Source organism: Oncorhynchus nerka, linkage group LG21, assembly GCF_034236695.1.
Source record: "Oncorhynchus nerka isolate Pitt River linkage group LG21, Oner_Uvic_2.0, whole genome shotgun sequence".
NCBI classification, from domain to species: Eukaryota; Metazoa; Chordata; class Actinopteri; order Salmoniformes; family Salmonidae; genus Oncorhynchus; species Oncorhynchus nerka.
Window position 1 is genome coordinate 2,377,845 of NC_088416.1, and position 71,558 is coordinate 2,449,402.

General features: G+C 44.7%; 1 protein-coding gene across 1 annotated transcript; it reads left to right on the forward strand.

Moving 5' to 3' along the window:
* Positions 1-32,741: 32,741 nt before the first annotated feature.
* LOC115103531 (solute carrier family 2, facilitated glucose transporter member 9-like) lies at positions 32,742-60,410 on the forward strand. The gene is made up of 12 exons (XM_029624362.2): positions 32,742-32,885; positions 38,472-38,570; positions 42,989-43,149; positions 45,509-45,633; positions 46,416-46,561; positions 47,948-48,080; positions 48,327-48,514; positions 52,887-52,997; positions 54,026-54,127; positions 54,444-54,504; positions 56,137-56,264; positions 56,630-60,410. Exons 1-12 carry the CDS (start codon positions 32,841-32,843, stop codon positions 56,879-56,881), a joined length of 1,551 nt encoding a protein of 516 aa, XP_029480222.1. The 5' UTR covers positions 32,742-32,840; the 3' UTR covers positions 56,882-60,410.
* The last annotated feature ends 11,148 nt before the right edge of the window (positions 60,411-71,558 follow it).

Here is a 71,558-nt window from a genome sequence, read left to right on the forward strand (position 1 = left end):
TACAGACAATATGCAGACGTCCCCCTACAGATGTCATCTAATACAAGTCACCGTCTCATTGTTGAAGAGAGTTAGAGTACGATAACAAAGCCTTCAGAAAGTATACACAACCCTTGACTTTTTCCACATTTCGTTGTGTTACAAAGCAAAGTGAGATTTAAAATGGATTTAATTGTAATTTTTGGTCAATGATGTACACAAAATATTCCAATGTCAAAGTGGAAGAAGAATTCTAACATTTGCCCCCGCAAAAATATAAAAAATAAAACACTAATATATCTTGATTAGATTATAGATATATATATATATATATAGATATTCAACCCCCTGAGTCTCTGCATGTTAGAATCACCTTTGGCAGTAATTACAGCTGTGAGTCTTTCTGGGTAAGTCTCTAAGAGCTTTGCACACCTGGATTGTACAATATTTGCATATTGTTATTTTTTAAATCCTTCAAGCTCTGTCAAAACAGTTGTTGATCATTGCTAGACAACCATTTTCAAGCAGTGTCATAGATTTTCAAGCCAATTTAAGTCAAAACTGTAACTCGGCCACTCAGGAACATTTATCATCATCTTGGTAAGCAACTCCAGTGTATATGTGGCCTTGTGTTTTAGGTTATTTTCCTGCTGAAAGGTGAATTTGACTCCCAGTGTCTGTTCATAGCTTTATTCCATTTATTTTTATGCTAAAGCATTCCATAGTCCTTGCCGATGACAAGCATACCCATAACGGGATGCAGCCACCACCATGCTTGAAAATATTAAGAGTGGTCCTCGGTAATATGTTGTGTTGGATTTGCCCCAAATGTAATACTTTGTATTCAGGACATGAAGTTAATTTCTTTGCCACATTTCTTTTGCAGTTTTACTTTAGTTCCTTATTGCAAACCAGATGCATGTTTTTAAATATTTTTATTCTACCAGGCTTACTTCTTTTCACGCTGGCTTTTAGGTTAATATTGTGGAGTAACTACAATGTTGTTGATCCATCCTTAGTTTTCCTATCACAGCTATCAAACTCTGCAATTGTCTTAAAGTCACTATGGGGAAATCCCTGAGTGGTTTCCTTCCTCTCCGGCAACTGAATTAATAAAGGATGCTTGTATCTTTGACTGGGTGTATTGATACACCATCCAAAGTGTAATGAACAACTTCAACGTGCTCTCAAGGGATATTTAAAGTCTGCTTTTTCTTTACCCATCTACCAATAGATGCCCTTCTTTGCGAGGAATTGGAAAACCTCCATGGTATTTGTGGTTGAATCTGTGTTTGCCCTCAACTGAGGGACCTACAGAGATGAGGTAGTCATTTAAAAGCCATGTTTTAGTTTTTGTTGTTGTTTTTTTACACGTTATTTTACTAGGCAAGTCAGTTAAGAACAAATTCTTATTTTCAATGACGGCCTAGGAACAGTGGGTTAACTGCCTGTTCAGGGGCAGAACGACCTTCCGGTTACTAGTCCAACGCTCTAACCACTAGGCTACCCTGCCACCCCATGTTAAACACGATGATGGCACGCGGAGTGATTCCATGCAACTTATGTGACTTTTTTTTTTTTACTCCTGAACTTATTTAGGCTTCCCATAACAAAGGGGTTGAATACTTATTGACTCAAGACCTTTCAGCTTTTAATTTTTAGTTAATATATAAACAATTGTAAAAACGTAATTCCACATTGACATTATGGGGTGTTGTGTGTAGGCTGGTGACACATCTCAATTTAATCCATTTTAAACTCAGGCTGTAACACAACAAAATGTGGAGAAAGTCAAGAGGTGTGAATACTTTCTGAATGCACTATATAGTCCCTCCTGTATAACCCAATCCTTATTAGTTGTCACGTTCTTCTAAAGGAGCAGACCAAGGCGCAGCGTGAGTATAGTTCCACATCTTTAATTACAAAGTGACACTGGAAACAAAATTACAAAACTTACAAAGACCCGTGACTACGTCGTGCCCAAACACACTAACACAAACACTATCCCATAACCCACAGGTGGAAAAAATGCTACTTAAGTATGATCCCCAATTAGAGACAACGATAACCAGCTGCCTCTAATTGGGAATCATACAAATCACCAACATAGAAAATCAAACCTAGAACCCCACATAGAAAATACAAACTGCAACAAAAAACCCTAGTCACGCCCTGACCTACTCTACCATAGAAAATACAGGTTTTCTATAGTCAGGACGTGACATTAGTCTATTACAAACTGTGCATTGGGATCTGCTTGATCTCATTAAATGTCTTTGTAATGTTCTAAATTGACTGAAAATCGCAAAGTAAACTTTGGTTATTGATAAAACACACTTGTGTTCATTTTCACACCACAAAAAGAAGCTTAAGAAATAGGGATAGCGCCATAGTCTATTTTTGACTCCAGAGGTGTTTGTATATTGTGTCAGAAAACCATAAAACCAACAGTTGTGATTAAGGAGGACACGGAGAGAAAGACAACCAGTAATCTTGTGGTCTTCCGGTACATACAGATGAAGGATCTTAAATCGATCACCCAGTGGTGGCAAGGCATTTCACACGCAGCAGGAAATGCAACCGTTGTAGTGTATTCAAGGTTTAAAAAGGCTTCTGACCTTTGTAATTTCCACTTAAATATGTCGGACCTGATTTGCAAAAATGTATCGACCCCTACGAAAAAAATGTCCATTCATTATAATTCACACAATCATTCAGATGTCCTGTTGCTGCAGGATTATTTTCCTGCTGCGAGATACTGGTCAAATGAAGATCCTGTGGCTGTAGCCAGTTTGGCCAGGAGAGCCTATACAACCTCTATAACCAGTAGTCATTATCATTCTGTCACAACAGTACGTTTGGCAGCAGGACAGTGACAGAACGGGCCAGAGGTGATCTTAAACTTAACTGCTGCGCTGTGAGATTTTGGTATCCTAGATGTTGTCTGTGTTTTGATCGTTTAGTTTTTCTTCTCTGTGACTTGACTATTATTTACACTTTCTTACGTTGTATTGTGACTTTGATATCAGTCTCTCAAACTGTTGACGAATCTCATTTTGCTTGAGTTTTCCCATCTCTGGTTAGTTAGCTCCCTCTACTGTTAAATGTGTATCATACAGGACAATTATGCCAATGCAGCAAGAGGCTTAATAACAACTACACTGCACGATCATTAGTACAATAGTACCCTTTAGTCAATGGTACTCTTTATACATTTGATATTAGTCAAATCATTTGTTTACTATTGATAAGATGCGCACCAGGACATTTTACCTTTTGAAAACAACACTTTTGTATTTGTCATGCCCATTTTACACGATTGTAGCGTTGCAATTCAATCTTGAAATCTTGTATGTTCTTATATCAACCGCAAAACACAGACACACCAATGACTGTAAAGCGACCCCCCCAGCTCATCTCTTCCTCCTCCTCCCCCCTCCTTCCTTACCTCCTATCCTTCACCTCCTCCCACACCCCTCCTCCTTACCTCCTCTCCTCCTCCTCCTCCCCGTCCCTCCTTACCTCCTATCCTTCACCTCCTCCCACACCCCTCCACCTTACCTCCTCTCTTCCTCCTCCTCCTCCCCCTCCCTCCTTACCTCCTATCCTTCACCTCCTCCCACACCCCTCCTCCCTACCACCTCTCCTCTCCTCCTCCTCCCCCCCCTCCCTCCTTACCTCCTATCCTTCACCCCCTGCCACACCACCCTCCCTACCTCCTCTCTTTCTCCTCCTCCTCTACCCCCCTCTATCCCTCCCCCTCTACCCCTACCTCGTCCTGTCCATGACGTGATCTATAAATAGTCTCTCATCAGTAGATGGCGAGTGGTGCTGACCCTGGCCTTCTCTCCCTCCAACCCTCCATCCAGCAGAGAGAGAGAGGTGATTGATGGGGGCTCAGGCCCCGGGCCAACCTTCCACTTGGGCCCTGCTGGCTGGCTGTATAAATAATGGCAGGTCAGAGCCACTGAGGATGGAGGGATGGAGGGAGGAAAGAGAAGAGAAGAGGAAAGCACTCTAATGGTCTTGCTCACAGGTACTGCATTGTTAGTGTGCAGAATGTCTTTCATTTTCTCTATTCTTTTTCTCCCTCGCTATCCCTTATTTCTCTCTCCCACCTCTCCCACCTCTCTCTCTCTCTCCCCTCTCCTCCCTCTCTCTCTCTCTCTCTCTCTCCTCCCTCTCTCTCTCTCTCTCTCTCTCTCTCTCTCTCTCTCTCTCTCTCTCTCTCTCTCTCTCTCTCTCTCTCTCTCTCTCTCTCCCTCTCTCTCTCTCTCTCTCTCTCTCTCTCTCTCCCACCTCTCTCTCTCTCTCTCTCTCTCTCTCTCCCACCTCTCTCTCTCTCTCTCTCTCCCACCCCTCTCTCTCTCTTAAGTCAATTCAAAGGGCGTTATTGTCATGGGAAACGTGTTAAAATTGCCAAAGCAAGTGAAATAGCTAATAAACAAAAGTGAAATAAACAATCAAAATGAACAGTAAACCTTACACTCACAAAAGGCTCATATGTCTATATACTGTACAGTGTTGTAACGATGTGCAAATAGTACAAAAGGGAAAATAAATAAACATAAATATGGGTTGTATTTACAATGGTGTTTTTTATTTACTTGTTGCCCTTTTTTTGTGGCAAAAGGTCACAAATGTTACTGCTGTGATGGCACTGCTGTGCAGCTCAGTTTCCACCTCAATCTGTGAGCAATGTGCGAATAGCCTGTCTTCTCTTGAGAGCCAGGTCTGCCTTCGGCAGCCTCTCTCAATAACAAGACTATGCCCACTGAGTCTATACATAGTCAAAGCTTTCCTACATTTTGGGTCAGTCACAGTGGTCATGTATTCTGTTTAGGGCCAAATAGCATTCTAGTTTGCTCAGTTTTTTTGTTAATTCTTTCCAATGTGTCAAGTAATTATTTTCTTGTTTTCTCATGATTTGGTTGGGCATAACTGTGTTGCTGTCCTGGGGCTCTGTGGGGTGTGTTTGTGTTTGTGAACAGAGCCACAGGACAAGCTTCATAAAGGGGACTCTTCTCCAGGTTCATCTCTCTGTAGGTGATGGCTTTGTTAAAGAAGACTTGGTAATCGCTTCTCTTTAGGTGGTTGTAGAATTGAACAGTTATTTTCTGGATTTTAATAATTAGTGGGTATTGACCTGATTCTGCTCTGCATGCATTATTTGGTGTTTTACATTGTACACGGAGGATAGTTTTCGTGTTTGTCCCATTTTGTGAATTATTGGTTGGTGAGCGGACCCCAGACCTCACAACCATAAAGGGCATTGGGTTCTATAACTGATTCAAGTATATTAAGCCAGATCCTAATTGGTGTGTCGAATTTTATGTTCCTTTTAGAAGGCCCTTTTTGCCTTGTCCCTCAGCTCGTTCACAGCTTTGTGGAAGTTATCTGTAGCTCGAGGTATGTATCGTTTTTTGTGTGCTCTAGGGCAACGGTGTCTAGATGGAATTTGAATTTGTGGTCCTGGCAGCTGGATCTTTTTTGGAACACCATTATTTTTGTCTGACTGAGAATTTACTGTCAGGGCCCAGGTCTGACAGAATCTGTGCTCTAGGTTCTGCTGTAGGCCCTCCTTGGTTGGGGACTGAAGCACCAGATCATCAGCAAAAAGTAGACATTTGACTTCAGATTCTAGTAGGGTGAGGCCGGGTGCCTTCGCCAATTCGATATATATGTTGAAGAGGGTGGGGCTCAAGCTGCATCCCTGTCTCACCCCACAGCCCTATGGAAAGAAATGTGGGTTTTGCCAATTATAACCACACACTTGCTGTTTGTGTACATGGATTTTATAATGTATGTTTTTTCCCAACACCGCTTTCCATCAATTTGTATAGCAGACCATCATGCCAAATTTAGTCAAAAGCTTTTTTGAAATAAGCAAAGCATGAGAAGACTTTGCCTTTGTTTAGGTTTGTTTGTCAATTAGGGTTTGCAGTTAGGGTTTGCAGGATGAATACGTGGTCTGTCATACGGTAATTTGGTAAAAAGCCAAATTTACATTTGCTCAGCACGTGGTTTTCACGGAGGAAATGTCGGAGTCTGCTGTTAATGATAATACAGATTTTCCCAAGGTTGCTGTTGACGCATATCCCACAGTAGTTGTCGAGGTCAAATTTGTTTCCACTTTTGTGGATTGGGGTGATCAGTCCTTGGTTCCAAATACTAGGGAAAATGCCAGAGCTGAGGATGATGTTAAAGAGTTTAAGTATAGCCAATTGGAATTTGTGGTCTATATATTTTATCATTTAATTTAGGATACCATCAACACCACAGGCTTGGAGGGTTTGTATTTTGTCCTGTAGTTCATTCAATGTAATTGGAGAATCCAGTGGGTCCTGGTAGTCTTTAATAGTTGATTCTAAGATTTGTATTTGATAATCTATATGTTTTTGCCATTGTTTTTTTTTATAGAGACAAAAAGATTGGTGAAGTGGTTTATCCATACAGCTCCGTTTTGGATAGGTAGCTCTTCATGTTGTTGTGTGTTTAGTATGTTCCAATTACCAATTTTCCCAGAAATGGTTAGATTCTATGGATTCTTCAATTTCCCTTGAGCTGATTTCTGACGTGCTGGTTCTTCTTTTCCCGTAGTGTATTTCTGTATTGTTTTAGTGATTCACCATAGTGAAGACGTAGGCTCAGTCTTTCTGGGTCTCTATGTCTTCGGTTGGATAGGTTTCTTATGTTCGTTCTTAGGTTTTTGCATTCTTCATCAAACCATTTGTCATGAAATTTTCTTTGGTTTTCTGTTAGATTTTTTCCCAACGTATTTGATGAAGTCTGGGTTCCTGCTCTTAAGGCCAAAGGCAGATGACCTCAGACCTCTCTCTCTCTTTCTTTCTCTCTGTCATGCCCTGACCTTAGATATCTCTGTTTTCTATATTTTTGGTTAGGTCAGGGTGGTTAGAGTGGGTACTCTAGTGTTGTCGGTCTAGTTTTTTTTCTTTCTATGTTGGCCTGATATGGTTCACAATCAGAGACAGCTGTTTATCATTGTCTCTGATTGGGGATCATATTTGGGCAGCCCTGTTTCCCACTTTCTGTTGTGGGATCTTGTCTATGTGTAGTTGCCTGTCAACACTCGTTTGTATAGCTTCACGTTTCATTTGTTATTTTGTTAGTTTGGTCAGTGTTCATTCAGTTAAATAAAATAATGTACGCATAACACGCCTTGGTCCGATCGTTATAACGAATGTGACACTCTCTCTCCCATCTCTCATCCTCTCTCTCTATCATGGCTTTGGCCTTTTGACGACCAGCTTTCATTTCCTGGCTAATTCCTCCTGGTCTAGAGAATCCATCCTAACTCTGCTTGTCTGTGATCTCTCTGATCCATGTGATCTCTCTACTGCTGGGTAAGAGTAAGAGTCCACTCTCACTGTCTGTGACTGATGTACACGCACACTAGCTCTAACAGGGTCATCATTCACGTGTGAATGTAGACACATGCACTCACGCACGCACGCACACACACACACACACACACGTAACAGGGTTGTCGCTCACACACACCTTCCTGTATTGGCCCAGTAGTCATATTACCTCCATAATTCCAAAGTGTGCCATTTTACTGTGTGGCTCCTCAGATCTGCATCAATACCATCAGCTTCTCAAGTCAATAAAGGTGGATTAGGTAGCAGTGGAAATAAGAGGAACCAGCAAAATATAACCAGGCAGCTTGTTGTGCGTGGATACACACAGCTTATATCATTGCCAGGATGATAAATACAAGGGGTTAGCTTCCATCTCCGAGGCCTGAGGGAGGCATTGAACTCTGCCTCTGCAATAATGACTTTGTCCACAGAATCGATCCACCGTTGATCCATGTACAGTAATTCTTAGATCATCATCACCGTGATGTGTGTGGGGATGGATAGGTGCGTGTGTGTGTGTGTATGGAGGGGGATGGATAGGTGTGTGTGTGTGTGTGTGTGTGTGTGTGTGTGTGTGTGTGTGTGTGTGTGTGTGTGTGTGTGATGGAGGGGGTTATACATGGATATGTGTGTGTGTGTGTGTGTGTGTGTGTGTGTGTGTGTGTGTGTGTGTGTGTGTGTGTGTGTGTGTGTGTGTGTGTGTGTGTGTGGAGGGGGATGGATAGGTGTGTGTGTGTGTGTGTGTGTGTGTGTGTGTGTGTGTGTGTGTGTGTGTGTGTGTGTGTGTGAGGGGGTTATACACTGTATATGTGTGGAGGGGGTGTGTGTGTGTGTGTGTGTGTGTGTGTGTGTGTGTGTGTGTGTGTGTGTGTGTGTGTGTGTGTGTGTGTGTGTGTGCATGTGTGGGCACGAGCTCCCTACTGCAATAACTTCAAGTCATATTCCGGTGCTCCATCCAGGTGACAAGTTAACGACGTGGAGGCCTTGGCCTCGATTTGGGACCAGCTCAGAAGTGTTCTAATAATTTCTCCTCGTTGGAGACGCACCTTCAGAGCAATATCTGTCCATCTCTCTCAGGAGTTCACTTATTACTTATTTGAGCTACATTTCTTTTTAGTTTTACCTGCATTGCAGTAGGCTCTTTCTCAATTTGTCTTTCCTTGATTCCTTGCATCCTCTCGTCTCATCTGCTTCAAGCGCATTGGAGAAGAAAGTCTGAGGGGAGGGACCTTGAACTGTCTTCTCCAATACAGTTGAGCAGGAGGCAAGGAGATAGGATGTGAGGAAAGACTGAAAAAGAGTGTCCAAGACTAGTACGCATCTATCTGTCTCTGATTTGGAACGTGGCCTCTTTAGGGTCCGAGGAGACTTAGCCCGTCCTCTTTAGGCTGTACACTTTTTCCTGGTTGAGAGGGAGCTATATTTCATTGTCATTTCACCCTCTCCTTAGGTCGATATAATGGTGAGAGACATATAGCCCAGCCTCTGCAGTGTTCTGGCTGCAGAAGGGGTTTAAGAGTTCACACTGACAGAGTGACAAAAAAGCGGCCCTTGGGTATGAACGACGGATGGGATATGCCCTCTTTTTCCCACAATGCAATCTGTCTAGGACTGATCCTCTTAGTGCGAGACAGCAGCTGGGGTCATTGGGGTGTGCGTGTCAACACACACACACACACACACACACACACACACACACACACACACACACACACACACACACACACACACACACACACAGGTGTGTGCAGCTGGGGCCCTTGGACAGAAGGACAGTTTACCTTCTGTCTGGACAGAGACATAGCTCATCTGGAAGGTCTGGGGCCACAGGCTGTTTCCCTGACACTACTGTTCTTAAGTGGTGATTTAGGAGGGGACGGCTTTTCAGTCCTGTGTGTACAGGCTTTTGTTCCAGCGAGTTCCAGTTCCACCTGTTTCCATTAATCAAGGGCTTGATTATTGGTTGATTAGATGAATCAGGTGTATTTCTGCTGGGTTGGAAGAAGAACTTGAACAACACTGATTTAGGAAGCTGATGTTTACCAGACGGTGAATCTGCAGGTATTACTGGACATGTTTGTGAGGTGCTGTAGCTTGTCTACTAGTAATTACATTTGGTTTTCTTGTCCGATATACACACATCTCCTCTTGCCAACAGGTAGGTGCCCATACCGTCATTTTTGCACCCATAAAATAGATTGTGAATGCATTTTCTACATAATACAGTCATCTTCCACTCTGTCTGTGTCTATCAGCCGGTGTGCCAGAACTTTACAGCCTGTGATCTGTCACTGTTCTCTCCCATCTGTGTGTGTGTTCATCAGCCAGTTGGTGAGAGAGTGGGCTGTGTTCATCAGTCAGTTGGTGAGAGAGTGGGCTGTGTTCATCAGTCAGTTGGTGAGAGAGTGGGCTGTGTTCATCAGCCAGTTGGTGAGAGAGTGGGCTGTGTTCATCAGCCAGTTGGTGAGAGAGTGGGCTGTGTTCATCAGCCAGTTGGTGAGAGAGTGGGCTGTGTTCATCAGCCAGTTGGTGAGAGAGTGGGCTGTGTTCATCAGCCAGTTGGTGAGAGAGTGGGCTGTGTTCATCAGCCAGTTGGTGAGAGAGTGGGCTGTGTTCATCAGTCAGTTGGTGAGAGAGTGGGCTGTGTTCATCAGCCAGTTGGTGAGAGAGTGGGCTGTGTTCATCAGCCAGTTGGTGAGAGAGTGGGCTGTGTTCATCAGCCAGTTGGTGAGAGAGTGGGCTGTGTTCATCAGCCAGTTGGTGAGAGAGTGGGCTGTGTTCATCAGTCAGTTGGTGAGAGAGTGGGCTGTGTTCATCAGTCAGTTGGTGAGAGAGTGGGCTGTGTTCATCAGCCAGTTGGTGAGAGAGTGGGCTGTGTTCATCAGCCAGTTGGTGAGAGAGTGGGCTGTGTTCATCAGCCAGTTGGTGAGAGTGGGCTGTGTTCATCAGCCAGTTGGTGAGAGAGTGGGCTGTGTTCATCAGCCAGTTGGTGAGAGAGTGGGCTGTGTTCATCAGCCAGTTGGTGAGAGAGTGGGCTGTGTTCATCAGCCAGTTGGTGAGAGAGTGGGCTGTGTTCATCAGCCAGTTGGTGAGAGAGTGGGCTGTGTTCATCAGCCAGTTGGTGAGAGAGTGGGCTGTGTTCATCAGCCAGTTGGTGAGAGAGTGGGCTGTGTTCATCAGCCAGTTGGTGAGAGAGTGGGCTGTGTTCATCAGCCAGTTGGTGAGAGTGGGCTGTGTTCATCAGTCAGTTGGTGAGAGAGTGGGCTGTGTTCATCAGTCAGTTGGTGAGAGAGTGGGCTGTGTTCATCAGCCAGTTGGTGAGAGAGTGGGCTGTGTTCATCAGTCAGTTGGTGAGAGAGTGGGCTGTGTTCATCAGTCAGTTGGTGAGAGAGTGGGCTGTGTTCATCAGTCAGCTGGTGAGAGAGTGGGCTGTGTTCATCACTATCAACTAATTTAACTAGGCTTCATCTGGCGCACCATATAATTTAGCCCTTGGGCAGAAAGAGGGGAGAGAGAGAGGGAGAACAAAAGAGAGGAGAGATGGAGAGAGAGAGAGAGAGAGAGAGAGAGAGAGAGAGAGTTGCCTTTGGCACTACAGATAACAATTAGTGAAGCTTGTGTAATTTTGTATCTCTCTTTCTCCGCATTTCCCTCGTTCTCACCCTCATCTACAGTCTCTCTCTTTATCCATCACTCCCTCCTCCCCTCTGTCTTTCTTTTGCTCTACCCTCTTTATCTCCCTCCCTCCCTCCCCTCCCTCCCCTCCCCTCCCTCCCTCCCTCCCCCTCCCTCCCTCCCTCCCTCCCTCCCCCCCTCTCCATTCCCTCCCTCCTCCCTCCCTCCCCCCCTCCCTTCTCCATTCCCTCCCTCCCCTCCCTCCCCCTCCCCTCCCCTTCTCCATTCCCTCCCTCCTTCCCTCCCCCATCTCTTAATTGGGAGCCACCGAGAGTGGTGGAAATCGCATTAACGTGGGCCCTAGCCTGAGCCGGGCCATCCATCTTATTTTTTATTATGGCGTGCCAGGGCTGCCGTTCGATTTGTCACCGGCCTCGTTCGCTGATGACGGGCATTAGTCATCGCCGAACGTTCCCGTACTACACACACACACAAAGACAAGCCCGAACACGTACACACGTACACACACACAAACACACATTCACACACACACCATGTTAATGTTATCATCTCCTAGTGACAGCTGGGTCTGTCCGGGGAGGGTAGAATCCGCCTGAAGACAGCAGAACATCCGTCAACAGAATATTTCCACGGCCAATGGGACCCAGGTCCTGCCGCTACCACGGCAATAAGCCACATTAAAGCTCTTATGGGTGGCGGAGGGTGTGTGTGTGGGGTGTGTGTGCTGAAAGGGGAGGTTGTGTGTATGTGCGTCAGAATGCATGCGTGTGAGTGTGTGTGAGAGAGAGAGAGCAAAGGGGTGGTGAGACAGGGAAGGGGATAGGAGGTAATTTGTTGCAATTAATTATGCTGTGAGTGTGGCTTTGCTGTGTGTGTGGGAGAGTGGTATATCTGTTGGAATGTTGCCCTTTTAAGGCTGTGATGCCATTTGTTTGATTTATGCCCCATGCCAGCCTGTGTGTGTGTGTGTGTGTGTGTGTGTGTGTGTGTGTGTGTGTGTGTGTGTGTGTGTGTGTGTGTGTGTGTGTGTGTGTGTGTGTGTGTGTGATATTTAATGCATACTTGGCTCTGCATGACAAAACTCGCTTGACAATGACGTCAGACAAACACAGTTATGTACTTTGCCTTAAGCACCAATCATCCTTTCTGACCTCACACTTGACCTTGCTCTCATCCCTGTCTTCCATGCCACACCCCCAGACTGTCTGCACAAATGGCCATAGGGAAGTGGGCTGGTCCATCTTCAGGCCAATGGGTTGGTCTCATGGGAGAGTAATATTTTTGTTGTTGTTGGGGGGGTGGGTTTAAGGAAAGTGTGTGTGTATGTGCATGAATGTATGTGAGAGAGAGGTCTGTGTTTACAATAAAATGTCTGTCTCAACACCACTATTCTTATTCTGTTACTCTTTCATTCTAAAGTTCCCTGCATTTGCCACAAGGGGTCAGTAAAATCATACATTTCCATGCATCAATTCGAGGGTATGCTTCTCACACCAATGTGCCAAATGGGAAAGTTGTACACACAAATATCATGTAGCCCTGACTCCCAATAACCATGTATGTGTAACTACAATAGGATACTCTTACACCTTTATGTCTTTAACTCCTGACCTCTGAGTGGAAAGACATGTAATTGCCTCAATGAGTGTTGCCTGGAGTGGTGTGAAACCAACCGGACTGGTGTGAAACCAACCGGAGTGGTGTGAAACCAACCGGACTGGTGTGAAACCAACCGGACTGGTGTGAAACCAACCAGAGTGATGTGAAACCAACCGGAGTGGTGAAACCAACCGGGCTGGTGTGAAACCAACCAGAGTGATGTGAAACCAACCGGAGTGGTGTGAAACCAACCGGGCTGGTGTGAAACCAACCGGACTGGTGTGAAACCAACCGGAGTGGTGTGAAACCAACCGGACTGGTGTGAAACCAACCGGACTGGTGTGAAACCAACCGGACTGGTGTGAAACCAACCAGAGTGATGTGAAACCAACCGGAGTGGTGTGAAACCAACCGGACTGGTGTGAAACCAACCAGAGTGATGTGAAACCAACCGGAGTGGTGTGAAACCAACCGGGCTGGTGTGAAACCAACCGGACTGGTGTGAAACCAACCGGAGTGGTGTGAAACCAACCGGAGTGGTGTGAAACCAACCGGACTGGTGTGAAACCAACCGGACTGGTGTGAAACCAACCGGACTGGTGTGAAACCAACCGGAGTGGTGTGAAACCAACCGGACTGGTGTGAAACCAACCGGAGTGGTGTGAAACCAACCGGAGTGGTTCCTGACTCTCACTCCATCAGGCTTAATATAAGTATAAATTGTTATTCTGCAGTGACCTCAAACATGTGTGAATACAAATACACACACACACACACACACACACACACACACACACACACACACACACACACACACACACACACACACACACGCACACACACACACACACGCGCAGGCACACACACACACACACACACACACACACACACACACACACACACACACACACACACACACACACACACACACACACACACACACACACACACACACACACACACACACACACACACACACACAACCAGCTCACCCTTTAATCATTTTCAATAGACACTCCATCTACATGTCCAACCATCAGTCAACAGTTAATAGCAGTACTCCCAGTAGGACTCACTGAGTCACTGCCAAGTTCCTTAATTACCACCGGGAAGGAAGACAGAGTTTGAAAAAAGTCAACAAGATTTCCTATCATGTCTAACGCTAGAGTCAGTCTTTTTTTAACACTGCTAAACTCCTCAATTACACAGAGTTAGAAACAATAGACAGTCTTCTCTCTATCAGTCATTCTCACTCTCTCTCTCTCTAATCATATCTCTGCTAAACGATGGCATGGGGCGAGGATATTAGGTTCCCTCTCTCCTCATCCATCATGGCTGCACTTAACATGATCAGCTCCCCCGTTTGTTCAGTGCAAAACAATGGGGGACAGTCTCTTCCCCGCTCTAACAGAGTCAACGAGGAATTTAAATACTGCACAAGAGACTGGTGCGAGACCGGGGCTCAGAGGGGAGACTGATTAAGAGACAGGAGATGGGAGAAGATGAGGGAGAAGATCTGTCACCGACGATATGTTGGAATTATTAGAATTAAATGGGACGTTAGTGTGGAGTTGTGTTACACCACACATAAACACACATAAACACACACACACACACACACACACACACACACACACACACACACACACACACACACACACACACACACACACACACACACACACCACCCACTGTCTGGTATTGATGGGTAATTTATCAGAGGGGAGCTCGTTCCAACTTGATGAGAATATTACAGTGAATCATGAGGTGAAATGGCCTGATTAAGACAACAAGATTTAAAGTGAAAGCATCCTAGGTCATTTTTAATCTTGTAACTGAAGTGCCAGTGGTGAAGGTGTGGCTGCTTATGTTTAGAACCACATTCCTCTAAAGATTAGAGAGGATCTCATGTTAAATACTGCTCACCTAATGCCCATTCTGGTGGGAAGCTGCTATAGACCTACAAGTGTTAACAGTCAGTATCTGGATAACGTGTGAAATGCTTGATAATGTATGTGATATCAATAGAGAGGTATATTTTCTGGGTGATTAAAATATTGACTGGCTTTCATCAAGCTGCCCACTCAAGAGAGAGCTTCAAACTGTAACTAGTAACTGCAACCCGGTTCAGGTTATCAATCAAGCTACCAGGGTAGTTACAAACAGCACAGGAATGAAATCATCAGCATGCATTGATCAGATCTTTACTAATGCTGCAGATATTTGTTTGAAAGCTGTATCCAAATCCATCGGATGTAGTGATCACAATATTGTAGTCATATCTAGGAAAACCAGAGTTCCAAAGGCTTGTGTATACGAGGGCACAGAGAAAGTTTTGTAGTGATTCCTATGTTGTTGACGTGAAGAATGTTTGTTGGTCCTTGGTGTGTAATGACGAACAACCAGACGCTGCACTTGACACATTACTAATCCCAGTTACTAATAAGGATGCACCTATTAAGAAAATGACTGTAAAAACTGTTAAATCCCTATGGATTGATGAGGAATTTAAAAATGGTATGGTTGAGAGGGATGAGACAAAGGATATGGTATATTTACATTTACATTTAAGTCATTTAGCAGACGCTCTTATCCAGAGCGACTTACAAATTGGTGCGTTCACCTTAAGACATCCAGTGGAACAGCCACTTTACAATAGTGCATCTAAATCTTTTGGGGGGGGTGAGAAGGATTACTTTATCCTATCCTAGGTATTCCTGAAAGAGGTGGGGTTTCAGGTGTCTCCGGAAGGTGGTGATTGACTCCGCTGTCCTGGCGTCGTGAGGGAGTTTGTTCCACCATTGGGGGGCCAGAGCAGCGAACAGTTTTGACTGGGCTGCGCGGGAACTGTACTTCCTCAGTGGTAGGGAGGTGAGCAGGCCAGAGGTGGATGAACGCAGTGCCCTTGTTTGGGTGTAGGGCCTGATCAGAGCCTGGAGGTACTGAGGTGCCGTTCCCCTCACAGCTCCGTAGGCAAGCACCATGGTCTTGTAGCGGATGCGAGCTTCAACTGGAAGCCAGTGGAGAGAGCGGAGGAGCGGGGTGACGTGAGAGAACTTGGGAAGGTTGAACACCAGACGGGCTGCAGCGTTCTGGATGAGTTGTAGGGGTTTAATGGCACAGGCAGGGAGCCCAGCCAACAGCGAGTTGCAGTAATCCAGACGGGAGATGACAAGTGCCTGGATTAGGACCTGCACCGCTTCCTGTGTGAGGCAGGGTCGTACTCTGCGGATGTTGTAGAGCATGAACCTACAGGAACGGGCCACCGCCTTGATGTTAGTTGAGAACGACAGGGTGTTGTCCAGGATCACGCCAAGGTTCTTAGCGCTCTGGGAGGAGGACACAATGGAGTTGTCAACCGTGATGGCGAGATCATGGAACGGGCAGTCCTTCCCCGGGAGGAAGAGCAGCTCCGTCTTGCCGAGGTTCAGCTTGAGGTGGTGATCCGTCATCCACACTGATATGTCTGCCAGACATGCAGAGATGCGATTCGCCACCTGGTCATCAGGAGGGGGAAAGGAGAAGTTTAATTGTGTGTCGTCTGCATAGCAATGATAGGAGAGACCATGTGAGGTTATGACAGAGCCAAGTGACTTGGTGTATAGCGAGAATAGGAGAGGGCCTAGAACAGAGCCCTGGGGGACGCCAGTGGTGAGAGCGCGTGGTGAGGAGACAGATTCTCGCCACGCCACCTGGTAGGAGCGACCTGTCAGGTAGGACGCAATCCAAGCGTGGGCCGCGCCGGAGATGCCCAACTCAGAGAGGGTGGAGAGGAGGATCTGATGGTTCACAGTATCGAAGGCAGCCGATAGGTCTAGAAGGATGAGAGCAGAGGAGAGAGAGTTAGCTTTAGCAGTGCGGAGCGCCTCCGTGATACAGAGAAGAGCAGTCTCAGTTGAATGACTAGTCTTGAAACCTGACTGATTTGGATCAAGAAGGTCATTCTGAGAGAGATAGCAGGAGAGCTGGCCAAGGACGGCACGTTCAAGAGTTTTGGAGAGAAAAGAAAGAAGGGATACTGGTCTGTAGTTGTTGACATCGGAGGGATCGAGTGTAGGTTTTTTCAGAAGGGGTGCAACTCTCGCTCTCTTTTTAGATGGAAGGGACGTAGCCAGCGGTCAGGGATGAGTTGATGAGCGAGGTGAGGTAAGGGAGAAGGTCTCCGGAAATGGTCTGGAGAAGAGAGGAGGGGATAGGGTCAAGCGGGCAGGTTGTTGGGCGGCCGGCCGTCACAAGACGCGAAATTTCATCTGGAGAGAGAGGGGAGAAAGAGGTCAGAGCACAGGGTAGGGCAGTGTGAGCAGAACCAGCGGTGTCGTTTGACTTAGCAAACGAGGATCGGATGTCGTCGACCTTCTTTTCAAAATGGTTGACGAAGTCATCTGCAGAGAGGGGGGAGGGGGAGGAGGATTCAGGAGGGAGGAGAAGGTGGCAAAGAGCTTCCTAGGGTTAGAGGCAGATGCTTGGAATTTAGAGTGGTAGAAAGTGGCTTTAGCAGCAGAGACAGAAGAGGAAAATGTAGAGAGGAGGGAGTGAAAGGATGCCAGGTCCGCAGGGAGGCGAGTTTTCCTCCATTTCCGCTCGGCTGCCCGGAGCCCATATAGGTCTGGCTGTACAATCGATTGGCAATCATATTGCAAATTGAGAAATCATGTGACTAAACTGAATAAAAAGAATAACCTACACTATGAAACAAAGATAAATGACAAAGAATGATAGTAAAAAGCCCCTTAAATGAAATTTTGGGCGAAAAGGCAAACTTCGCTACATCATTCATTGAATCCGATGGCTCATTCATCACAAAACCCACTAATAACTACTTCAATGATTTTTTTCATTGGCAAGATTAGCAAATTTAGGCATGACATGCCAGCAACAAACACTGACACTACACATCCAAGTATATCTGACCAAACTATGAAAGACACACATTGTAATTTTGAATTCCGTAAAGTGATTGTGGAAGAGGTGAAAAAATTATTGTTGTCTATGAACAATGACAAGCCACTGGCATCTGACAACGTGGATGGAACATTACTGAGGATAACAGGGGACCATATTGCCACTCCTATTTGCGTTATGTTAAGTCTACTAGAAAGTGTGTGCCCTCAGGCATGGAGGGAAGCAAAAGTTATTCAAAAATCAAATACATTTTTATTGGTCACATACACATATTTAGCAGATGTTATTGTGGGTGTAGAGAAATGATACCTAAGAATAGTTACGCCCCCTTAACTGGCTCAAATAGCCGACCAATCAGCCTGTTACCAACCCTTAGTAAACTTTTAGAAAAAATGGTGTTTGACCAGATACAATGCTTTTTTAAAGTAAACATATTGACAACAGACTTTCAGCACGCTTATGGCGAAGGATATTCAACAAGCACAGAACTTACACATATTACTGATGATTGGCTGAGAGAAACTGATAAAAAGTTTGTTATCGATCATAGTATGTTGCTAGAAAAATGTATGTGTTATGGCTTTACGCCCCTTGCTATATTGTGGATAAAGAGCTACCAGAGGGTGTATTTTAATGGAAGCCTCTCCAACTAAATCCAGGTAGAATCAGGAATTCCCCAGGGCAGCTGTCTAGGCCCCTTACAATTTTCAATCTTTACTAACGACATGCCACTGGCTTTGAGTAAAGCCAGTGTGTCTATGTATGCGGAGGACTCAATGCTATACACGTCAGCTACCACATCGACTGAAATGACAGCAACACATAACAAAGCACTGCAGTTCGTTTCAGAATGGGTGGCATGGAATAAGTTAGTCCTAAATATTTCAAAACTAAAAGCATTGTATTTCAGACAAATAATTCACTAAACCCTAAACCTCAACTAAATATTGTAATAAAACATGTGGAAATTGAGCAAGTTGAGGAGACTAAACTGCTTGGAACAGTAGCTAGGATGGGGAGAAGTCTGTCTATAATAAAGCACTGCTCTGCATTCTTAACAGCACGATCAACAAGGCAGGCCCTAGTTTTGTCACACCTGGACTACTGTTCAGTCGTGTGGTCAGGTGCCACAAAGAGGGACTGCAATTGAAATTTGCCCAGAACAGGACAGCACGACTGGTCCTTGGATGTACAAAGAAAGCTAACATGAATAATATGCATGTCAATCTCTACTGGCTCAAAGTGGAGGAGAGATTGACTTCATCACTCCTTGTACTTATGAGAGGTATTGACATGTTGAATGCACCAAGATGTCTGTTTGAACTACTGGCACACAGCTCGGGCATCCATGCATACCCTCACAAGACATACCACCAGTGGTCTCTTCACAGTCCCCAAGTCCAGAACTGACCCTGCACAGTGCTACATAGAGCCATGACTACATGGAACTCTATTCCACATCAAGTAACTCATCCCAGCAGTAACATTTTATTTAAAAAACAGATACAAATACACCTTATGGAACAGCGGGGAGTGTGAAGCAACACAACCATAGACACATGCATACAAACACATGATAACATACGCACTATACACACGTGTACACATGGATTTTGTGTTATAGATATTTGGTAGTAGAGTAGAGGCCTGGGGGTACACACTTAATATGTTGTGAAATCTGTTATGATGTATTGTCATGAAAATTAAATTTGCCGGACCATAATAAATACAAATTCAATAATTGCATGTGGTGATAGTGGTAACATTTGTAGAGTCATTCCCATGTGACAAAACCAGAGTAGGAATACTACCCTTTTTTCAGTCATGCTCTTAAGTGGAGTCACAGAATGTTGTTAAGGAGGGAAAATAAGAGAAAAGGAAGGAGACAGGGTAAAATAAGGAGACAGGGTGAAGGAGGGAGACAGGGTAAAGGAAGGAGACAGGGTAAAATAAGGAGACAGGGTGAAGGAGGGAGACAGGGTAAAGGAAGGAGACAGGGTAAAATAAGGAGACATGGTAAAATAAGGAGACAGGGTGAAGGAGGGAGACAGGGTAAAGGAAGGAGACAAGGTAAAATAAGGAGACAGGGTGAAGGAGGGAGACAGGGTAAAGGAAGGAGACAAGGTAAAGGAAGGAGACAGGGTGAAGGAGGGAGACAGGGTAAAGGAAGGAGACAAGGTAAAGGAGGGAGACAGGGTAAAGAAAGGAGACAGGATAAAGAAAGGAGACAGGATAAAGAAAGGAGTCAGGGTGAAGAAAGGAGACAGGATAAAGAAAGGAGTCAGGGTGAAGAAAGGAGACAGGATAAAGAAAGGAGTCCGGGTGAAGAAAGGAGACAGGGTAAAGAAAGGAGACAGGATAAAGAAAGGAGTCAGGGTGAAGAAAGGAGACAGGGTAAAGAAAGGAGACAGGATAAAGAAAGGAGTCAGGGTGAAGAAGGAGACAGGGTAAAGAAAGGAGACATGATAAAGAAAGGAGTCAGGGTGAAGAAATGAGACAGGATAAAGAAAGGAGTCAGGGTGAAGAAAGGAGACAGGGTAAAGAAAGGAGTCAGGGTGAAGAAAGGAGACAGGATAAAGAAAGGAGTCAGGGTGAAGAAAGGAGACACGGTACAGGAAGGAAACAGGTTAAAGGAAGAAGACAGGGTAAAGGATGGAGACAGGATAAAGGAGGGAGACAGGTTAAAGGAAGGAGACAGGGTAAAGGAGGGAGACAGGTTAAAGGAAGGAGACAGGGTAAAGGATGGAGACAGGATAAAGGAGGGAGGCAGGTTAAAGGAAGGAGACAGGGTAAAGGAAGGAGACAGGATAAAGGAGGGAGACAGGATAAAGGAGGGAGACAGGTTAAAGGAAGGAGACACGGTAAAGGAGGGAGACAAGGTAAAGGAGGGAGACAGGGTGAAGGAAGGAGACAGGATAATTGAAAAAATGCCTATCCACCATGTGCTCTCTCTCTCTCTCTCTCTTGCAGTGCATGCTGGGAGTTTTTTGGAGTTTGAGTGTTTGGTGTGGAGGGCTCTATCCTAACTAACTTTCTTGATTATTTTCTTTACATGTTATTTTCTATGGTGGAGGGTTAATGCAATATTTGTTTTAGCGGTATCCACAGTTTTTTCAAAGTTAGGGTGGAAGAGGACAGAGTAACTTTCCTGGGGTTTGGAAGGTGTGGTGTGCGCGATGGCTTCTCAGCCTAGCGCGGAGTTAAGGCATGGATTCAGGTGTGTTCCTGAGAATGGAGTTAAGGTGGAGGAGGTTCTGCTCGCGGTCGGTGAATTTATACATTCTCCTTCTAGAATGAACAAAGCTGTGGTTGTGTTCATGAAAAGGGCTAATTTGGTTGGTAGGCTAATTGCTGGCGGAATATTTGTAAGGGATGTCTTGGTGTCAATTTCACCTCTCTCTACCCCTTCGACAAGAGTGGTAGTTGCAAATTTGCCTCTGTTTATTACGGATGACCCAATCAGGAAAGAGCTGAGTCATTTTGGTAAGTTTGCTAGCGGTTTTCGTGTCCTGTCAGCAGGCTTTCAGATGCCGTTAAGCACGTTGTTTCGTTCTGGAGGCAAGTGTTTATGAACAACAATGAGCAACAACTAAATATGCATTTTAAAGTGACGCACGGGGAGGGGCTCTATGCAAGTTTTGCCAGCACAGATAGTCCACAATGTTTTGAGTGTGGGGATTTGGGGCATAAGAGCTTTGTGTCCCCACATAAAGCCTGTAGACAAGGTGAGGGTACAAGCGCCAGCACAGATAGTCTACGGTGTTTTGAGTGTGGGGATTTGGGGCATAAGAGCTTTGTGTCCCCACATAAAGCCTGTAGACAAGGTGAGGGTACAAGCGCCAGCACAGATAGTCTACGGTGTTTTGAGTGTGGGGATTTGGGGCATAAGAGTTTTGTGTCCCCACATAAAGCCCGTAGACAAGGTGAGGGTACAAGCGCCAGCACAGATAGTCTACGGTGTTTTGAGTGTGAGGATTTGGGGCATAAGAGCTTTGTGTGCCCACATAAAGCCTGTAGACAAGGTGAGGGTACAAGCGCCAGTGGGGGAAATCAAGGTCAAAGTGCAGGGGGTAAGGAGATGCAGACAGCAGACGCTGGGCCTAGTCATGCCTGGGTAGGTGGTGTAGATGAGGCTGAGCCTAGTCATGCCAGGGTAGGTGGTGTAGATGAGGCTGAGCCTAGTCAGGCTAGAGATGGTGGTGCAGATGAGGCTGAGCCTAGTCAGGCTAGAGATGGTGGTGTAGATGAGGCTGGGCCTAGTCAGGCTAGAGATGGTGGGAAAGCGGAGGCTGGGTCTAGTCAGGCTAGAGATGGTGGGGTAGCTGAGGCTGGGTCTGGTCAGGCTATGGAAGGTGGTGTAGATGAGGCTGAGCCTAGTCAGGCTAGAGATGGTGGGGTAGCTGAGGCTGGGTCTAGTCAGGCTATGGATGGTGGTGTAGCTGAGGCTGGGTCTAGTCAGGCTATGGAAGGTGGTGTAGATGAGGCTGACTCTAGTCAGGCTAGAGATGGTGGGGTAGTTGAGGCTGGGTCTAGTCAGGCTAGAGATGGTGGGGTAGCTGAGGCTGGGTCTAGTCAGGCTAGAGATGGTGGGGTAGCTGAGGCTGGGTCTAGTCAGGCTATGGAAGGTGGTGTAGATGAGGCTGAGTCTAGTCAGGCTAGAGATGGTGGGGAAGCTGAGGCTGGGTCTAGTCAGGCTGGAAATGGTGGGGTAGCTGAGGCTGGGTCTAGTCAGGTTAGAGATGGTGGGGTAGCTGAGGCTGGGTCTAGTCAGGCTAGAGATGGTGGGAAAGCGGAGGCTGGGTCTAGTCAGGCTAGAGATGGTGGGGTAGCTGAGGCTGGGTCTGGTCAGGCTATGGAAGGTGGTGTAGATGAGGCTGAGCCTAGTCAGGCTAGAGATGGTGGGGTAGCTGAGGCTGGGTCTAGTCAGGCTATGGATGGTGGTGTAGCTGAGGCTGGGTCTAGTCAGGCTAGAGATGGTGGGGTAGCTGAGGCTGGGTCTAGTCAGGCTAGAGATGGTGGGGTAGCTGAGGCTGGGTCTAGTCAGGCTATGGAAGGTGGTGTAGATGAGGCTGAGTCTAGTCAGGCTAGAGATGGTGGGGTAGTTGAGGCTGGGTCTAGTCAGGCTAGAGATGGTGGGGTAGCTGAGGCTGGGTCTAGTCAGGCTATGGATGGTGGGGTAGCTGAGGCTGGGTATAGTCAGGCTATGGAGGGTGGTGTAGATTATTCTGGGCCTAGTCATGCTATGGAGGGTGGTGTAGATGATGCTGGGTCTAGTCAGGCTAGAGATGGTGGGGTAGCTTAAGGCTGGGTCTAGTCAGGCTAGAGATGGTGGGGTAGCTGAGGCTGGGTATAGTCAGGCTAGAGATGGTGGGGTAGCTGAGGCTGGGTATAGTCAGGCTATGGAGGGTGGTGTAGATGATTCTGGGCCTAGTTATGCTAGGGAGGGTGGTGTAGATGATTCTGGGCCTAGTTATGCTAGGGAGGGTGGTGTAGATGATTCTGGGCCTAGTTATGCTAGGGAGGGTGGTGTAGATGATGCTGGGTCTAGTCATGCTATGGAGGGTGGTGTAGATGATGCTGGGTCTAGTCAGGTTATTCTAGTGGATGAGGAGAGTATAGTGGGGAAGTGTAAGAGATTAGGGGGGAGGAGGAGGGTGTCAAGCGGAAAAGGAAAAAGGATGTGGACAAAGGCACCATGGAAATTTTGCCTGTTGCTGTGAGTGATGCCCTGACCAGAGAGGAAGGGCAGGTGGTCAGGATGGGAGATAGAGATGAGGAGGAAAGTGAGTCTGAGGAAGAGGCATGGGACAGATCTTAGTGCAGGAGTGGCATTCCTTTTTGCACCGGGGCTGTCTGTGTGTTGAGCCATGGGACAGATCTTAGTGCAGGAGTGGCATTCCTTTTTGCACCGGGGCTGTCTGTGTGTTGAGCCATGGGACAGATCTTAGTGCAGGAGTGGCATTCCTTTTTGCACCGGGGCTGTCTGTGTGTTGAGCCATGGAACAGATCTTAGTGCAGGAGTGGCATTCCTTTTTGCACCGGGGCTGTCTGTGTGTTGAGCCATGGGACAGATCTTAGTGCAGGAGTGGCATTCCTTTTTGCACCGGGGCTGTCTGTGTGTTGAGCCATGGGACAGATCTTAGTGCAGGAGTGGCCGTCCTTTAGCACCGGGTCTGTCTGTGTGTTGAGCCATGGGACAGGTCTTAGTGCAGGGGTGGCAGTCCTTTAGCACTGGGTCTGTCTGTGTGTTGAGCCATGGGACAGGTCTTAGTGCAGGGGTGGCAGTCCTTTAGCACTGGGTCTGTCTGTGTGTTGAGCCATGGGACAGGTCTTAGTGCAGGGGTGGCAGTCCTTTAGCACTGGGTCTGTCTGTGTGTTGAGCCATGGGACAGGTCTTAGTGCAGGGGTGGCAGTCCTTTAGCACTGGGTCTGTCTGGAAAACTTTGCTCCTCAAAGGAGGTGTGTAAAGGTAGGCTGCTTGTTGTTCAAGCAGAAATTAACAACATGGGTTTTGTCTTTATAAATGTGTATGCACCTAACACAGGGAGAGAAAGTGGGGTTCTATTTGGGAGTCTTAGACAGGAACTCTCACAGGTAGCGCCTGAGGAGACACTGGTGGTCGGAGGGGACAGGAACTCTCACAGGTAGCGCCTGAGGAGACGCTGGTGGTCGGAGGGGACTGGAACTCTCACAGGTGGCGCCTGAGGAGACGCTGGTGGTCGGAGGGGACTGGAACTGTACAATGGATTTTTACAAAATACAGAAATGGGGAAGAGCCTCATTCAGTGTCAGTGGGAGTGTTAAGGGACATCAATAATCAGTTCGACCTAGTGGATGTTTGGAGAACTAAACATCCCAACACAAGACAGTATACTTGGGTGAAGGTCTTTGGGGCTAGGGTGAGTGCAGCCCGACACCAGACAGTATACATGGGTGAAGGTCTTTGGGGCTAGGGTGAGTGCAGCCCGACACCAGACAGTATACATGGGTGAAGGTCTTTGGGGCTAGGGGGAGTGCAGCCCGACTTGATCGGTTTTACATGTCTAGGAATCGGATCAATAGGCTGCTGGGCGCTACCATTCTCCCGGTGGGGTTTTCGGATCCTCACATAACTATGGCTCGGCTGTCTATTTCACCAGGGTCCCGGCAGGCATCTCATTGGAAGTTCAATGTAAAGCTCTTACAAGGTGCCACTTTTTGCTCGGGTTTCCAGACCTTTTGGGAAAGGTGGGGGCAGCGAAGAGAGGAGTATGAGTCTGAGTCAATGGTGGGATGTGGGGAAAGTCCAAATTCGGCTTTTCTGTCAACAGTACACAGCTCTCTCATCCTCAGAGGCTAGGAGAGTATTGGGGGAACTAAAGTGTTGTATTAGTGAGATGGAGGTAGAGATGGTGGGGCAAGGCATTGTAGGCCTTCAGGCTAATTTAGCTGAATTACGTAGGGACCTGGGCAGTTTTTTCCAGGTTAAAGCAAATGGAGCACTTGTAAGAGCTAGGTTCTCCATGCTCAAGGAGATGGATGCTCCCAGCTCCTTCTTCTTTGGTTTGGAAAGATAGAGCGGTGAAGCCAAGGGTTTGCATTGTCTACGGCTGTCTGATGGGCGGGTGACCTCTGTGGTGGGGGAGATGCGGGAGCGGACTGTGGAGTTTTATACTGAGTTTTATAGGGCAGAACTGTGTGATCCTATGTGTGCTCAGGTCTTGTTCGCAGGACTCCCTAAGCTCTCTCGGGCACAGAGGGATGACATGGACATTCCTCTGTTGTCCCATGAACTGGCAGAGGCCGTAACCCAGATGTCCCCCGGTCGTACACTGGGGGTCGATGGACTTTATAAAAAAGTCTGGGGAATAATTGGACAGGACTTCTTGTGCGTGTTGCGTGAATGCGTCGGGGTAGGAGAGATGCCGATGAGCTGCCGTCGGGCGGCTCTGACTCTCCTGCCCAAAAAAGGGGACTTGTGTGAACTTAAGAACTGGAGGCCTGTGGCATTACTCTGTGCCAAGAGTAAAGATATTTGCCAAAGTCCTCTCTAACAGACTGAACAGTCCCATTTGGACTCAAGGACCAAACATATTGTGTACCGGGACGCTCAATCACGGACAACTTGTTCTTAATTAGGGACATGTTGGACTTGTCGAGAGGTTCTAATGTGGACTGGTCTCTTTAGATCAAGAGAAGGCTTTTGAGAGAGTGGACCCTGAGTATCTGTTTAATGTGATGTCTGTGTTTGGGTTTGGGAAGAGTTTTTTGACATATGTGAAGCTGTTGTATGCTGGGGCGTCATGTATGGTCAAGGTGGGAGGGGGGCTCAGTAGGCCAGTCTGGGTGAGACGGGGCATTAGAGGGCATCCTTGTCTATCTGGGCAGTTATACACATTAGCCATTGAGCCTTTTTTAGGACTGCTACGCAGGAGAATGCAGGGAGTGTGCTGGACAGGAATGGATGTGGTGACAGGCATAGCAGTGTCAGCATATGCAGATGATGTTTCTGTGATGGTCAGGGTGGATCAGGATATGCAGACACCACAGACCAGTCTGAAGGTGTACGAGGGAGCTTCATCAGCTAAGGTAAACTGGGGCTCCTCCTCTGCTTCCAGGGGGTTTGCAGTGGGGTTGTGAAGGGCTTAAAGTGTTGGGGATGTACCTGGGCTCGGATAAGTGGGTACGGAAGACTGGGAGGGGCTGTCACAGGCAGTGGTGTCAAGACTTGCCAGGTAGAGGTGGTTCCTGTCCCAAGGAGACTGGCAAGCGGGTCTGGAGGACTTGTTAGATTTTAACACTCCAAGCCTGGGGGAGTTTGAGGGGGTGGGAGGTAAAGCCCTCTACAACCTCTGCGTTAAGGTAAGGAACATTAAGAACCTAACAGGAGAGAAGGCACATCAGTGGCAGAGGGTATGTGGGGCGGAGAGTATGGTGGGTTTTAGGTGGAGGGGGCTCTACAAACCCCCAGTACCAAAGAGGTCAGGGGACCTCCAGTGGAGGGTTCTTCATGGAGCCCTGGCCACTAACAGCTGGTTGGTACGGGTTGAACCGGGAATCGGGCAGGGGTGTCTTTTCTGTAAAATGAAAGAAACTGTGATTCATGTGTTTTCTGTGTGCACCAGGTTAATGCCTTTAATGTCTCTGTTGGAATGTCTGTGTGAGAGGTTGGGGGTGGTGTTTACTGTTGGGATGTTCATAATGGGATACAGGTATTCGAGTAAGGAGAAAGCCAACGGTGTTTTGTTGAACTCTCTGTTTGCTCAGGCAAAGTTAGCTATTTGGGTAACAAGGAGGAACAGGGTCAAAGGTGGGGGGAGACTCTTTACTATTGGTTAATGGGGTGGTCTCTGCGCGCCTTAGGGTTGAGTTTGAGTTCTATAAAAGGATAAAATGTGTTGAGATGTTTGAGGAGATATGATGTGTTGGGGGGGCTGTCTGTATAGCTGGGGAAGATGTTTTGGATATACAGTTGTAGGAGTGGTTATTGTGATGTTGGTTTGTATCATGTGGTAGATAGAAAGGTGAGTATGGTAAATGTATGCAGTACAGGATATATATTTTTTTCTTTCTTTCTCTCTCTCTCTTTCTCTCTTTCTCTCTCTCTCTTTCTTTCTCTCTCTCTCTCTCTCTCTCTCTCTCTCTCTCTCTCTCTCTCTCAGAAAGGCCATACTTCAGTGGTCCAGGGAGCTGCAAATGAGCTAAGTAGTGATGTTGATTACTGATAAAGACCGCTCTGTATCGCAATGTCTCCTCCATTCACTTACGGTGCATTTGGAAAGTGTTCAGACACCTTCACTTTTTCCACATTTTGTTACATTGCAGCATTATTCTAAAAATCAATGAAAGAAACACATGTCTTCATCAATCTACACACACTACCCCATAATGACAAAGCAACATCAGGATTTTATAAATGTTTCCAAATTTATAAAATATAATAAACAGAAATACCTTATTTACATAAGTGGCCCAGCCAAAGCCCGGACTTGAATCCGACCGAACATGTCTGGAGAGACCTGAAAATAGCTGTGCAGCAATGCTCCCCATCCTTTGTCATTATGAGGTATTGTGTGTAGATTGATGAGAGGGAAAAAATGATTTATAAAATGATTTATGAAATAACACTTCTGACAAGCATGAAAATACTCACTCGCCCAGTAATCCAATTGAGTTATAATGGTGATATACTGCTTATCCCATGACATATTGCTCATCCCATGACAGACCCTAGCTCCTGTCTGATGGAATCTTAGTTATGTTGTTTGGGGAATAAGTACCTTTGACTCCATAAATCTTTCTCTGTGATAAACGGGGCCTCTAGCATTTCGTTAACACCCGCAATAACATCTGCTAAATATGTGTATGGGACCAATCAAACTTGATTTGATTCATGTGGATGCTTTCTCAGAAAGTCTGAGTGGACAGGTAGTCTGTGACATGGCGTATTCTCCTCCTTAATCCAGTGGTTCCCGACGCATGTGATCTGTATTGTTGTGCTACCATGAAGGACTGGGACTGGGAGAGCAATGCTCTAGGGAAGTGGATCAGGATTCATAAAGCGTCTCAGACTAAGAGGGCAGATCTAGGATCAGTTTGGCCTTTTAGATCATAATATAATGAATAAGATGAAAGGGGGGGGACCTGATCCTAGATCAGCCCTCCTACTCTGAGACGCTTTATGGATACAGCCCACAGGGGCGTACAGAAAGACTGCTGAAATGAGGAGGAAGTAAAAAGCCTTTGATTGGTTTTCTGACAGTTGTAAACATTGTGCTTCCTTTTCTGCCTGCACCTTCAATAGCGCTCCAGGGTGAAGTGTCCTCTAGGTACAGATCTAGGATCAGTTTCCCGTCCCCCAATATTCATTCCCATCCCTGCGACACATCACTATGGCCATCAGTCAGCCTTGGCACATTTGTTTCATGTGTCGTGCCCCAGCAGGGGAGAAACACCCCCACTAAACACACACACACACACACACACACAACCCCCCTTCCACTCCACCCCCCGCCTACACCATGAACAGTGCCCCTATGTTGAAAAGTGTAATTTATATTTGACCAAAAAGCAGCATGATGCCACAGACAGTGTACGGTGATGGGAGTCATATGACACAAACCATTTGACCTGAGACAGAGACAGCTTGGCGGGATGAAGCACGTGCCTGGGGGGCTGCCAAGCCTCATTCCACCCTTCCCTCTGTGAGGAAACTGTACTGTGAGTGTGTTATCCTTATTGCTTCTTCAAAACCATCTGAACTGTACTGTTGGGTTACTGTAGGGACAGGAGGGAGAGAGGGAGAGAGAGAGAAATGGAAGGATGATGGAGACTCTATTCCGGTGGCTGTCTTTGAGGCAGCTGTGTCTGATTGAGTATCCGTGTGTGTGTGTTATCCTTATTGCTTCTTCAAAACCATCTGAACTGTACTGTTGGGTTACTGTAGGGACAGGAGGGAGAGAGGGAGAGAGGAGAGAGAGAGAGAGAGAGAGAGAAATGGAAGGATGATGGAGACTCTATTCCGGTGGCTGTCTTTGAGACAGCTGTGTCTGATTGAGTATCCGTGTGTGTGTGTTATCCTTATTGCTTCTTCAAAACCATCTGAACTGTACTTGGCTAGTACCATGGTATGCACATGACCAGGGCCTGTTTGTCCTCAATGAGAGCTCTATCTATGCCTCCTGCATAAAGTAAAACGTTTGACATAATACATAGTTTGTCACAGGTCTGCAGAATATGCCCAGAATCCAAAAAGGACCTTTTGGAAAGGGTATTGTGCTTTGTTAGAAAGTGCCTGGTGGTCTATGGTGTAATTGTGTAAGTGTTCATGTGTGTGTTTGTGTTTGTGAATGCGAGTGTGTGAGTAACTAAACCAAGTTATGATAAACTTTATTTACATTTGGTTAGCATATTTAGGATAATGGATCAACAACATAATGTATGCATATTGGAACAACAAAGCCTTTAGGATGAAAACTCTGACATTGCAGGCCTATGAGAAAGGCTACTTAGAAAAGACAAATAACCTTCCTAACATCTTATTTTTCCTGGATAAAGCGCCTGCTCAATTCATAGCTAACATCCATTTCAATGTCAAATTGCTCCAATTAGTGCAAATATTATCTCTGCTCCCTCAACAACCTCACACGAGGTTGACCTGACCGGATGCCTCTCTGAGAACGGTCGAACATGAAATAGTAGAGCTGAGTCATGTGCGACTCCTCCCAGTGAGGTTACTGTGTCCAATGGACACTCAACGGAGGCATCCTGCTGAGAGTCATGAGTGAGGATCTGATTGATCTACTGTCAAATTGTCAACAACAGACCTGAGACGGCTGGTGAGGCGGAGGACATCAGTAATGCAGGGCTCTCGCTTTGAGGTCATTGGGGAACAGTGGTTTTTTTATCGAGTGACTGTGCGAGGTAGGTGTTGGAAATCAGCCATTGCTATTAGGCACTAGATTAAATAAGATCATTTAGAAATGAACGAAACAAACAAACAAATGAATGACTCCTACAAAACAATCCATAAGTGAAAATGTCACGGGTGCTATTGCTGTTGGCTTGAGAGAGTAACATCACAGCATCACAAGGTAGAGGTTATGTAGACAGTAGAGCAGGCCATCTCAGCAGGTTTCCCTATAGCCTGTTCATGTGAAACTTGGTCTGACAGCAGAGCCTAATGACCTAGTGTGAAGATCTCATGGGGGTGGACCAGTCACTGTCCTAGGACTGTATATTTTGAATGACACACAGCTAAAGACAGTCACAAATATTACATTTGATCTGGCCTCGTATCTTTTACGAATAACTGAAGAGGGCGCTTACTGCATTCAGGCCTACTGTGCAAATAATATGGGATTACATCACAGTCATAACAATCATAACATACAGTACCAGTCAAAAGTTTGGACACACCTACTCATTCAAGGTTTTACTTTTTTATTTTATTTTAAAGTTCTACATTGTAGAATAATAGTGAAGACATCACAACTTTTAAATAACACATGGAATCATTTGGTAACTAAAAAAAGTGTTAAATATATATTTTAGATTTTAAATTCTTCAAAGTAGCCACACTTTGCCTTGATGACAGCTTAACCAGCTTCTTGTGGTAGTCACCTGGAATGCTTTTCTAACCATCTTGAAGGAGTTCCCACATATGCTGAGCACTTGTTGACTGCTTTTCCTTCACTCTGAGGTCCAACTTATTCCAAACCATCTCAATTGGGTTGAGTGATTGTGGAGGCCAGGTCATCACTCTCCTTCTTGGTCAAATAGCCCTTACACAGCGTGGAGGTGTGTTTTGGGTCATTGTCCTGAGGAAAAACAAATTATAGTCCCACTAAGCGCAAACCAGATGGGATGGCGTATCGCTGCAGAATGCTGTGGTAGCCATGCTGGTTAAGTGTGCCATGAATTCTAAATAAATCACTGACAGTGTCACCAGCAAAGCACCCCCACAGCATCACTCCCCCTCCATGTTTCCCGTTGGGAACCACACATGCGGAGATCATCTGTTACCCTAGTCTGCATCTCACAAAGACATGGCTGTTGGAACCAACAAATCTTAAATTTGGACTCCAGACCAAAGCACAGATTTCCACCAGAAATTTGACCATGCCTGATTCATGCAGTCTCCTCTGAACAGTTGATGTTGAGATGTGTCTGTTACTTTAACTCTGTGAAGCATTTATTTGGGCTGCAATCTGAGGTGCAGTTAACTGCCCATTTCTGAGGCTGCTAACTCTAATGAACGTATTCTCTGCAGCAGAGGTAACTATGGGTCTTTATTTCCTGTGGCAGTCCTCATGAGAGCCAGTTTCATCATAGCACTTGATGGTTTTTTGTGACTGCACTTAAAGAAACTTTAAAAGTTCTTGAAATATTCCCGGATTGACTGACCTTCCCGTCTTAAAGTAATGACGGAATGTCGTTTCTCTTTGTTTATTTGAGCTGTTCTTGCCATAATATGGACTTGGTCTTTTACCAAATAGGGCTTTATTCTGTATACCAACCCTACCTTGTCACAACACAACTGATTGGCTCAAACACATTAAGAAGGAAAGAAATTCCACAAATTAACTTCTAAGAAGGCACACCTGTTAGTTGAAACGCATTCCAGGTGACTCCCTCATGAAGCTGGTTTTAGAATCTGAAGAGTGTGCAAAGCTGTCACCAAGACAAAGAGTGGCCCATTTGAAGAATCTCAAATATAAAACATATTTTGATTTGTTTAACCCTTTCTTGGTTACTACATGATTCCATATGTGTTTCTTCATAGTTTGGATGTCTTCACTATTATTCTACAATGTAGACAAGAGTAAAATAAACAAAAACCCTGCAATGAGTATGTGTCCAAACTTTTGACTGGTGCTGTACATGAATTGTGATATACTACTATACTGTTAGGAACACAAGCATTTCGCTAAACCAGCAGTAACATCTGATTAAATATGTGTATGTGACCAATAACATTTCATTTGATACATAAAGTGATATGTATAGTAGGCTAGCCTATCGACAATGTTTATGAATCAGTGTGTCACATATACTCCCTCTCCCGCCTCTAGGTCATCAGGCTGCTGATTATCCCACACACCTGTCACCAGCGTCTCGCACACCTGTGCCTCATGACACTCACCTGGACTGCATCACCTCCTTGATTATCTTCCCTATATCTGTCCCTCCCCTTGGCTCTTTCCTCAGGTGTTATTGACTCTGTTTTCATGTCGGTGCGTTGGTTGTGTTCGTTGGTTCTTTTATTTATTAAAACACTCACTCCCTGAACTTGCTTCCCGACTCTCAGCACACTCGTTACACAGTGTCTACTGAATGACAATTTGAGAATGACGTATAGCCTAAATGGGTGAAGGACATTGTAGAGTGTAGGCCTTTAATGTTCATGATTTTTATTTTTATTTTTTACAATAATACACTTTAGACTAGCAAGAAGCATTGTTGTCCTTTTAGGTATTTCTTTAATGCACTTATGAGTCTTACCTCCAGTCGGTTTTATTCAGAAGGCTCTTAACAACACATTACCAGAGGCAAAGCTGATTGAATTCATTATGGTAGTTGCCTTTGCCTTGGAGAGTCACGCTGACAACCATCATGTGATGGCCTGCAGTCCGTCAAGCAGAACCGAGGAGGTTGGTTTGCTACTGGGAGGGACCTGTAGGCTTTGTGCTCTGCGGATTGGTGGGCAGAAGCTTTCACAACTTATTTTCAAAACCCGCCTCTTTCCACCCAAAATAACATGGATGGAGATGCCTGTGGTATAAAAAGTATTGTAGGATAAACATTAATTTCTTTTAAAACCGCACTGAAAACCCAGGGGAGCATTTATTGATGAGTTCATAGATGGCAGAGGAAGTGTTATTAGCAGAAGATGGGAAATGTGTGGGGGTAAGTGTTGATTCTGTTTTAATAATTGGCTTATTGATGATTCCTCGAGATTTCTATTTATTTCATACAAAAACGGACGATTTTCTTTCATCACTTTTCTAACAGTTGTGCCTTCTCTACAAGTATCACTTTTTCCATTTCTATAGGGAATATGAGATACACTACACATTGGAGATCTAACTGGCTTTCAATATATTTTTGATCTTTAAAAGCATGCGTGCCATTTCCCTTTTATGGCCATATATGGTAGGCTACAAGTATGGCTTACTTTCAGATTTAAAAAAAATGTATAGCATGGCAACGTTGTTGGCCCATTGTAGTGGACTTCAAACCCTAGCCCAATACACATTACATGTGTTGTTGTAGCCTACAGTGCATTCTGCTGCTTGGTTTAAACCTCTCTGCATTCATCTCTCAGCCAGTGCTTTCAATTCACGAAGGAATGCAGCTCATCTAGACCAGCTAAAGCATCCGAACATCTAAACTGCTGCAACTTGAGCTTATAAGTGGCAACCTTTTCAACGTTTTACTCAGAAAAGGATACCTAGTAACTGAGACTTTTAATGGAAACAAATGTGTTTGTAAGATCGTTAAAGCCTCTTATGAACTTCAATACAAGCCACTGAATCCAGGCTTGTCAGAAGACTAGAGCGACCGATTGGATGTTACAATGCTGCATTGTCCCTTTTCAGCCATTTTCATGTGTGGTTGTCTGTTAGTCTCTCCCGCTGGCCTTTTAAGAAGATTGAATTAGGTTCCTAGGCTAGCCATGCTCCACTATGCTTTTTATTGTTCACCCTAACTTCTCTGCCTGTTTGTTTCACGTTGATCTCAAGATAGAGGAAGCCTCAGAACTATGTGAGTGGGAGGCCCCAAAGTGTTTGAGTAATCTTTACAGGCAGTTCAGACAAGGACAGCTTTTGTTGTGGATTGAGCTCCATATCTCATCTATGTAAATACATTTACATCAGGATGTTTTGAGTCTATGAACTCTATACGGAACTATAAAATGGCCCTGGGTACCTTTGTTTACACTCGTCTATTCATTCACTCAATATAAATATTAGTACATCTTGAACGTTTGTAGTCATTCTATAGGCTACTACTGTACACCTGCTGTGCAGTTGTAGCCTATCATATCCAGATCATTATTTTAGCTCTTGTTCTTGTTGTACTCTGCCTCAACCATTCACCCCCATACCTACAGTCCACTCGACCATTCACCCCCATACCTACAGTCCACTCGACCATTCACCCCCATACCTACAGTCCACTCGACCATTCACCCCCATACCTACAGTCCACTCGACCATTCACCCCCATACCTACAGTCCACTCGACCATTCACCCCCATACCTACAGTCCACTCGACCATTCACCCCCATACCTACAGTCCACTCGACCATTCACCCCCATACCTACAGTCCACTCGACCATTCACCCCCATACCTACAGTCCACTCGACCATTCACCCCCATACCTACAGTCCACTCGACCATTCACCCCCATACCTACAGTCCACTCGACCATTCACCCCCATACCTACAGTCCACTCACCATTCACCCCCATACCTACAGTCCACCCCATTCACCCCCATACCTACTACAGTCCAGACCATTCACCCCCATACCTACAGTCCACTCGACCATTCACCCCCATACCTACAGTCCACTCGACCATTCACCCCCATACCTACAGTCCACTCGACCATTCACCCCCATACCTACAGTCCACTCGACCATTCACCCCCATACCTACAGTCCACTCGACCATTCACCCCCATACCTACAGTCCACCCCCATACCTACAGTCCACTCGACCATTCACCCCCATACCTACAGTCCACTCGACCATTCACCCCCATACCTACAGTCCACTCGACCATTCACCCCCATACCTACAGTTCACCCCCATACCTACAGTCCACTCGACCATTCACCCCCATACCTACAGTCCACTCGACCATTCACCCCCATACCTACAGTCCACTCGACCACAGTCCACTCGACCATTCACCCCCATACCTACAGTCCACTCGACCATTCACCCCCATACCTACAGTCCACTCGACCATTCACCCCCATACCTCCAGTCCACTCGACCATTCACCCCCATACCTACAGTCCACTCGACCCATTCACCCCCCCCCCATACCTACAGTCCACTCGACCATTCACCCCCATACCTACAGTCCACTCGACCATTCACCCCCATACCTACAGTCCACTCGACCATTCACACCCCCATACCTAGTCCAGACCATTCACCCCATACCTACAGTCCACTCGACCATTCACCCCCATACCTACAGTCCACTCGACCATTCACCCCCATACCTACAGTCCACTCGACCATTCACCCCCATACCTACAGTCCACTCGACCATTCACCCCCATACCTACAGTCCACTCGACCATTCACCCCCATACCTACAGTCCATTCGACCATTCACCCCCATACCTACCGACCATTCACCCCCATACCTACAGTCCACTCGACCATTCACCCCCATACCTACAGTCCACCGACCATTCACCCCCATACCTACAGTCCACTCGACCATTCCCCCCCCATACCTACAGTCCACTCGACCATTCACCCCCATACCTACAGTCCACTCGACCATTCACCCCCATACCTACAGTCCACTCGACCATTCACCCCCATACCTACAGTCCACTCGACCATTCACCCCCATACCTACAGTCCACTCGACCATTCCCCATACCTACAGTCCACTCGACCATTCACCCCCCATACCTACAGTCCACTCGACCCATACAGTCCACCCCCCATACCTACAGTCCACTCGACCATTCACCCCCCCATACCTACAGTCCACTCGACCATTCACCCCCCCATACCTACAGTCCACTCGACCATTCACCCCCCCATACCTACAGTCCACTCGACCATTCACCCCCCCCATACCTACAGTCCACTCGACCATTCACCCCCCATACCTACAGTCCACTCGACCATTCACCCCCCCATACCTACAGTCCACTCGACCATTCACCCCCCATACCTACAGTCCACTCGACCATTCACCCCCCATACCTACAGTCCACTCGACCATTCACCCCCCCCCATACCTACAGTCCATTCGACCATTCACCCCCCCCCATACCTACAGTCCACTCGACCATTCACCCCCCATACCTACAGTCCACTCGACCATTCACCCCCATACCCCCGACCATTCACCCCCATACCTACAGTCCACTCGACCATTCACCCCCCCCATACCTACAGTCCACTCGACCATTCACCCCCCATACCTACAGTCCACAGCCGACTTTCCCAAAAGCAATATGGCATCTTCTGTTGCTTCCTGCTGTACTCCTGATGAGGTTTGGTTATTAGGGTGTAGTTAAATCCTCTCTCAGCTACTGACCCTGTGTACTGGGGGTGTCAGTTAAACTAGCTGTGCTGGAGTTCAGCATCTGGACAGGGGAATAAGTTCAGGCAGAGCTCCTGACTACTACACCACCCCTAGGAATACAATAACACAGTACTTCTACTTAGCCTAGTATGTCTCAGTGTATGCAGAGCCGTCATGCCCATAGGGGCACGTTCCCCCTTAGAATATGTTTTCTATTTTTTGTTTTAATTTTGTGTTTCTCTGTAATACTACTAGCCAACTAGATATGTTATGAAGTTGGCTTTAGCTACAGTAGGTTCCCAGTCTCCCAACCTTATAGCTAGCTATCAAGAAGCTATTGCAGGCCATCAATCAAGTTAGTGTAGTTAGCTTGTATGCTGACACAATGATTCTGGTAGTTATTGGTGGTAGTAGCCTACTCTGATTCTGTCCCACTCTGAGTAATAGAATAGAGTTTGACCTTGTAAAGGGAATTTCTGTCAACTTTACATTTAGATTCCATTTATTTTTTAAATTGAACTGTCAAGTTTGTCCATAACCAATTCTACAAGTTTATAGTTTTTACAACTATCTGTAGTGTTTAAAAAAAAAACTTTTCCTCAAGCCTTTTCTTGCTACACCAGGTTGGGGGAAAAATGAACACCTGAAACCGTGTACAGTAATTCTGTGTTTGGCAGGTGGTAGCTGAGTAGCTTCCAACTGATTCGAGGGTTGGACCAGTTCCAGCAGGCTGACTAACCAGGGCTGTATTCATTCAGGCACGCAACAGATTAATAATAAAAACGTTTTGCAACCTAAAAAGAAAACAAGTATTCTTATTGGACAAGTCCAGGTTGTCCCTCCCTTTTTCAATCCATTATCTTCTGTTTCGTGCCCAATGAACATGACCCAGGTCCGGTCAAGTTCCAGTACAGTACAGCTCTCCTTGTCCCAGACAGTATCCGACCCATACCCTATTTATGATGTATTAAACGCTTGTACATGCAAAATCATGTACTACTCTCATAATTCCATACTAATCCTGCCACAGACAGAAGAATTGAAATGAACCATTTCGGACTCTGACACCCTTATACACTATGCTCTCATTCTATAGTGGCACTAATCTCGGCACCCAAATCTTGCATGCCAGCCAGCTACTCGATTTGTCACAAGGCTATAGCAACACATTTTGTGGCAGCGGTTGTTGTTGTCAAAGTAGCCTAGTAACAGTAAAAGTTGTATACTTCACTTAATAATTTCTTGCACTGCAGAAATGTTTATCCAGAACTGATCTCTGACGTGTAACCTACAGTTTAATGCTCATAATATCAATAATACTATACTGTAAGTGTTGTAGTGTAGCTACATTCAGGTCAGCTTCCCTATGAAAACTGGTTCTGTACAGTACATCACAGAAAGCTGTTATGTTGACAGGTTGATTTTAAATCATCATTAAGCATAATGAACTATGGTTATGTATGTTTTCCATTGAAATGCCCAATGACCTGTTTTCGTAGTATTTATTGTCAGAGTTTGTACTGTTCTCTCCAACACTTAGGCCTACACCACACGACTCCATTAATGAAACGATCATAGATATATTGGTCAGAAATTGTGCTATATAGAACCTAAAATGCTTATTCTGCTGTCGCCATTGGAGAACCCTTTGGAAAACCCCTTTTGGTTCGAGGTAGAACCCTTTTGGGCTCCATGTAGGACCCTTTCCACAGAGGGGTCTACATGGAACCCAAAAGGGTTCAACCTGGAACCAAAAAAGGGTTATCCTATTGGGACAGCCAAATCATCCTTTTGGATCCCTTTTTTCGAAATGTATTTAGGACCCTGAGTTTTACCTGAGTTTTACCGGCTAGGTTTTACCTGTAATCAGGGCTAGGTTTTACCTGATAACCTGTAACTAGGGCTCAATTTGACCTAATAACCTGAAACCAGGGCCTAGGGGTTTTCCTGGTCAGTATATGTGCTCAGAAAAAACCCTGGGCTCTGGTCATATTGTATGATAAAAGTATCCAAATGTTATCAGATATCTTGAATGTTTCTCATCAGGTTTTGCAGTGTTCCTACTTCCTACAGGTGTAGGATCTTAATTTGACCAGTTTCTCAGAGCAGGAAAATAATCCTGGAGCAACAGGATGATCAAATGAAGACCCTACACCTGTACAGCATCTCCTAATGTTGTGTCATCTTTTCCTTCCTCTAGTCTCTCACCAAGTCGCTGCTGGCCGTGGCTTTCCTGGCCTCGTTCGGTAGCTCCATGCTCTATGGCTACAACCTGGCCGTGGTCAACTCTCCTGCAGAGGTAGGAGGCACCACAGTAACATCTCTATGCAGTAAGACACTGCAGGCCTACATACACTGAAATGGTTGTGAATCAGGTTTTACCTGATTTTTACCTACCCGAACCAATCCTATACCAATTCAGTGAGATACATACAGTCAACAGGAATAGGCCTATTGTGAATACACAGACTCCATGACCGAACCAATCCTTTTTATAAGTACATATGTACTGCAGTTAGTGGAATATAACATAGGAGCTACACAAACTAAGACACCATATGTATTGTATAGGTTTACCACCATGAGTATTCTACTCACGTCGTGTTACTAATCTCCTCGCATCTAGAGTCATGGGAGTAGTGTGAAATTGCTGATCTGGGGTCATTTAGCATTTTCCCCACTATTGGTTAACATTTACATTAGGGGAGGGGAAGCTGATCCTACGTCTGTACCCAGGGGAAACTTCACCCGTGAGCCGATCCATGAGTCTTGTCCCCTGATATCCTGGTTGTGGTAGATTTGTGTTGACCCGGATGGTTGAACCGGTTCAGTGTGAACTGTGTCAATTCAGTCAGCCTCACATTAGACCGTGTTATTTCCACAATGGGGAACGGTTGACGTTGTAAGGCCTGCTCCTGCAGAGCATTTCCATCTTAGACCTGGATAGAGATCTTATAAGCTACATTGATTTGTCTAATGGAGACAAAATGGTGTGATAAAAAATAACACACAATGGCCATTGACGTATACTTCCATAGACAATATAATCGCACATTTCCACAGCGACTATTGGTGTCTGAAGTTGAATCAGCCCAGTGTCTCTGGGTTAGAGATGATGAGTATGCCGTGTCTCTTGTCTAACTCCCATTAGACAGCTCTGGAAGCGCTATGATGTCAAAATACGTTTGTTGCCAAATATGGTGTTTCGCTGAGCAACTATTTTAATGTCCTCCGCCTTTAATGGCCAGTATGTTAGAAAAACAAGAGAATGTCTAAGTAAAAAGGTACAAGCAACATTTTCCTCCAATGTATTCAGCTGACTTCTGACTTCTGCATCGCATAAATAAGTGATTTGAATTGGAGGTACCGAATAGGCATTTTTTTTTCGGTTGCATGTATATTAATGATGCACCCATCCCGTTAGCCGGATCATTTCCGTCAACATCCGCTGAATTGCAGAGCGCCAAATTAAAATTAAAATACTAACAATATTTAATTTTCATGAAATCACAAGTGCAATATAGCAAAACACAGCTTAGCTGGTTGTTAATCCACATGGCGTGTCAGATTTCAAAAAGCTTTTCGGCGAAAGCCTACCAAGCGTTTATGTAAGGACATCTCTCCCAGCAGACAAAACATTACAAACAGCTAGCAGCAAAGTAGATTGGTCACGAAAGTCAGAAAAGCAATCAAATGAATTGCTTACCTTTGATCTTCGGATGCTTGCACTCACAAGACTCCCAGTTACACAATACATGTTCATTTTGTTCCATAAAGATAATTTTATATCCAAAATACCCCCATTTAGTTGGCGCGTTTTGTTCAGAAATCCACAGGCTCGAGTGGTCACGACGGGGCAGACGGAAATTCCAAATAGTATCCGTAAAGTTCGTAGAAACATGTCAAGCGTTTTTTATAATCAATCCTCAGGTTGTTTTTACAATATATAATCGATAATATTTCAAACGGACTGTAGCTTCTTCAATAGGAGAGAGAGCGAAAATGTCTGCTCCACTCTGTTGGCGCATGCAAAACGCTGCTGGCACTCAGCCATCCAATGACGCGATGTGATCTTTCTCGCTCGTGTTTCAAAATAAAAGCCTGAAACTATGTCTAAAAACTGTTCACACCATGTGGAAGCCATAGGAAAAGGAATCTGGTTGATATCCCTTTAAATGGAGGAAAGGCATGCAATGGAACAGAGAGCTTTCAGGAAAAACAGCACTTCCGGGTTGGATTTTCCTCAGGTTTTCGCTTGCAATATCAGTTCTGTTATACTCACAGACAATATTTTGACAGTTTTGGAACCTTTTAGGGTGTTTTCTATCCTAATCTGACAATTATATGCATATTCTAGATTCTGGGCCTGAGAAATAGGCAGTTTCATTTGGGTATGTTTTTCATCCAAACATCAAAATACTGCCCCCTACACTCAAGAGGTTAAAAAAAAAACGTTTTTTTGTTCCACACCGGATAGGTGCAGTGAATTTTTTAATATTTTTTTTACAGAGTCATCCATAGTAGATTTTCACCTTTTCGGCTCAGGTATTAGAACCAGCGACCTTTTGGTTACTGGCCCAAAGCTCGAACCGCTATTCAACCCACCGGTGGCCGCTTGCAGAGCTGTCTACTGGAAGTTTGAATCGGAGCTTCCTGGGCGTTAAAGAAGAGACACATCATACTCATCTCTAACCCACAGAAACTTGGGCAAATCAGGCCATACATGATGCATTGTTGCATGGTAAAATGAGTGAAAATGCTACCACCTCCCTATCTCATGGATACCTGATGTTACTGTTCTTGTGGTTGATGATGATGAGGATGAGGATGATGACAGGGTTGTTTTCTTTAGTGATGGATATTACAATGTTTTTCATTTCAATCCCATTGTCAAATCTGTCCACGCCCTCTTTTTACAACCATTTTATGAATGTTTATCGATTACATCCCTGTCACACAATCCCTTGCTCCTATTGTTGGTTCCCTCCTTTTATTGTCCTGGCTTCAAATTCCCCAGTGGACATACAGTATGATTAGAAATGTGCACGGCTCCAAAACACAACCTAGTCTTTCACATCTGGAAAACAAGCAGAAGAACTGTCCCACACTTCACCAACAAATCAGTGGCAATCTTTTGGCACTATTGTGGAAGTCAAATGGGGAATCAGGGCCATCAATGACCCTCCTTCCTGCCAAATGGGTTGTCACGAGACTGTGGTGTCTATTCACAGACCTGGGTTCAAATACGATTTTAAATCTTTCAATCTTTGCCGGCTTGTTTTAGTCCACCCGGATTGTCGGATGAGTTAGTTTAGCACTTTTGCAACTATTCTATTGGTTACATTGTGCCAGGCAAGCTCAATCAAGCCCACCTTACATGTTTCAAATGATTTCCAATAGTATTTGAACCCAGGTCTGTCTCTTCCACTGAGAGAGTTGTATTTTGCTGCTCTGTTTCATCTAAGGCTAGGGAGAGGCAGAGCTAAGATGAATTAATTACATAATAGTAACACCACGCTGATTCAGAGACAATAATGTAATTGGAGAAGGAGAGAGGCCCGTATTAGAAAAAGAGGACAGGAAAGGAGGTGCATAGCCAGGCGTACAGTGCATTCGGGAAGTATTCAGACTGCTTGGCTTTTTCCACATTTTGTTACGTTACAACCTTATTCTAAAATGGATTAAATAAATACAAATTCTCATCAATACCCCGTCGTGACAAAGCAAAAACAGTTTTTTAGAAATGTATTAAAAAATTTAAAAACAGAAATACATGAGTATTCAGACCCTTTACTCAGGAAGTTGTTGAAGAACCTTTGGCAGCGATTACACCCTCGAGTCTTTTGTGGTGCTGTGTCATAACAAAATGTGGAAAAAGTGAAGGGGTCTGAATACTTTCCGAATGCACTGTATGTGCCTGCACTGAAATTGAGTGGAAATAGATTTTCCTTCATAATCTCTCTTAAAAGGGAATGAAAACGCTACAGACAAATGTAACGATGCCAAAAGACACATGTAAATAGTTGTAAATAAAAGCCTGGGTATTGTCTGTTGAGCCCATCACTTCTAGACTCTATTTTCTTGATATGACTTCCTTATCTACATTCTTCCCTTTCTCCTTCTCCTCGCCTTCCTCAGACTGAAAAACAGCTTCTATGTACTATCGCAAGGCCATCAGACTGCTAAACAGCAATCACCTACTCAGAGAGGCTGCTGCCTACATCACTGGCCACTTTAATACATGGATCACTAGTCACTTTAAACAATGTCACTCTAAATAACGCCACTTTAATAATGTTTCCATATCTTACATTACTCATATCACATGTATATACTGAATTTTATACTATCTATTGCACCTTGCCTATGCCGTTCGGACATCGCTCATCCATATACTTATATGTATATATTCTCATTCACCCCTTTAGATTTGTGTGTATTAGGTTGTTGTTGGGGAATTGTTACATGACTTGTTAGATATTACTGCACTGTCAGAACTAGAAGCTCAAGCATCTCGCTACACTCCCATTAACATCTGCTAACCATGTGTATGTGAAAAATAAAATTTGATTTGATAAAGCAGCTTTACAACAAGACAACGGGGTCTGCTTCTAGCAATCTAGATGGTGTCTGCTTCTAGCAATCTAGATGGTGTCTGCTTCTAGCTAGTATCTACGGTATGTTTGACTCTTCCTCCCTCTCTTCCTCCTCTCCCAGTACATCAAGGCATTCTATAACCAGACGATGGTAGCAAGGAACGGGACGGGTCTGGACGACAAGACTCTTACGTTGTTCTACTCCGTCACCGTGTCTGTGTTTGCCATCGGGGGCATGGTGGGCAGCCTCACGGTGGGCATACTAGTCACCAGATTTGGAAGGTAAGACAGCCCCAAGTCTTAGACTTGCCCCTCCAGCCATAATTGACATACGCCACTGACATAACGTCATTGACATCATAAAAAGCATGAGCTGGCGCACACCCAGAGAAAATGATTTAGTGTAGAGGTGCTGATTAACAGAGAATGAACTATAAAACTGTAAGCTATGAAAATAGAGTTGAACAGTCCATATGTATAACATCCCAGTCATTTATTTGGTACAAAAAAAAAACACCAACGTTGCGGCATCACTTTGCCTTCTTCAGGGTAATGTCATGAATGCTTGAACCAGGTTATATAGACAAACAGGGCAATTGCGTGGTCCCACTCTTGAGGATAGCTTAATGAGATCGGACCTGCCCCCTGAGCCCACTCGGACACTCTTCACACACATTCCAAATGGGAACTACAAATGTGGCTCATGCGTACAGTGCAATAGCACTACAAAAACATCCTTCTTCAGACACCCACATGTGTCAAAAAATCCCTGTGAGGGGTATCAATCTCATGCAAGACATAGAGAGTAATCCATCTCATCGCCTGTCCATGTGGAAAAGCCTACGTAGGACAAACGAAAAGACAATTAAAACAAAGCATAGCTGAACACCGCAGCTCCATCAGGTGTAAGAACATTGACTATCCAGTAGCAGCTCACTTTGTTGAAAACAACCATCCCATTTCCTCCCTACAAATACACAGGCATTGAGCATGTTGCTCTACCAAGGAGAGGAGTTAACATGGAGATCCTACTACTACAGAGGGTGGCTTACTGGATATCCTGTCTAAAAATATTGACTCCTAGTGGACTGAATATTGACTTTGATCTCAGGCCGTTCTTATGACCAATGATATATTCTGTGATCAGGTCTTGTAAATGAATGTGTTCTTTCTACAGCTTATCAGAGTACACCCTATATTGTTGCCCCTGTTGATGACATTAAATGAAACAATGTACGTTGAAGCCAATGTTATGCTAACGCTAATGGCAACAATGGCATAATATATTCAATGTGCTGTGGGCTATTGTCTCTCAACAGTTTCGCTCAATTCCTTCTGATCAACCTAGTAATTACGACACACCCCTCACTATTGTCATTGGTTGCACTAATTGCACTGTTTGTCTACATAACCTGGTTCAAGCATTTATGACGTTACCCTGAAGAAGGGCACAGTGATGCTGGAACGATGGTGTGTTTTTACCCAATCAATTACAGGGAGGTTATACATACGGAGTGTGCCACTCTCATTGTTTTTAGAACGTCATTAACATAACGTCATTGACTGACCAGTAAACAACTCAATGACGGGTCACATTCGTCTGTGACCACTCTTGTTGGTGCAAGTGCCTGTCAATGTCTACACCCCCTTGAACTTTTTTCACATTTTGCCGCCTTAAAATTCAATCTAAAAAGGGATTAAAATGTATATATTTTTCCTACAGATCTACACAACCTACTCCACATTTTCAAAGTGGAAAAAATGTATAGAACTCGTAAATGTATAAGTCTCCATCCCCCTGAGGTAGTACCTGGTGGAAGCACCTTTGGCAGCCATTACAGCCGTGAATCATTTGGAATAAGATTCTGTCAACTTTGCACAACTATTAGGAGAACATACTGTCTATTCATTGTTTTTGGTCAAAATTGCTCAAGCTCATTACATTTGGTTGGGAATCGTTGATGGGCAGCAATATTCAAACCTTGTCTCTGATTTTCAAGTTGTCCTAAGAGTTGTGAAAAGTTGGTAGAATCTTAATGAAAATGATTGACAGCTGCAATGGCTGCCAAAGGTCCTTCCACCAAGTATTAACTCAGGGGGGTGGAGACTTATCCATTTGATATTTCATATTTTCCTCATTTGGAAAATGTTCTAGAACTTTCTCTGGCTTTGAAAATGTGGAGTAAGTTGTTTAGATGTGTATGAAGATAAATCAAATTGAATTCCTTTTTAGATTTCATTTTAAGGCAGCAGAATGTGAAAAAAGTTCAAGGTGTGTAGAATTTCTACAGGCACTGTAATGTCAATGATGTGCTGCATCAAAGAAAATGCCAAGGGGTTTGAGAGATCCTCCACTGAGAACTGGATTTTGATTAAGATTTTTGCGAAAATGGGAAAAGGAAAAGAGAAGTCAATGGAAAACTGGTCAAACATCTAAAACTATTGATTTACTCTGTAGAAAATGATATATGTTGGAAATCATTCCGACATTTATGCATACTTAGGCTACATCTCTTTGCGTTACGGAAGTCTTACATTTAAATCGGGTGTTTGAGGATATTGGACTTCCAGTATGTTGAAGCCAATGGTTTGTTTAAGGTTGGTAGAAGGTTTCTCAGGCGGATTGTTCTGCTGTCTACAGGAAAGGCACCCTGGTGAGAATCACATGCCTGGTGTTTATAGCTGGAGCCTTCATGGGCTTCAGCAGGACCTTCGGCTCTCCAGAGATGATCATTGTTGGACGCTTCATCACAGGGGTACACTCAGGTAATGCAGTAACAGAGAATAATACCATTATGTCCTACCATCCTTAACATGTTGAGTAAGGATTAGGAAACACTATTTGAGGCATTCATAACACATACACATACTGTGTGTAACTTGACACCTGACGCAAGTACTCTCTGTCTCTCTCTCTCTACCGCACCTGCTGTCTCAACCTCTGAATGCTCGGCTATGAAAAGCCAACTGACATTTACTCCTGAGGTGCTGATCTGTTGCACCCTCTATAACCACTGTGATTATTATTATTATTGACCCTGGTGGTCATCTATGAACGTTTGAACATCTTGAAGAATGATCTAGACTTAATGGCCATGTACTCTTATAAATCTCCATCCGGCACAGCCAGAAGAGGACTGACCACCCCTCAGAGCCTGGTTCCTCTCTAGGTTTCTTCCTAGGTTCCTGCCTTTCCAGGGAGTTTTTCCTAGCCACCATGCCTCTACATCTGCATTGCTTGCTGTTTGGAGTTTTAGGCTTGGTTTCTGCTGATGTAAAAAGGGCTTTAATGAAATACATTTGATATATGCATATCTGTGTGTTGTGTTTTACTTATCTGAATGAATCAGGTCTTCTTTCTGTTGCTCTACAACACATTATCAGCTCTTATCAGCAACAATGCTAGCTGTAAGGTTAACTGCTAATGCTGAATCTGATCTGTGTAATGTCCATATCCCCCTCCCTCCAGGTATCTCCCTGAGTGTGGTACCTATGTACCTGGGGGAGATAGAACCTCTAACCTCTCACCTCTGTTCCCCTCCCACCAGGTATCTCTCTGAGTGTGGTGCCAATGTATCTTGGGGAGATAGCACCTAAGAATCTACGTGGGTTCCTGGGCCTCGTGCCTAGCATCTTTATCTGTCTAGGAGTCTTCATCGCTCAGATCCTGGGGCTACATGAACTACTGGGAAAGGTGCAGTAAAATCTTATCCTTAATATCTTAGTTTATAGTTAATCTTCTTTGTTGGTCTTTTCATTGGCGTAAATAGATTAAGAACTTTTGGTGAGTTAAAGACAAATGAAACGTAACCTTTTAAACTCTGACGCCCTCTGGTGGCATTTTCTAAACCCCGCATAATATTGTATACTACCCTCATAAATTGCATTTCCGGTTTCCAAACTATAAGTCCTACAAACACAGGCGTAGTACTGTTACAAAGGTAAGAACTGTGGGATTCTGATAAAGGTGAATAAATGTGACTACTACAGAGCCTGAGATGCAGCAGGCCTAAACCCCTTGAAATGTACAGTTTATTTTGTTGTTTTTCTCTTCACGGAGGAGGGGATGGGGAATAAGACCTTTTACAGTCTAGGTTTGCAATAAAATGTCACCAATTACTGTTCCCCAAAAATATGTATATATTTTAAGTAATGGTGGCACTCTTAACATGGACACATTTCCATAGGAACACAGCCATTTTAAAAGCGTAGGGCTTGTGCAAAGTTCCATGCCTTCATGTTTCCTATTACAGGATTTCTATGCATGTGAAGAGAAAGATGAAGTCTCTACCTATCCATTGATGTAAATATACCCGCTGTCTGATTCCTAGTTCGTCCACGAGATACGAGAACACATGATGTCTCATGGCCACATGAAACCAGTTGCGTCTGGTGCGGGTAGTGAGTCACTGTTCCAAAATGGCTGAACGGATTTTCATATCTGACATCTTAAAATTACCATAGCAATCCAAGATAAGACACAAACAAGTGAAGAAACTTCAAACTTATTTTCTATTGTAAATGAGTGAGAGTTTAAGGATGCATGTGGAGGATGCATACAAGGTAATGTGGCTAGAGATAGAAATTAATTGCTTTACATTGACCATCAGGGTGTATGTGGGGGGGAGTATCCCCCAAAAAACTTTCCGGGCCCTGTCCCGGGCCCAAATCAACCGCTCGGAGTTTAATAGAATAAACTCACCCTGTGGCGTGCTGGTGAAGCCTAAACATTGGAGGTACATTAAAAGTACACTGCAATGAGAGAAGAGTATGTGACATTCATTTTATTCCACTTTTCTTTGGAGAAATGATATCCTCCTCTCAAGGCGGAACTATCAAGGAATGTGATCTGAATACATCTGCAGTGTGTCCCAGTTCTACAGTAATCAGATCAGTCAATAGTATCGACCCACGTGGTAGACTCATCTTTTACGATCATCTCCATTCAGCAGACGATTTGGCTGCTTTTTATACCAGAGAATTCCTACCTTCCTTCAAACTTTGTTATATCATTTTTTTCAAGAAACTAATATTGACCTCTTGCTGACCATATATCCTTTGGCCTCTAACCCCTCAACAGGAAGAGCACTGGCCCCTCTTCCTGTCTCTGGTGGTGATCCCCACCATGTTCCAGCTGATGCTGTTGCCATGGTTCCCAGAGAGCCCGCGGTACCTGCTCCTAGAGAAGAGGAATGTCCACGCCACCATCACAGGTGAGGAGGCTCCATCCATTAGGAGGATATAGTTGATGGTAGACTGTAAAAGACCTAAAAGACCTGAATTGCTATTGTAAGGAGTATTATATGAAGAGATGCAGATTTTCTGTTTGAGTTTTTTGGGGGAAAGCTGTGACCACAGACCAATACAACAAAGACTAGTATTTCAATTACTGTCCATACTGTATACAACCCTAGCTGTGCTGTACTCACCAGTCTAGTAAAGTGAAATTCTCTCCCCAGCTCTGAAGTGGTACCGGTCCAAAGTGAACATCCAGGCAGAGATCGAGGAGATGCAGGAGGAGCAGCGGTCCATGTCCTCGGTCCAGACCGTGTCGGTCATCGGTCTGCTGAAGGACCGGAGCGTCCGCTGGCAGGTCATCACTATAGTGGTGGTCAATATCGGCATGCAGCTGTCCGGTATCGACGCGGTGGGTCAGTGTGTGTGTTTGTGTGTGTTTGTCCATACATTCATGCATACATGCAGGACAGTGTGTTTCCCTGTGTGTGTGGATACACCATATGACTCTATCACCACCACCACTATATATTACAGCCTCACTGAGAACCACTGGTGCTGAGTGACAAAGCAGGAGCATGCCTCATTACTGTACAATACACCCTAGATACACACACACTGGTCCTCATTACTGTATAATACACCCTAAACACATACACACACTGGTCCTCATTACTGTATAATACACCCTAGACACACACACACACTGGTCCTCATTACTGTACAATACACCCTAGACACACACACACTGGTCCTCATCACTGTACAATACACCCTAGACACACACACACTGGTTCTCATTACTGTACAATACACCCTAGACACACACACACTGGTCCTCATTACTGTACAATACACCCTAGACACACACACACTGGTCCTCATTACTGTACAATACACCCTAGACACACACACACTGGTCCTCATTACTGTACAATACACCCTAGACACACACACACTGGTCCTCATTACCGTACAATACACCCTAGACACACACACACTGGTCCTCATTACCGTACAATACACCCTAGACACACACACACTGGTCCTCATTACTGTACAATACACCCTAGACACATACACACACTGGTCCTCATTAATTGTACAATACACCCTAGACACACACACACTGGTCCTCATTACTGTACAATACACCCTAGACACATACACACACTGGTCCTCATTACTGTACAATACACCCTAGACACATACTGGTCCTCATTACTGTACAATACACCCTAGACACACACTGGTCCTCATTACCGTACAATACACCCTAGACACACACACACACACACTGTTCCTCATTACTGTATAATACACCCTAGACACACACACACACTGGTCCTCATTACTGTACAATACACCCTAGACACATACACACACTGGTCCTCATTACTGTACAATACACCCTAGACACACACACTGTTCCTCATTACTGTACAATACACCCTAGACACACACACACACACTGGTCCTCATTACTGTACAATACACCCTAGACACATACACACACTGGTCCTCATTACTGTACAATACACCCTAGACACATACACACACTGGTCCTCTTACTGTACAATACACCCTAGACACACACACACACTGGTCCTCATTACTGTACAATACACCCTAGACACATACACACACTGGTCCTCATTACTGTACAATACACCCTAGACACATACACACACTGGTCCTCATTACTGTACAATACACCCCTAGACACATACACACACTGGTCCTCATTACTGTACAATACACCCTAGACACACACACACACTGGTCCTCATTACTGTACAATACACCCTAGACACATACACACACTGGTCCTCATTACTGTACAATACACCCTAGACACATACACACACTGGTCCTCATTACTGTACAATACACCCTAGACACATACACACACTGGTCCTCATTACTGTACAATACACCCTAGACACACACACACTGGTCCTCATTACTGTACAATACACCCTAGACACACACACACTGGTCCTCATTACCGTACAGTACACCCTAGACACACACACACACACACACACACACACTGTTCCTCATTACTGTATAATACACCCTAGACACACACACACACTGGTCCTCATTACTGTACAATACACCCTAGACACACACACACACTGGTCCTCATTACTGTACAATACACCCTAGACACACACACACACTGTTCCTCATTACTGTACAATACACCCTAGACACACATACACACACTGGTCCTCATTACTGTACAATACACCCTAGACACACACATACACACACGGGTCCTCATTACTGTACAATACACCCTAGACACATACACACACTGGTCCTCATTACTGTACAATACACCCTAGACACACACACACACACTGGTCCTCATTACTGTACAATACACCCTAGACACATACACACACTGGTCCTCAGTACTGTACAATACACCCTAGACACACACACACACACACTGGTCCTCATTACTGTACAATACACCCTAGACACACACACACACTGGTCCTCATTACTGAACAATACACCCTAGACACACACACACACTGGTCCTCATTACTGTACAATACACCCTAGACACACACACACACTGGTCCTCATTACTGTACAATACACCCTAGACACATACACACACTGGTCCTCATTACTGTAAAATACACCCTAGACACACACACACACACACTGGTCTTCATTACTGTACAATACACCCTAGGCACACACACACACTGGTCCTCATTACTGTACAATACACCCTAGACACACACACACACACTGGTCCTCATTACTGTACAATACACCCTAGACACATACACACACTGGTCCTCATTACTGTACAATACACCCTAGACACATACACACACTGGTCCTCATTACTGTACAATACACCCTAGACACATACACACACTGGTCCTCATTAATTGTACAATACACCCTAGACACACACACACACACACTGGTCCTCATTACTTGTACAATACACCCTAGACACACACACACACTGGTCCTCATTACTTGTACAATACACCCTAGACACACACACACACTGGTCCTCATTACTGTACAATGCACCCTAGACACATACACACACTGGTCCTCATTACTGTACAATACACCCTAGACACATACACACACTGGTCCTCATTACTGTACAATACACTCTAGACACATACACACACTGGTCCTCATTACTGTACAATACACCCTAGACACATACACACACTGGTCCTCATTACTGTACAATACACCCTAGACACACACACACACACTGGTCCTCATTACTGTACAATACACCCTAGACACACACACACACACACACTGGTCCTCATTACTGTACAATACACCCTAGACACACACACACACACACTGGTCCTCATTACTGTACAATACACCCTAGTGTCACGACTTCTGCCGAAGTCGTTGCCTCTCCTTGTTCGGGCGGTGCTCGGCGTTCGACGTCACCAGTCTTCTAGCCATCATTGATCCATTTCTCATTTTCCATTGGTTTTGTCTTGTCTTCCCACACACCTGTTTTCAATCCCATTCATTACCTGTTGTGTATTTAACCCTCTGTTTCCGCTCATGTCTTTGTCAGAGATTGTTATTTGTCAGTGTAGTGTTTTCTGTTGTATAGGTGCGCGACGGGTCTTCGTACCCATATTTGTTTATGTTCTTTTCCTGTTTAGTGTTATGGAGCATGTTACTATGACATTATTAAAAGACTCCATTTTACACTCCGTTTGACTCTCCTGCGCCTGACTTCCCTGCCACCTATACACATATTTCTGACACCCTAGACACACACACACTGGTCCTCATTACTGTACAATACACCCTAGACACACACACACACACTGGTCCTCATTACTGTACAATACACCGTAGACACCCACACACACATCCTTATTTCATAGTCAAAATGGATTCCCCCACACACACACTGGTCCTAGTGACATGGGCCCTTGGCCCTTCAGCACCATGTGGATAAGCACTCGTGTACATTGTCTCATGCTGGTCCCCATTTCACAGCACGGCCACGCTATGCTGCTTTCTACTGTCACAGCTGTTCCAGACACGGAGCACAACAGCTCTAATGTTATATCAAAGAACCGCAATGTCCACCTTTTAGAATTCCGAGGAGGTCTTTGTAACCCATTTCCTGCTTGGTAATTCTAGAAGTCCAATCAGAATTCTACACATGGACGGCCAAATACCAGTGTGTGGATGTGAAATATTCCACCAGTGGGTGGACAAATCCATGTATGTGTATGGATGGTTTCTGAAACCATCTATATGTGTGCGTTTCATCCACTTTTCCTGATCTTGTCCGTATTAGAGGATGTGTGTTGTTGTACTGAAGTATGACGAATGAGATAAGGACATTCATTCATTTCACTGGGAAGTACTACAAGCCAACGTTGACATGTTGGACCACAGCATTTATTAAATGTATCTGATTTGACAGATGGGATTTAGGATGGTCGTGACAGCATTTACGATGAATCAGCCATGAAGAATAAGAGCTTAAGAATGACCATTAGCTGAACGTTGCATATTTGTTTAGCCAGGTTAAACAGACGGACGGTTTTAATATGTCCACTCGGTTACTAATGTTGCTGTCGATGATGATCATGTAAGCGCTGTACAGCCCAGAACACCGAACAATGGAGTATTCAAAGAACAACGCAACAAAGATGTGGCCCTACAGTATGTGTATTCAACCATGTACATGTTTACTACTCACAGTTCGCCTACTGATCTTACAACTCTCTCTCTCTCTTCAGATCTGGTTCTATACCAACGCCATCTTTGGGAACGCAGGTATCCCAGTCCCTCAGATCCAGTACACCACGGTTGGAACCGGAGCCATCGAGGTTATCGCTGGATGCGTAGGGGTAAGCAAGCTGTCATTGGATTACTGTGTGAGCACAACAGCTGAGCATGCTAGCTTAGCCTGGTTCACCAGACTGAAAGCTGCTCTCATAGGTGAGTGAAGCATTCAGACTGGTTTAACCAGGCTAACATTAGCTAGCCTACTCTAGTCTCAGGTGTTGTTATTATTGTCTGGTAGCTGGTGGTAATACTCGCTTCAACACTCCTTTTGGACAAGCCTGTACTTTAGCTATAAGGCTATGCCTCAGGAACTGTTAAGCATATATCCACTGAGATACTATAGTCAAACCACAGGTATATTATGTATACAGTACGGCTCTGGTTCAGACCGTGTCTGTCCCAAATGGCACTGTCACACCCTGACCTTAATATTCTTTGTTTTCCTTGTTATTTTGCTTAGGTCAGGGTGTGACATGGGTGATGTATGTGTTTTTGTCTTGTCTAGGGTTTTTTGTATATTTATGGGGCTGTTTCCCTTCTAGGTATATTGTATGTCTATGGTTGCCTAGATTGGTTCTCAATTAGAGGCAGCTGTCTATCATTGTTTCTGATTGGGAACCATATTTAGGCAGCCCTATTCTGTAGGTATTTTGTGGGTGATTGTTTCCGTGTCTGTGTTTGTTTCACCACATGGTACTGTTTTTGGATTTTCACGTTTCGTTTATTGTTTTGTACTGTTTCGGTTTATTCATTAAAATCTACTATGGAAACTTACCACGCTGCATTCAGACGAAGAGGAGGAAATCAGCCGTGTCAGGCTCACTATATTCCCTATATATCCCCCTTTGGGCCATGGTCAAAAGTAGTGCACTACAAAGGAATTAGGGTGTCATTTGGGATGCATGCATCCCATGGCTACAGTTTCTAAAGAGACATATAGGTCAGTGGAGATACTACTGGGTGCTGAGCTATTCCAAGAAACACAGTCTCTGGGTAGCAGTTTGCCATTTTTCCCATGCAGAAGCATAACATTTACATGTTAAGTCGTCAGCCAATAGAAATAATGTGTTCTCCTTTGTCCCGCCTCCAGTGCTTCACCATTGAACGACTGGGCAGAAGACCTCTGATGATTGGTGGATTCACCTTCATGGGAATATGCTGTGCAGGGATCACACTCTCCCTCATGTTCCAGGTACGTTCATCTACCCATGAATCTTCCCTTAGAGACACAGGTCTAGGATCAGTTCACCAGACCTGGAATTCTGCATTTTCTGTGAAAAGAGAGAATCTGATTTCAGGTCAGTTTATAGAAGAACAATGCAATCTTCATTACTATTAGTCTGAATCGTGCAGACTCTCTTTGTTGATAGTTACTGTCTCTGTGTCTTTGACTGTCTCTTTAATGAGTACAATCAGTAACCAGTCAGTCTATTATTATTTGTAATGTGATGACTGTCCTATGGTCTCTGATAATGACAGTCCTATGCTTCCATTCAATGCCCATTAAGTCCCACTACATCAGTGTTGCCTGTGTGGTGGGGATCATCGCTGGCTTCTGTATAGGACCAGGTAAGACATCCACCCTGGTGGTCTGCTTGTTTGTTTATCTCTGTCTCTGTTTCTCTCCTTCAAAACAAGGTTCTATACTCAGGATGTATATCTCGCTCAATAGAAGAGTGGGTACTTCCTCTTTTAGCACAAGGGGCTATAATGCTACTCGAAGAAGTACATTTCAGTTATTTAGCCGATTCTGTTATCCAGAGAAACTATGGTTAAGTGTCTTGCTCAAGGGCACATCAGCAGATTTTTCACCAAGTTGGCTCAGGGATTCAAACCAGCAACATTTCAGTTACTGACCCAGTACTCTTAACCTCTAGGATACATATAGCACTTTGAACGTTCCACTTTATCCAATAGACACAACCTGTCATTTTCTAACTAGGAAACACTGCTCTCTGGTGGTGGAATATAGAAGTGTTCTTGGAAAGGCAGCCAACATAAATAGCTACTCTATTGTATTTCATTAATCCACTAAATGAGGAAATCATAATTGCCACGGTAACGGGAACATCCATTCTTACACCCATTTGTTTGGGGCTCGTCGGCTGAACGCAACAGTTTATTATAATGTTGATGGTGGCTATAAGCCTGATGAATTAGACCAACACCAGTTTACATAATGTAATCCGTCAAGCAGGCAAAATCCATACATCAATCTCAGATGAGGATTTTATATTTGCCGCAATTATGTTTTCAATGGCTCATTGTTCATAATGAATATTTTGGTGTGTGTGTGTGTGTGTGTGATGAATATGCCTCCTTGAGACAAAAACTTGCATAAACAATGTGAAGGAGCTCACTGTACTAGACAAATAGCAGAGCCCTACTTATTGACTACATTATCAAGCCTTCTCCCCATGTCATTATCATGCTCAAATAATGAGGACTTAACTTCACACTTTCATCATTAGGCTTTTACTAATGTACTATTCCTCATTCATAATATCTCTCATTTCTAACCATGATGAATGAGATATTATGGAGCAATGAAACCGTCTACAGATTCTACATATTATAGAGTTAACATATTGAGATACAGACGTAGGACCTTAATTTGATCACTCCTTTGTTGCTGAGAATTTTGAGATGAGCTTGGTGATTTACGTAAGTTCACTGAAAACCCACACTAACACATGGTTATATTATCAATATTGTATTTTTCATGTAGCCTTTTTGGCCAGCTAATAGCCTAACCACCAATCAGGCAATATAATGGACTACATGTTCAAATCCTGTTGCTGCAGGATTATTTGGCTGTGACAATACGGATCAAATTAAGATCATACATCTGTCTTACACCGATGGAATATAATGGTGGTTTCAACCCCCAATGTACTATCCTTACTCTAAAGTCTTGCTGTTATCAGTATCAGTGGTTTGGTAGTCTTCCCAACTTCACGTGACTATAACTAGTAGCCCATGATGTGATTCTATCACGGCTTGAAAAGTATATTTTTTGTAGACTGTGGCTGTGTTCACACATTCTGATATTCGTTCCACTAATTGTTCTTTTGGCCAATCACATCAGATCTTTTCACATCAGATCTTTTTCAGAGTTGCTCTGATTGGTCAAAAGACCTGTTAGTGGGAAAAAATGATCCGAGTTGGGTTGGCCGTCTGTGTGTCTCTGTCCCTGTGTAGCTGGAGTGCCCTTCCTGATTACAGCAGAGCTGTTTAAACAGTCCCATCGTCCGGCTGCCTACACCGTGGCTGGATGCCTCAACTGGCTGTCCAACTTCACCATCGGCTTTGTCTTCCCCTTCCTACAGGTCAGAACTACTGGCCTATAATTACTCCTGTACACACGTTTCACCGCTGCATGTTGGCATTGTAGTCGTGCCTTTTTCACGACCGCTCTCGATCCAGCTCCCTATTCCCTCAAACTCATCTGTAGTAGTAAAGCAGTAGTATAGTAGCAGTATAGTAGCAGTATATCAGTAGTATAGTAGTAGTATATTAGCATAGTGGTAGTATAGTAGCAGTATATCAGTAGTATAGTAGTAGTATATTAACAAATGTTTTTATTAAATAAGTGCCATCGTCTGAAGATCCAATTCACATCGTATTCTGTTACTGTTCCCTCTAATAATCAATTCAATTCATTCAACAAACAACTCTTTCTCCATCCCCCCAGATGTCGGCAGGGGCCTACTGCTACCTCGTGTTCTTTGGCGTGTGCACGGCCGTGGCGGCCTACGTCTTCTTCATCGTCCCCGAGACCAAGAACAAGACATTTGTGGAGATCAGCCAGATGTTCGCGGCCAGGAACGGCATGCTGGAGGAGGAGAGCAGCGAACTGGGCGTCGCTAACAACCCCCAACTGGCCAAGACGAACGGCTATGGTGCCGTCGTCCTGGAGTACGACGTGATAGAGAAGAAGAAGTAGAGGAGGGGGGAGAGAGAGAGAGAGCGATAGAGACGTCAGTAGTCTAAAAGTGTCTCTTCATCTGTACTGATCTGAAAACACCCCACTGGGCACAGACACAGTTAAACGTCTATTTTTGATTTCCATTTGGTTGAATCGTCAACTAACGTGAAATTAACATAAAATGTCACCATGACACTGGCTTTAGGTTAAAAGTCAGATAAACATTTTAAAAAGCCAAAATTCCCTTTTTGCAAATCCAATTTGTTTCCCACATTGATTCAACGTCATCACACTGAATGTATTTTTGGAAACAACTTTGATTCAACCAGTTTTTGCCCAGTGGGACAGAATAGGTGAAAGCAATGTGGTGGAATTGGTGGACTTTGCTTTTCCCTGCCCAGTTAGTGCAAAGAAAAAAATCATCTGTTTCAATTCATTGTTCAGTATTTCATTTTGTTCTTCTTCTGAATCTGTGTTCATGGTTTACAGATTCCTGTGTCAGTCTCCAAAACCCCTCATGTAAGAGCTCTAGGATAGTGTGTGAGATGTGTGGTGGTGTTTTAAAATGTTGTCAATGGTGTCTTAAGTTTAATTATGTCCATACCTATGTAAATGGAAAAGATTTCTGTCAGAAATGTTATCTCCATACCGTTCCAAAATGTAACATTTAATGTCACCAGTTGTACAGTAACCTACATTGACTCTATGTGCTGTTTGGAAGTCAGCACATCTACAACCATTAGGTTTCACTCTCCTCTCAGTTATATGTGCCTCTCTCTGTGAATCACGCTGAAAGTCTTCTTTTCTCAATGTCGCTGAAAACCTTTTCCGACAATGTACAGTACAGAGGGAATGTATTTATTTATTGACACAGCAACAGTATCATGATATGAATGCAGTATCTGACTTGACCTTTTTCCTGTTCACTGATTTTTGACAGAAAATGAGGTCAGTCCACATCATGTGAATGGTATGCTTTTAAAAACACTATCCGGTGTTATTAATGCCTTAACAATGTATTCATAGCACATTATAAGGTGCTATGATCCTTTATAAGGCTTCATAAGAAGGTGCTCCAAGTGTTACCGTGTCTTTGATCATGTTTACCTTGTTTAGCTGAAGAGAAAAACAAGCAAACTCAAGTTATTGGTTATGGTTTTTTTCTTCTCTCTTTTGCGTAAGCGAGTTGGTCAATGTGGCTACTGTAGTAGTCATTCCACATTCCGAGGCAGGATAAATTATATATCATACGTTATATCGTACATGTTAAACAGATATGCACAAGAAAGTGTGTAGGAGGATAAACATTAGGAACACCTTCCTAACATTGAGTTGCACCCTATTTGCCATCAGAACAGCCTCAATTCGTGGGGGGGGGGGGGGGGGCATATGGACTCTACAAGGTATTGAAAGCGTTCCACATGGATGCTGGCCCATGTTGATCTAATGCTTCCCACAGTTGTGTCAAGTTGTCTGGATGTACTTTGGGTGGTGGACCATTGTTGATACGCACAGGAAACTGTTGAGTGTTAAAAAAAACAGCAGCGTTGCAGGTCTTGACACACTCAAACCGGTGCGCCTGGCACCTACTACCACCTACTACTATTCACCAGGTCAGTCTATGTCATGGAAAGAGCAGGTGTCCTTAATGTTTTGTACACTCAGTGTATATCGTACGTTATATTGTACCTAGAATAATAGTGAAGACATCAAAACTGTGAAATAACACATATGGAATCATGTAGTAACCAAAAAAGTATTAAACACCCTTTGCCTTGATGACAGCTTTGCACACTCTTGGCATTCTCTCAACCAGCTTCATGAGGTAGTCACCTGGAATGCATTTAATTTAACAGGTGTATCTTGTTAAAAGTTAATTTGTGGAATATAGGTGTGTTCAAACTTTTGACTGGAACTGTATATATTTATACAGTGCCTTGCGAAAGTATTCAACCCCTTGGCATTTGTCCTATTGTATTGCATTACAACCTGTAATTTAAATGGATTTTTATTTGGGTTTCATGGAATTGACATGCACAAAATAGTCAAAATTGGTGAAGTGAAATGAAAAAAATGACTTGTTTAAAAAAACAACAACGGAAAAGTGATGTGTGCATATGTATTCACCCCCTTTGCTATGAACCCCCTAAATAAGATCTGGTGCAAACAATGAACTTCAGAAGTCACATAATTACTTAAATAAAGTTCACCTGTGTGCAATCTAATGTCACATGACCTGTCACATGATCTCAGTATATATACACATGTTCTGAAAGGCCCCAGAGTCAGCAACACCACCAAGCAAGCAGCACCACCACCAAGCAAGCGGCACTATGTAGACCAAGGATCTCTCCAAACAGGTCTAGGACAAAGTTGTGGAGAAGTACAGATCAGGGTTGGGTTATAAAAAAATATCTGAAACTTTGAACATCCCACAGAGCACCATTAAATACATTATTAAAACATGGAAAGAACATGGCACCACAACAAACCTGCCAAAAGAGGGCCGCCCACAAAAACTCACAGACCAGGCAAGGAGAGCATTGATCAGAAAGGCAACAAAGAGACCAAAGACAACCCTGAAGGATATGGAAAAAGGTACTCTGGTCGGATGAGACTAAAATTTTGCTTTTTGGCTGTCTAGGAAAACACAATGTCTGGTGCAAGCCCAACATCTCTCATCACCCCGAGAACCTCATCCCTACAGTGAAGCATGGTGGTGGCAGCGTCTGGGAAAGGGACTGGGAAACTGGTCAGAATTGAAGGAATGATGGATGGCGCTAAATACAGGGAACTTCTTGAGGGAAACCTGTTTCAGTCTACCAGAGATTTGAGACTGGGACGGAGGTTCTACTTCCAGCAGGACAATGACCCTAAGCATACTGCTAAAACAAAACTCGAGTGGTTTAAGGGGACACATTTACATGTCTTGGAATGGCCTAGTCAAAGCCCAGACCTCAATTCAATTGAGAATCTGTGGTATGACTTAAAGATTGCTGTACACCAGCGGAACCCATCCAACTTGAAAGAGCTGGAGCAGTTTTTCCTTGAAGAATGGGCAAAAATCCCAGTGGCTAGATGTGCCAAAATTACAGAGACATACCCCTAGAGACTTGCAGCTGTAATTGCAACAAAATGTGGCTCTGCAAAGTATTGAGTTTGGGGGGGTGAATAGTTATGCACGCTCAAGTTATTGTTTCACAAAAATATATATTTTGCATCTTCGAAGTGGTAGGCATGTTGTGTAAATCAAATCATACAACTCCCCCGCACAAAATCTATTTTAATTCCAAGTTGTAAGGTAACAAAATAGGAAAAATGCCAAGAGGGGTGAATACTGTCGCAAGCCACTGAACATACGCTCTGAGTATCAAAGTAACTGTATAGATTTGTTTAGAATCATTGTATTCACATGTGGAATATTTGAATGTGTCTTTAACTATTGCTGCAACATCTATTGTATATTGTAGAGGGTTGAGTAAAAAAGTCCTTTGTCGTTTTGTATCAAAATGTATGTAAATGATATGAATAAATATGCTTGAACATGTTTCCTGTCTTTGGTTATGGCGCACCATGATGTTATCATATTTGTCAGTCCTGACAAGTCACAATATACATCATATTTTACGTTTGGGTCGTCAATCAGGCAAGATCAGACACAACCTTCATCATGACTAGGGCAGTGTCCCAAACACCACCCTATTCCCTATGTAGCACACTACTTTTGAACAGGGCCCAATCCACTGCTCTAGACTACATATTGAATAGTGGTTTATCTGTTAAACTTCCATCAACTGCACTTCTAGTCTGGTAGGCTCCAACCATTTGAGGTGTTGTGTGCACAAATTCTTAGCTGTTACCCCCAAAGCGTCAGGAGAACGCTTTGTTGTTGTTTAAGTCCCAGATTGCCCCTTTAAATCATATCTTTAGGTGAGGTGAACTTTCACCTCCGGTAAACATCTTCAGAGAACTACCTCAAACGTTACAATCAGCCACGCACCGGCCTGTTTTCCACAACCATTCTCAAGCAAAGGTCTGGTGACAGTTCACCGTGAGGTATTGTCACGCAGCCTGGTGCAATGGAGCGTTATGGTAGATCAGATGATGGGGAATGAAATGGTGCTGCTCTCTGTCTCTCTAACCCCTAGGCTGCTGCTTCCATCTGCACACACAGCCCCTGCAGACGGGCCGGGGAACCCCCGACTGGGGCCGCAATGGTGACGTGCTGTCAAGCGACTGACTGAGACTCTCAACAGAGACAAATAGAGAAGTAGTTGACGAAATGCCACATCTGCTTTGTTTAGGGTTTGAAAGTAAAACTCAATGTCATGGTTTTCAGAATGTGTCGTTTTGAACTGGAGGTGGTCCTAAGGTCAGAGGCGAGAGCAAGGTCATTGGTGATGTGTGTTAAAATATAGAGTGATGGTAGTTTTGTGGCTGGCTGGAGGTAAAGTAATTGATTGTGTTTATACAACGTTATTGTCATTTAAAAGGACTTTTGTCATGGAGAGCAAAGTGTTTACTGTAAAAGAAGGATGCACACACACACACACACACACACACACACACCCACTGTCCAGTCCATACCACAGCTGAATTAATGCTTGCTTCTAGAACACTGCGTATAATTCCTAGCCCTGCCTTCCTCGCTCTCCTCAGCCTCGTCCCTATTGGCTGTTACTGGCCACCAGCCCAGCCCACCTGCCCCCACCACACTCCCCGGCGCTCCCCTTAATGTGACTGGTCCGTGGAATGATGGATCACCCCTTGTCACTTCCCCCTTCTCGTCCAATCAAGCACCAGCCCGTGGAAATTGATTGTTCTAATTTGCTCTCATTATTATGATGATATTAAGCACAATATACAGACACAGCTCACTGTCAGATCTGTCCAGGGCTGTCATTAGTTACAGAGGCTGCTGGGAAGGGGTCTCGGAGGGGCTTTTTTCAGAGAGCGGTGGTGGAGAGTGAGTGGAGGGAAACAGGGTGGATTTGAAGGAAAGTGTTCTTAATAAGATTTGCTATGCACACACACACACACACACACACACACACACACACAGGAGATCAGACACACAGGCCAGCACTCACGCAGACATGCACTAGTATGCGAACACACACACACACCCCTTTCAGAGGTGATGTAGCATCTAATTATGTTCAGTTCAGTGCTTCTCCGAAGAGAGAAGAGGATATGATTAAGTCCAATCGTATCAAGAACAAGGTGTTCACACACTGCCACATCTGAGGGAAATGGGAAGTGGCCTAGTATCCGAATGCAGAATCAGTTTGCCTGTCTGTACACTTGCACTTAGGTAAATAGCAGCCTACAGTATGTCTCTTTACGTTTACAAATGGGATACGTTGTCTGTCTCTAAACAGACTGTCCTTCATCCCAACAGGACAGAGTGATGTAGCTACAGAGCTAACACATCATTATCCTATCCACCCCTCCTGCTCACTCTATTCTTACCAGTTGATTGGACATTTGGTCACTTTGCTTCCTCTCAAACCTTGCAATGTACATTAGGCATATAGCTAGTTGTCTATGACATATTAGACCCTCACGCACTTCTACAGATGCACCACTGAGGGCATCCTGTCGGGCTGTATCACCGCCTGGTATGGAAACTGCACCGTCTGCAACCGCAGGGCTCCCCAGAGGGTGGTGTGGTCAGCCCATCGCATCACCGGGGCACAATGCCTGCCTTCCAGGACATCTACAGCCATCGGTGTCACAAGAAGGTTAAGAAGATCTTCTAGGACCTCAGCCATCTGAGCCACGGCCTGTTCTCCACGTTACCATCTAGAAGGTGGTGACAGTACAGGTGCATTAAAGCTGGGACCAACACACTGAAAAACAGCTTCTATCTCAAGGCCATCAGACTGTTAATGTCACCACTAGCCTTAGTCACTGTTCTACCCGGCACCACCTGGCACTCTAACCCTGCATCTTAGAGACTGCTGCCCTATGTACAGTGCCTTCGGGAAAGTATTCAGACCCCTTGACTTTTTCCACATTTTGTTACGTTACAGCCTTATTCTAAAATTGATTAAATAAATAAAAATCCTCCGCAATCTACACACAATACCCCAAAATGACATCACAATACCCCATAATGACATCACAATACCCCATAATGACATCACAATACCCCATAAAGAAAAAGCGAAAACAGGTTTTTAGTTTTTTGCGAATGTATAAAAAAATAAAATAAAAAAATACCTTATTTACGTAAGTATTCAGACCCTTTGAGCTCAGGTGCATCCTGTTCCGTTTCGCATCCTTGAAATGTTTCTACAACTTGATTGGAGTCCACCTGCGGTAAATTCGAATTGATTGGACATGATTTGGAAAGGCACCTGTCTATAGGATTGTGTCGAGGCACAGATCTGGGAAGGGTACCAAAACATATCTGCAGCATTGAAGGTTCCCAAGAACACAGTGACCTCCATCATTCTTAAATGAAAGAAGTTTGGAACCACCAAGACTCTTCCTAGAGCTGGCCACCTGGCCAAACTGAGCAATCTGGGGACAAGGGCCTTGGTCAGAGAGGTGACCAAGAACCCAATGGTCACTCTGACAGAGCTCCAGAGTTCCTCTGTGGAGATGGGAGAACCTTCCAGAAGGACAACCATCTCTGCATCACTCCACCAATCCGGCCTTTATGGTAGAGTGGCCAGACGGAAGCCACTCCTCAGTAAAAGGCACATGACAGCCTGCTTGGAGTTTGCCAAAAGGCAACTAAAGACTCAGACCCCAAGAAACAATATTATCTGGTCTGATGAACCCAAGATTGAGCTCTTTGGCCTGAATGCCAAGCGTCAACCTGGCTCCATCCCTACAGTGAAGCATGATGGTGGCAGCATCATGCTGTGAGGATGCTTTTCAGTGGCAGGGACTGAGAGACTAGTCAGTGAGGGAAAGATGAACGGAGCAAAGTACAGAGAGATCCTTGATGAAAACCTGCTCCAGAGCTCACAGGACTTCAGACTGGGGAGAAGGTTCACCTTCCAACAGGACAACAACCCTAAGTACACAGCCAAGAAAACACAGGATTGGCTTCGGAACAAGTCTCTGAATATCCTTGAGTGGCCCAGCCAGAGCCTGAACTTGAACCTGATCTAACATCTCTGGAGAGACCTGAAAGTAGCTGTGTAGTAACGCTCCCCATCCAACCTGACAGAGCTTGAGAGGGTCTGCAGAGAAGAATGGGAGAAACTCCCCAAATACAGGTGTGCCAAGCTTGTAGTGTCATACCCAAGAAGACTCGAGACCGTAATCGCGGTCAAAGGTGCTTCAACAAAGTACTGAGTAAAGGGTCTGAAAACTTGATATTTCCGTTTTTAATTTGTATAAATTAGAAAAAATTGATAAAGTCCTGTTTTTGCTTTGTCATTATAGGGTTTTATGTGCAGATTGATGAGGGGTAAAAAAAATATTTAATCAATTTTAGAATATATCTGTAACCTAACAAAATGTGGAAAGGTCAAGGGGTCTGAATACTTTCCGAAGGCATGGTACATAGAGTACTTGAAGACTGGTCACTTGAATAATGTTTACATAATGTTTTACTCACTTTATATGTATATACTGTATTCTAGTCATGGCTCTATCCTATATAACTACTGATGTAGCCACCTCTTCTGATCATACACTGTCCATTCAGTCTATACACACCATTGTATACATTATATATACACGTTATGTATTTATATTCTCTGATATTGCTCATTCAGACATTTCTTAATTTCTTAATTGTTCTGGATTATGTGTGTATTTTGTTTATTTATTGCCAGGTATTACTGAACTGTTGGAGCGAGAAACACAGGCCTTTCGCTTCACCCGCGATGACACCCGCAATAAACATTTGGTTTGATTCGATTACCCATATTTTATGCATATATCCACCAATTTTCACAGCAGGCCTATGGCGGAATTAACGTGCAGACGTCATGCATTTTGCTTCTACAACTGTTCTCGTCATTAACACAGGGGTTGTTCCCACGATGAGCTGGTCAACCTGCTGTTACAACCCAATAATCAGCTTAATAATAGTCCCAGTGCTACAGTCATCAATGCAGCATGGCATCAATGAGACTCATTCTCCAAAAGACCGCTGGAGAAACCCTACATGAGAATGTACTGATCCTGCTATTGCTGCTAGTACATTACACCCTCCTGTTGTATCCTCCTGCTCTTGTGTGTGTGTGTTTTCATCTCTATTCCTGAGCTCGGTATCCCCAGCCACGCTATTACCAACCAGACAGACCCACCATATTGGCTAGCTGCCAGACCAACACAGTGTCTAACAAATCGCTTATCTGCCCTATAACTGGATTACAAGAGCGCAGTGCTCCCATTGGTGAGATTAGGCGGCGCTGGGCAACGGGCCGAGCACGGAGCGTTTTGATTCGTCGCCTCCCTAACGACCCGGGGAAGCCAGCTGTTTGATTGGATGAAAGCGGGATTGGGGCTTGATGCTTATTGGTCCATGACAATGTAATAAGGAAGTCTGCCAAGAGTAGTAGGCTTTTAACTGTCTTTTCTGGTATACATGTGATTAATGATGCTACCTATTCAAACATGCACACACACACGCACGCACACACACACACACACACACACACACACACACTGGACTCGTGGAAGCTGAACTATCCAACTGAAGAGAGATTTGGACAGAGGTTTGTGCTAATAAAGCTTGGGTTAAAGGGTAGTTACAAACCAGCCATTGTTGCTGGTGCAGAGGTAGTGTTGGAGTGTTTGTTTAGGGAGCCTCACTTAGCATTTGTTTCGATTTGACTGTTGTAAAGGAGGTACAATACATTGTTGTTTGGGGTAGATAAAACTGTGCTGGAGCCCTCAACTTGGTTAGAACTGTATAACGAGACATAGTTCAGGGTTTTGCATGTCACAATATTTGGATAATTCCTGTTTTAATAGTATCCATGGTATGGCTTTTAATTTCCCTCCATGATAGTTGTCCTGGTGGCCCGACTTCAGCTAATCTGAGTAGCTGCATCACAGCTGTATGCAGCACTAGTATTTCAGAAGTGTGTGTGTCTATGCTTTTGAGCGTGCACTCAAGCACCTATAATCTGACCTTCCTCACACTGACCTCCAACCTCTTGACTCCTCTAGACCAATAGAGGGTCCAGCCCTTACGGTCCTTTATCTTAACCAGTCCTACCTCTGGCCAGACCACTGGCTAGTGTGGCGTGACCAGGGGGACCATGCAGGGCCAAGCTGCTGGAAAGCTGGCTGGCAGCTGCTGATGTCCCGTGGAGGAGCACTCTTTCCATCATGGCGCTGACACCTTTACTGTCCCCTGGCTCTGTTCAGGAGGAGGAACAGGAGGACCCCCACCACTATCCACACAGGGGCAAACAGAGTTAGGGTTGGTGCACGTGCACCCATTCACATCCGCTCCCTCTTTTTCGCCCCTTTTTGTCTCTCTCTCTCTCACACACACACACACACACACACACACACACACACACACACACACACACACCCCCACCTAACAACCCCCCCCCTCCCAAACCCACACACACACTTTCATTATAGACCAGCACTTTGTAATGTACTCTGCCCTAACCCTGCAGGTGATCTGACCCTCACTGTCCCGTCTCTGAAGGGAGAAGGACAATCCAGTCAGACCAGATGGCACTAGTGTCTGAATAGCCACTGCAACAGAGTGGGTTAATGTGTAGCTTTAACCATTGTCTTCCCAGCACACAGTGGGAGGGGCGGTAGATGTAGAGGTAGAAGTGTGGGTGTGTGGATGTGTTTGTTTAGAAGATGAAGTCAGTGTGTAGCCTTTGAGTAGTTCATAAAACCAAGTTGAAAAACCCACCTGATTCATCAGTGTCTCATTTGGGCGAGAAAAGCGGACAAAGCGCACGTGAGGGGCTTGGGCCCCAATGGTGCGTGGTACCTCTGTGTTTTGGGGATGTGGAGGTGAGGCAACCGCTCTGAACATAAACTACTGGGCTTGGATTTATCACAAAAGGAATCAACCTAATCAAGTTATATGATTTTATTGAGTATATATATTTAAATATATATTGAAATATATTGACATTTATAGAGGTAGCTATAGCCACACATTAGCTGAGGATGAAACAAATAAACATTTTGAAACAGCAACAAACAACTGAACTATTATCGTTCTCAATCTCCACTTTGAAATGAAAGAGAAAAATCATCAAAGACCTGTCCTTTTCTATCCCAGTCAACACTCACACCATTCACATTGACTCACAACAAGACACTTCCACACCATTCACACTGACTCACAACAAGACACTTCCACACCATTCACATTGACTCACAACAAGACACTTCCACACCATTCACATTGACTCACAACAAGACACTTCCACACCATTCACACTGACTCACAACAAGACACTTCCACACCATTCACACTGACTCACAACAAGACACTTCCACACCATTCACACTGACTCACAACAAGACACTTCCACACCATTCACACTGACTCACAACAAGACACTTCCACACCATTCACACTGACTCACAACAAGACACTTCCACACCATTCACACTGACTCACAACAAGGCACTTCCACACCATTCACACTGACTCACAACAGGGCACTTCAACAACCATTCACATTGACTAACAACAAGGCACTTCAACACCATTCACACTGACTCACAACAAGGCACTTCAACACCATTCACACTGACTCACAACAAGGCACTTCAACACCATTCACACTGACTCACAACAAGGCACTTCAACAACCATTCACACTGACTCACAACAAGGCACTTCCACACCATTCACACTGACTCACAACAAGGCACTTCAACACCATTCACACTGACTCACAACAAGGCACTTCCACACCATTCACACTGACTCACAACAAGGCACTTCAACACCATTCACACTGACTCACAACAAGGCACTTCAACACCATTCACACTGACTCACATTTACATTTACATTTACATTTAAGTCATTTAGCAGACGCTCTTATCCAGAGCGACTTACAAATTGGTGCGTTCACCTTAAGACATCCAGTGGAACAGCCACTTTACAATAGTGCATCTAAATCTTTTAAGGGGGTGAGAAGGATTACTTTATCCTATCCTAGGTATTCCTGAAAGAGGTGGGGTTTCAGGTGTCTCCGGAAGGTGGTGATTGACTCCGCTGTCCTGGCGTCGTGAGGGAGTTTGTTCCACCATTGGGGGGCCAGAGCAGCGAACAGTTTTGACTGGGCTGCGCGGGAACTGTACTTCCTCAGTGGTAGGGAGGCGAGCAGGCCAGAGGTGGATGAACGCAGTGCCCTTGTTTGGGTGTAGGGCCTGATCAGAGCCTGGAGGTACTGAGGTGCCGTTCCCCTCACAGCTCCGTAGGCAAGCACCATGGTCTTGTAGCGGATGCGAGCTTAAACTGGAAGCCAGTGGAGAGAGACTCACAACGAGGCACTTCAACACCATTCACACTGACTCACAACAAGGCACTTCAACACCATTCACACTGACCCACAACAAGGCACTTCAACAACAAACACCGACAATGGCCAAACACTCTCTTTATTTCTCCCCCCCACCGCCCTTCCCCCCTTTCCCATACACCCTCCATCCCGTTCATCCTCGCTATCACTTTCCCAAAGAGAAGAGGGTCATTTTCTATGCAAATGGGGGCATGCCGTCATTGTGCGCGCCTCGTTACTCTGAGCTGTGCGGCCTGGCTCCTTTGACAAACCCCTGTCTGATGGATGGGCCCCTGACAGCTCCAATGTGTGCCAAGCCTTTTCACAGATTGACATCATCATTAAGGAGGGAGACCGAGACCGACCAAGAGAGAGAGAGAGAGAGAGAGAAAGAGAGAGAGAGAGAGAGAGTGAGAGAGGGGGAAAGAGAGAGAGAGAGAGTGAGAGAGGGGGAAAGAGAGAGAGAGAGAGAGAGAGAGAGAGAGAGAGAGAGAGAGAGTGAGAGTGAGAGGCCTGAATCGCTGCAGGTTTATACCCTTTAAAAAGAGAATAAACGCCTCCTTTTCACTCCTCCCCTCCACTGATCTCTCTCTTTGACTCTCTCTCTCGGTCTCGTTGTCTCTGTCGTTCGCTCTCTCTCTCTTTATCTCTTACTCTCCCTCTTTGTCTCAGTGTGTGTCTCTCTCTCTCTTTCTCTCTCCCTCTCCCTCTCTCTCCTGCTCTTTCTGTCCCTCTCTCTTCCATCCATAGAACAGCTGAGCTTTCCCTTCTTCTCTTCTGTGTCCGCACCGAGGCAGACTGACAGCCAGCCAAATAGGCACACAGGGCCCTCACCCATTGACTGCCCGTGTCCGGCTCGTATCCGTCGTGACAGGCTGAAGTTAATTGGTACGGGCTTTAAGCAAATTTCTAGCAGCAGCCCCAGTCGCCGCGCTGGGTGCCGGGTGATGGGTGAGCTGCTGTCATATGGCGCCTATTGACTCACTGTGGGATTGAGGGGAGGAAGCAGATGATCTCCCAGAAAGCACACTGTCACCCCTCACAGGGGGAAAGCGCTGTCTCGTCATCCCTCCGTCTGCAGTTTCGGATAGAAAAGAGCAGACTCCATCCACCCAAGACCAAGGAACTACTACTACTACTCCATCCCTCCATCTCTCCATCCCCTCCTCCTATTCTCTTACGAGATGGGTGGCGTATTGGATTCACTATTTGGTCATGTAGCAATTTTCAAACAGTTGTTTATTCATATGAATCTATTGAGTTGTACCAGAGGCTGGCTTTTCCTGTTTCTATCTGCTAAGTCCATTTTGAGTTCATTTGAAAATAGAAAAATCGTTATCTAATGCTATTGCCTTGGCTTGGCCTGGAGGAAGAGAAAGAGAATAAAACAGACTGGAGAGATGCTGCTAGGATAGAACAAATTAAATAACGGAGAGAGTGAGAAAGAGAGAGGCAGAGTCAGAGAGAGAGAGTGAGAAAGAGAGAGGCAGAGTCAGAGAGAGAGAGAGAGAGAGAGAGAGAGAGAGAGAGAGAGAGAGAGAGAGAGAGAGAAAGAGTGAGTGAGAGAGAGAGAGAGAGAGAGAGAGAAAGAGAGAGAGAGAGAGAGAGAGAGAGAAAGAGAGAGAGAGAGTGTTTGAGAGAGAGAGAGGTGGAGAGCACAGCAGACAGCTGCAGATGAGCAAATAAACCATTCAATATTTATGACCGAAATTAAAACTAGATAAAGATGTCACATATTAAACTACTCTCCCCTCTCCTCCTCCTTCTTCCATCCCCTCCTCCTAGGCCCCTGGCCCCTAGCTCTCTCTAGTCACAACTCCTCAGTGAGGGGAAGAGAGAGAAAGAGAGAGAGAGAGCATTATTCCTTCCTCCGCCCCAATGTCTTCTTCATAGACAGTAATGAATTCAATAGCAGTGACCCGGAAAATGGAGTTTAGAGGGAGAAAAAAAAGCAATCTTGTGTTTGTGGCGGAGCATTATCCCTTTACCTCCCTTCCACTCCTTGCTCCTCCCTCCTCCCTCCTCCCTCGTTCTTTTGCAGATCGTACAGCAGGGTGTGTGTGTGTGTGTGTGTGTGTGTGTGTGTGTGTGTGTGTGTGTGTGTGTGCATTCGCGAGCATGTGCGTGTGAGGACTGAGGTCTCAATCAAGGCAGAATGGGCGGCAGGGTTACAGGCAGGCCCATTGTAGCGTTAATTAAACACTTCAGGTTTAACACCCCGTCCTGTCATTAACCCAAACACTGCCTCATCACTCATCTATCTCATCCCGCCATCCCTCCCTCCACCACTGCTGCACTGATCTGCTGCCACAGACACACTTCAGCTGGGTAGCTGGCGGGAGAGAGAGAAAATCAGAGACACAAAAATAAAGAATGGGAGAGAGCAGGAGAGATAGAGGGAGAGAGAGAGAGAGAAAATGGGAGAGAGAAACTAGAGAGGGAACTAGAGACAGAGAGCTAGAGAGAGAGTGAGAGATAGAAAGAAAGAGAGAGAGAGAACAGGTTTTTCAGCATCAGTTCTTGGGCGAATTGTAGCATTAAATGATGAGCATTCTAATGAAACTCTATTGTAACCTAATGGAACATTGTCGGCTGTACTCTTCTCTTACTATTTATGCCAAGTGTGTACTACTGAGAAATGTAATTGGTTATAGGCTTTGTAATAGGGGTCAGTCTCTGGCCTGGGAGAAATAGATACCCTGGTTGTGCAATGGAGCCTCACACCACTAGATAGCAGTAGCCTGCACACAATAGAAGCCCCAGAGTCCAGTCAACCTGCTCTGTTTTCTACAGTGTCTGCAATACAATGAGGACAGTCAACTGCCTGATGAGAAGGTAGACTAGTCTGAACACGTTTTGTAATTGAACCGAACTTCAAAAGACACCATTATGTGAAATACTTTTTTAAATTTTTAAATCAATACTTTACCAAGTTTGAAGTCTATTGTGTAGTGAACACGTTGGACGTCTTACTCACCTCTGCATTTTAACGGAAATGTTTGAAAACAGCAGATGCTTGGGGGAATTACCTGTTTTTAGAGGTGTTTTGTATGGATGGGGATGAGGGACAAACAGAACAGCAGTGTGTTCTGTAAAATGTTGCTGTACTTGGCCTGTTGTGTCTGTGTTGTACTACAGGTGTTCTCTGATGCACTACAATTAGCTGTTAGTGATTAGCCTAATGAGTGAATCTCCACATTACAGCAAAACATGTTCTAAAC

Coding starts and splice junctions, on each gene's coding strand:
- LOC115103531 (XM_029624362.2), top strand. CDS start 32,841: ATGGCAGAGGAAGTGTTATTAGCAGAAGATGGGAAATGTGTGGGG. Junction 48,081..48,326: donor TGTCCACGCCACCATCACAG/GTGAGGAGGCTC, acceptor TTCTCTCCCCAG/CTCTGAAGTGGTACCGGTCC. Junction 54,505..56,136: donor TGGCTTCTGTATAGGACCAG/GTAAGACATCCA, acceptor GTCCCTGTGTAG/CTGGAGTGCCCTTCCTGATT.